At 36.2% G+C, this 72,089-nt stretch overlaps 1 protein-coding gene across 1 annotated transcript; it reads right to left on the minus strand.

Moving 5' to 3' along the window:
* Window positions 1-12,533: 12,533 nt before the first annotated feature.
* Window positions 12,534-30,349, minus strand: ST8SIA4 (ST8 alpha-N-acetyl-neuraminide alpha-2,8-sialyltransferase 4). Its single transcript, XM_021699152.1, has 3 exons — window positions 30,237-30,349; window positions 23,533-23,664; window positions 12,534-12,795 (listed from the first exon to the last, which is right to left on the minus strand). Exons 1-3 carry the CDS (start codon window positions 30,347-30,349, stop codon window positions 12,534-12,536), a joined length of 507 nt encoding a protein of 168 aa, XP_021554827.1.
* Window positions 30,350-72,089: the final 41,740 nt, after the last annotated feature.

The following is a 72,089-nucleotide window of genomic DNA, read 5'->3' on the forward strand; positions in this document are numbered from 1 at the left end:
GAAACAAAAGGTCTCAGTCTCCTCCTCACTCATCTGACCTTAGAATATTTTGGCATACTTTTGGCACACAATAAGTAGATATTTTTTTAAAGATATTATTTATTTATTTGGGAGAGAGAGAGAGACAGAGTGGGGGGGCAAAGGAGAGGGAGAGATATCTCAAACAGACTCTACACTGAGTGATGGAGGGCTCAATACCAGGACCCCAAGATCATGACTTGAGCCAAAATTAAGAGTCAGATGCTTAAGTGACCGAGCCACTTGGGTCCCCCAATAAGTAGATACTAAAAGAAAAGAATTTCCCATAAGATGGTCCGTAAATCACAACTGGAGAAATTGCTTAACGCTATAAAGTCAGTGTTTATTTTATTTTATATTTCTTGATTTTTTAAATTGTTTTTCTGATTTTATTAAGATATAGTTGACACATAATATTGTGTAGGTTGAAGGTATACAACATGATGATTTGATGTACATGTATATATTGTGAAATAATTGCCAGAACAGGGATTATTAATATACCCTCACCTCACATAGTTACTACTATGTGTGTGTGGTTTAATGTGTTGTTTGATTTGTTTTTTTAGCCTACTTTGAAGAATGGCTGGTGCCTTGTGGAAATATCGACATTATAATGGCATCCCTATTCTATTTTACATGCTAAGTCATCAAAATTTGAAATGTACCCTAATAAAGACAATCTCTCACTGGTCTTCATATTTCAGAGTAAACATACAACTAAAAACCTCTTAATCTAGTACAGCATAAACTATTATTTCTAATTGAAAAATATAAGTGTTTCCAATCTTTATTTAAAAATAAAATATTAAACTTTGAGAAGGAGAGGAAAAAGCTCTATTGTTGCTTCCTTCCCTAACCTACTGTGTATACTCAGGAAAGTCACTCCAACTCTCTATTCTATGAAAAAATAGAGGTTGTTAACCTAAGCCTAACTAACTCAGAGGAACCAATGGGAACCAGTTAGGTTTCTTCAAGATTCATTTTCTGCCAAAATGACATTCAAAAAATGTCACATTTAAAATGGAGCACATTCGTGTTTATTATCATTTGCCTTTTCCATCTATTATACAATTGATATCATTCCTTTATTTTTTCATTTGCCTTCTACTCTATCCTTACACTGTCACCATCTTACTTTGCCCCTCATCATCTCCACTTTTAGACTGCTTTCAGTAGTACCATTTTTATCCCTCTCTAACTTACCTATCACCAGAAATCTTCCTGAAATTTACATTTGGTCACGTCATTCCTCTACAGAGTGGTTTTACACACTGCCTGCAAAATGAAGCCCAATCTCCTTAGCCAGACACCACGGACCCTGTGTTACCTGTCTCTCAGCCTCCTTCTCCAGCTTCACCTGCTTTAATTGACCCATGCAACCTTCTATTCCAGCATGCTGAAACTGCCTGCAGGCCTGGAAAAGCCACTGTCTTCCATGCTTAGGGCCTTTTGTGCATAATGGATCCAGTTTGACTTGGTCTCACTCTCTTTTCCCTCCATTCTATATTTACCTTCTCAGTCAACTCAAGTGCTTCTTCTCCCAGGAAGTCATCCTTGACTATCCAGCTTATGTCTCCTCTCTGCCTCATTACCAGTGCTTACTTCTCTGTATAACTCTAATAAAGCAATTTGCACGTTATTAGTCATTACTTTATCTCCTTCACTAGACCACAGTCATTTCAAACTTAGAGACTTGCTTTTCATTTTTGTATCTCCGATTCCTGATAAATAGGTGGATAAAAGACTGATCCACTGAATAAATTATAAGAAAGATCAAAGCTATGCTATTTATCACTTGAAACAATAGGTACTGAAAAGTTTGTATTTAATTTTGGAGTAGATATTTTGGGCCTATGTCTATTTACAGATGAGTTTGTTTAAAAAATAACAAATACTGTAAACCCAAAACTGAAGCCTTATTTAGAAAAAATCTGTGGAAGGACTGATCAACTGACCATTTGCTAATGCTCAACTGATGTCAGGAAATGATAATCTCCACAACATTTTATGTTAATATGAATCATAGCATCTAAGCTTAGTTTATCATCTTACTCTGTCCTATGAGATGGATTTCATCACATTTTGCCTCCTCTAGTATCTTCCTTATTGAGTGCTCTTCCTCTTCTTTATCTTTGATTTATTTATTATCATGGTCCTTTTATCTGTTAATGTGCTTATGCTTCTATGCCTCTAAGTATATTCCCCTTCTGTTTATAACAACAACAAAACACCAACAAGAACAAACAAACCAACAAACTCTAAGGGCCTTTCTTGGACTATAGGATACTATGTAAATCCTTAACAGGGTAATGATCCTTCATCATGTAATTCCAACATACCTTGACATTTCTCCTTCCACATTGTTTCTCATTATGAACCGAATAGTAGAATGGTCCCAAACTCTATCTATTCCAAGACCATGGAAATTATTTGTCTTTATGCTTACTGGTCTCTTTGCCTTAGATTCCTCTTTTCCACTTGTTGAATGACAAATCATCCAGATGTACCATGATTTACTTACGTTTTTTTGGTCATGCTTACAAAATGCCTTGATACGTAAGCAATTGTTCGTTTTTGGATAGATTTCTATAGCTGGAAATAGTGACTAAAGGAATACATTATTTATAAGGTTTGGTAGACATTATCAATCTGATTTTGGGAATAGTTGTATCAATTTACATAATTAAAAGCATTTCACAGGAGTGCCAATATCGACACAACTTTGCACTTAATATTAAGAGTTTTAAAAATCCTTGCTAGATTGATAGATGAGAAATTGTATCTGTTCAAAATAATGTGTTTTAAAGAATGGGGTAAACATTTTAAGACAACATTTTAAAATTTAAAATAGTTAATCACTGTCATTTCCATTTAAAAAAATTATCTCTTCTACATAAAATCTTTTTATCCAAGGAATTATATGGTTGGGGAAAAAAAAGTTAGAGCCTCACTTCAGATCACAATCCATAATGAAGTCCATATTTGGTTTTAAATTAAATTTTAAAAATCATAAAAAATTATAAATATAATAAAATGGAATTTTGATTTTTACTTAGAACATAAATTTTATGATTAAAATCACTAGAAATCACAAAGGTAAGTAGTTTTGTATAAGCTATAAAATTTCATAAATCCAAAATATGAATAAAATAGTAAGTAAAAATATGGTAGAAATTAAATGGAGCAAATATCGCATATGTAGTGGAACTATCCCTAAAATATTAAGTGGTTATTTTAATCAAAATGAATTTTTAAAAATCTTTCTAATGCCTTGGACCTGGCTCACTACCAGAAACTTAACTGTTTGTAGTTAACATACTTGAGTTAAGGACAAACATATTTTCTGCCAGAGTGGAGAAGAAAGAATTAAGGCCATTTTCAGGAACACACAGAAAAGCAGAAATTTTTTTTTCTTTCCCAGAAAAGAGTTTATTTTGCTATAAGGTCAAGAGGATGATTTAAAGTTTGCCATAAATTACCCACTAGTATAGAATCAAGAACTGATTGAGTTATAAAAATGCATTGTATCGGGGCGCCTGGTTGGCTCAGTCGTTAAGCGTCTGCCTTCGGCTCAGGTCATGATCCCAAGGTCCTGGGATCGAGCCCAGCATCGGGCTCCTTGCTCTGCAGGGAAGCCTGCTTCTCCCTCTCCCACTCCCCCTGCTTGCGTTCCCTCTCTCGCTATGTCTCTCTCTGTCAAATAAATAAAATCTTTAAAAAAAAAATTGCATTGTATCAGTCAAGGAAAGTCAATTCCTCCATCTTTTTCTTTTTTGAAACATACCATCCCTTTTCTTAGGAAGGTAGATCATTATAAAGTAAAACATTTTTATCTTATTGCTTTAGTTTCCTGAAGAAATATGTCTTCACTACAATTATTCCTAATATTATACAGTCAGATTTGACAGACACTCATATCTGAGAAGAGTTGCTGTTTCTTTGCATTCCATATTTTCTTTATGTAATTCAGTGAACTGTGTACATATTTGATAAATTTGGAGAAAGTATATCTTCTTGTTTATATCAGACAATGAGAATTTGCATTTCTAGTCAATGGCCATAGCTATTAGGAAATGCAGTGACAAATTTAATTTTCAACTACAACACTTAAACAAGATGTGCTTTAGTATCATTCATACTAAGCTTTACAGTTTATCCATCTCTCTACTATATTTCCCAACTGATACTTAGAATAACATTTTGAAATAATAGGCCTATATTATTATTATCACTGGACAGTGGAAATAATGATGTTTAGATATTTATCCAATATGATGCTTCTATTAATTACCAGGAACCCAGCTTTTTGACTCCCAATATCTAGGGCATTTCCCTATACTACTCTTCATATTTCTGTATTTTCTTTTTAATTGTAAGGGTTTAAATGATCTTTACTTATATATGACTCCTCTTACATATTAATTTTGAAATTCAGTGTACAATAATATATGAACACAAACCACATTTTTCTTGAGTCCTACATTCTTTCACTCCATAAATAAATAGCATATACCTCAACATATCAATTTTGGCACTAAATCCTGAAGATACAGGCTAAATAAGTTAAACATATTGGGACTTCCAGCTTGCCTAGAGCTTAGTGTCCACATATACTGAGATGTCCAATCCATCTCCAACCTTAATACACATAAAAATCACCAGAGCACTGTGATCAAATGCCCATTCTGACTCAGCAGGTTTGGTACAAGTTCTGAGATTCTGTAGTTCTAACAGACTTCCAGGTGATGCCAATATTGGCAGATCAGAACTACAATTTGAGTAGCCAGATTTACTTATATAAATATATATACAAATATAGGTAGGTAGATAATTTTAATTGATCCCTCATTGTTAGTTTTATATTTTTAGGAAAAAAAATATGAACCAATAGGAAATTAGGAGTGAGTTGGTCAAGCATGGCAGGAACTAAGTATGATGATTAACAAAGGAGAAACCAAGCAAATAGAAGACAGTGATCTAAGCTGGAGGGAAGACGGGGACAGTATAAAACAGAGAAAAAGGAAGTATCAAGAAAAGAATAAATGAACAAAATTAAATTTGAAATTCCAACTAGCCCGAACAGAAGAAGTGTTTTATAGCTCTTAGTTAACCATTTCTGAATCACTTAAGTCATACTCATGATTCTTAGCATCTCTGTTTAAGCACAGTGAGGAGCTGCATATCATGGTCAAAAAAATAACAGTTGCCGGTTGCAACTGTTAATTAACTTCTCCCTCAGAGGCTTCCACATACCGCCAAAGGTAGTACAGAGTGGGACCATATTTACTTCTATCAGACTGGACATATTCTCTCTTCTATGAAAAACCAGTAGGGATGGGTTGCCTGATATTTCCCTCAGTCACTAGACAACCCAGAAACAGGAAAGAATGCACATTTTCCCACACCAAGGTGAGAAGATTACAGAAGATGGAATGAGGGTTTGTTCTCCACCATCTCTCATTATCAATATTAAGAAATACCTGAATTTTTTTTGTCATTAGAAAATCACTATTGCTAAGCTCAAAATTCTTGAGTATAGACAGCACAAATACTAGAACGTACTGTTTTGTAAATTCACATGGGAGTAAATTATCTGAAAAAATTGAAAAAATAACTTCAGAAAAATTTAAAAGCACTTTAAATATTGTTTTCCAGGGGCGCCTGGGTGGCTCAGTCATTAAGCGTCTGCCTTTGGCTCAGGTCATGGTCCCAGGGTTCTGGGATCGAGTCCTGCATCAGGCTCCCTGCTCTGCTGCAAGCCTGATTCTCCCTCTCCCACTCCCCCTGCTTGTGTTCCCTCTCTCGAGGTCTCTGTCAAATAAATAAATAAAATCTTTAAAAAAATAATAAATATTGTTTTCCAAAATCTGAAACAATTTTTACCACTTAATGTAAGATATACACTGTTCTAATAATTTTACTACACAAATTTAAAAAAAAAAAAGGTTTAAAAGATAGTTTTAAACAAGTAGTTTTCTAAACCTATTTTCCTTTGTCTATGATTATATATAAATGATATATATATATATATATGATATATACTGTCTTCTAAACTCTAAATTCTTGGAAGTTTACAGCATACTTTTAGATATGTACATGTGGAATAAACAGAGCAGAGATTTTGTAATTATTCCTGACCCCACACAGACAGGCCTCCTGCAAGAAGGAATGTAAAGATCATCATTCTGTAATTGTGTTCCATTCATGACTGGCCCATGGTTGGCACTCATAAATGTTTGTAATGTAGTAAATTACTAGTACCTTTGAGAAAAAATTTAATGTTTACCTTTTAACACATTTTCATTTTAAATGACAATAAGAATAATACAAAACAAAGGTGTTTCAATGGGTAGAATTGTAGTTAATGTGGCGCTTGGATGGGAGAAGAATTTGAGAAAATCATTTGTGGAAGCCTCTAAATTTCCTGTTTCTATAAATACTGGTACAAAAGAATGTTTCACAATTTTAAAACCACATATATTTTTCCTTCTTTGATCTACGTACATCATTAAAATGATGTTAGAAGTGTAACAGTAGCCAACTGAATATTTGGAATGTGTTTTTATTAATTAATAAAATAAAGTTATTATTAGGCCTAAAATTGTACTTCCCTTTTCTTCAAAATGCCATAGATACAGATTTTATTTGAAGAGAAGACGAGCTTATCCCAGACAGGAAAAGAGAATATTGGAGATAAAATTATACATCGCACAGAACATTCTTTCTGTATAGATCCTGGCCTGTGCCAACTCTATGGATGCAGAGGCACATAAAAGGAAGTCCTAGTTTCCTCTGGCTCCAACATAGCAGATTCAGAGAATTCAAAATGCCTATATCTAGAGAAGTAGGTCTAATGAATAATATTAAAATAATATTTCCTTTCCTGCCATATCTGACAATGTGGATTGAGCTTGAGGGTATTATGCTGAGTGAAGTCAGAGAAACACAAATACTGTATGGTATCACTTACATGTGGAATCAACAGATCAACAACAGATGTGGAATCTGTTATTTAAGTACATTTTCCTGTTATTTAAGAATATATTTTACCAATAAATTCAGTATTTAGTCAGTCATTAGTGAATCAAAACTAGGCTTTAACTTATTTTTCTATTTTTTTTTTTTACTTTAAACATCATATTGACCAGGGCTTTTAATTTGTGTAATATCCCACTGAAGCCAGCATTTAATTTAATTGATTAATTGATGATACAAACTGCCACCTAAAGGAGTATCTCTTTTAGGAGAGGAAATGCATGACAATGTGTGTGTGTGTGTGTTTGTATTTATGAATAGCTACCATTATATGTGTAAACATACAAATAGGCACTTTTCACAGGCTAATTTTAAAATACTTATGTGGGGCATTAGAAATAGCATTCTCCAAAATCATACTTCACAGGACAATAATGCCACGTATATATGCCATGCCCTCCTCCCCCAATAGAACAACTGTTTGGAACAATAGATACCTGTTGGCATATAATAATGCACCGGTACATAATTAAGCAAAAAAGATAACATTTTATTCCTATAAAGTCCTTTTGAAAAAACTAAAGATGAAGTTTAAAATTTATTTAATGTCAAATGAAGATTTTCTGTAAAAATAATGCTTTGGTTTATTAAGTTAGAGGTCAAGTTGAATGTAATACCTAGATGAACCTGATCCTTGAGGGGTCACAGAACTAATTAGTGCCTTCTGCAAGCAGACCAGCATAATTTAGCTCTCTCTTAACAAACTTACTAACAGGAGAAGTGGGAAACAAACAACCTGGGAACACAGGCTATACATGCAATCAAATAACAAAAACTATATTTAGATATGCAGATACACATGCAGTACATTTCTAGGAAGGTGAGAACCTTGAAAGATTCTGAAGATTGTTACTAAAATTTGTAGCAACTTCAACCAGTTTGATATGGGTGGGAAACTATTTCAAGGAGTAAGGCTCTGATCGTGTTTTTAAGAAAAAGTCCTTCATGGTGTTCTAGCGTAAAAGAGACATGTGTACAATAATGAATGGCCAAACATACTTGGGGAAGGAAAACGTATTCAAGACATAGATGATGAGGCAGAATTCCATGAGGAAGAGAAGAGCTTTAGGAAGGACTGAAGTTTGGTATAATGATATGTCATTGAAAACTATTGTGTCCACGAGACTCAAATGAATGAATTCCCCGAATAGCTATTATACAACCAAGATTATTTTCCTATAGAGATTATTTGATTCTAATCATAAGTGGACTCCTGCTAAAGTTTTCCTCTTAAAATCAGAAACCTTATCCTAAAATCAGAAATATTTCCTCAGTACATACTTTAATCTAGAATATTCCAACTTCTATTTTTGGAAGCTAGTAAAAAATAGGAGGAAAATAAAACAAAAGTAATTATGGTGATAATTTTCATGTCTTCATTAGGATGATTATCCTCATTTTTTATACTTCTAGATAACTCCATAATACAGCTGTAAACTTAAAGGATTGGTCATTATTTTGTTCTTGTTAAATAAGCTTCAAAAATAATCATAGCTTAGTAAAGTATAAATAACCTCTTGAAGTTCTATTCCTAAAAACACTCCACCACTTGCAAATGCTCAAACACCAGTAAGTGACTTGCAACAGGTAGATAATAAAGTTCTGGAGATATAATGCACAACATAGTGACTATAGTGAATAATACTGTATTATAGATTTTAAAGTTGCTAAAATACTAGGTCTTAATTGTTCTTACTATAAGAAAGAAGTGATAATTATGTGAATTGACAGAAGTGTTAAGACTACAGTCTTAATTTCAGAATCAAAAGTGGGCTGAACCCGGTAAGTTATATAGATCCCAGAGTTAAAGCTTAAAGCGATGTAAGAACAAGGAGTCAGTCACATGTAGATCCTGTATTAACAAACTTGAAAATTCTCTTCTTTACACTGCAACAATTTCCACTTCTGCTGTAAAATCTTTACTTCATTTTTCCTGACCTCTGATTTTTAGCCTCTTCAGAAATTCTACAAGCCTTAGTTTTTCTTTCTTTTTTCTTCTTTTTTTTTTGATAAGATCATCTTATCAGAGAGAGAGAGAGCACAAGCAGGGGGAGTGGCAGGCAGAGGGAGAAGCAGGCTCTCCTCTGAGCAGAGAGCCCAGTGCATGACTCAATCCCAGGACCCTGGGATCATGACCTGAGCCGAAGGCAGATGCTTAACTGACTGAGCCACCCAGGTGCCCTAGCCTTAGTTTTCTTTCACAACCATCTTCACACAGACTTCAATGTTCAGAGCTCATTACCTCCATTTCCATTGTCATTCCCTAATTAAATATTTTTACCTCCTCTTTGGACACAATTTTGTTTGCATATCTACATGTTGACAGAGTTCCCCCCAACTCAGTCCAATCAATATAATGGTTCAGGTTTTTAAAGGCTCAACTGTTGTATAATCAATCTCTGATCCTGCATCCAATTGAGAAAAGGTAAAATAATAAAGTGTTTGTAGTTATATTCACTGTTATGAAATGTATTCACCTGATAGTGTTCTATTATAAATTTCATGGCTATTATTGTTTTACGAAAAAAATATTGCCTATTTATGATTAATACTTATTAATTATATTTATTTTTAAGACTGTATTTCAAAAAAATTCTTTCAAGATCTATACTTTCACAGGCTGAATTCCAGCATAACCTCAAGACTCCAGGTAATCAACATAGCAAATCAGTATACTTTCCTAGCTATCTTTTTTTTTACAAAACTGCAAATAGTTTATAAATCTTTATCTCTCCAAACAATGGTGCCTTTTATCTCTTAAAATCCTTCTGGAGGCTCTGCCCCAGGCCCTCAGGGTCAGTACCTTACAGATCACCTTTAGGACTGAAAAGCTCCACTGGAAAAAAAACAGGCCTTCTATGAGTTTTAAGTTTTAAGTTTTAAGTTTTACTCACATATTAATGAGATATTTTGTTAGAACAAATACTACTTATTGTGTATATATCAAGCACTAAAGCAGGTTTATTTTTAATTCTCTGATTTTTCAAAGTAGGTATTTTTATCTTCTTTTAATAGTGAGCAAACTGGGTTTTAGGCAGATTAATGGACTCACCTACAAACACAAAATTAAGAGTTTGTATTTTAACAGTGATCTGATTTAAAACTCAATCCAAGCTTGCATTCCCACCAACAGTGTAGGAGGGTTCCCCTTTCTCCGCATCCCCGGAGGTTCCTCAAAAAGTCGAAAATAGAGCTACCATACGACCCAGCCATTGCACTACTGGGTATTTACCTCAAAGATACAAATGTAGGGATCTGAAGGGGTATGTGCACCCCAATATTTATAGCAGCAATGTCCACAATAGCCAAACTGTGGAAAGAGCCAAGATGTCCACTGACAGATGAATGGATAAAGAAGATGTGGTATATATACACAATGGAATATTACGCAGCTATCAAAAGGCATGAAATCTTGCCATTTGCAACGACGTGGATGGAACTGGAGGGTATTATGCTGAGCAAAATAAGTCAATCAGAGAAAGACATGTATCATATGATCTCACTGATATGAGGAATTCTTAATCTCAGGAAACAAACTGAGGGTTGCTAGAGTGGTGGGGGGGTGGGAGAGATGGGGTGGCTGGGTGATAGACATTGGGGAGGGTATGTGCTATGGTGAGCGCTGTGAATCGCGTAAGACTGTTGAATCACAGACCTGTACCTCTGAAACAAATAATATATTATATGTTAAAAAAAAATAAAAGAAGATAGCGGGAGGGGAAGAATGAAGGTGGGGAATCAGAGGGGGAGATGAACCATGAGAGACTATGGACTCTGAAAATAAACTGAGGGTTCTAGAGGGGAGTGGGGTAGGGGGATGGGTTAGCCTGGTGATGGGTATTGAGGAAGGCACGTATTGAATGGAGCACTGCGTGTTATACGCAAACAATGAATCATGGAACACTACATCAAAAACTAATGATATAATGTATGGTGATTAACATAACATAAAAAAAAAAAAAAAGCTCAATCCCATTTTACTGTGGTGGCTCTTAACCAGTGCTGTATATTTCAATTGCCTGGGGGAAACGTTTAAAAGTGAAACTTACTTAAATTAAGTTTTAATCAACATATATACAATTAAGAAAAACCAAAATAATATTGTTAGACTGGTAGTGAAAGACAGCAATCCTCCACCTTTTCTCTACCCATCTCCGACTTCTTTCTCCAGAGACAACCACTTCTTTCTTAGCTTTTTAAATAATGTGTTGATACTGCTTTACTGACCTCTCTGTATTAGATCTTGACTGATTTTTCCCCATTACACACACCTCTCTCCTCTCCAATCCCCTCAATATTACACAATCATTTTTGTTGTATTAGTATTCAGTTTTACATAATTATGACTGACTTTATATGACTAGTATTATTCGCAATAGAAGAATGCAGTGTAGTTCCTGAAAAACTTTGAATTTTCCTGTTTCATTATGGATTTGTTTCCTTAATTTTTAAAAAATTTACAGACCACCAATTCATCCTCAGACTCTGAAAAACTAAAAATCTCGCTATCTTTACATTGAACTATTTCATATTTCAACATATATACTTCATTCATTCAGCAAATTTTCCTGAAGAACTAAAAAAAGCCAACAAAAAATGTCCAGATGCATGAATTGGAAATGAAAAACTAGTATCTATGATTTCATCACAATCCCATTTCTATTGCTGTTTCTTTCAGTTAATCTAAAGTTAACCAAACACATGACTCATCAAACATCTGCTGACCATCAATGAAAAACAGGTATGTTTAATTATGTGAGAAAACTCAAAAACTAAAATATACTAACATACACAAATACCACATAAAAGAATAATGCAGAGAATTTGGTGCAAAATATCAAATGTAAACTTATGTATATACTTTTTAAAAACTTCCTTTATGAACTTGTTATATTCTTAGAATCTGCTAAATAATTGTCATTAAAAGGGTAAAATTACTTACATCTATTACATCATTACATAGAAATGTTCATAATCTTTATGAATAAATGAATATAATTTATTGTATATAAAAAGGATTGCAAATATAATCAATTAAGTGGATTAAATAAATTAATCCATTCACTAATATAAAAATTAACTATTAATTAACTAATAATTAACTGTTAACTGTTTGTATTATTGAATGAATTAATTAATATTAAATTAATGGACATAAAGAAAAACTATTAATAAAAGTCATTTTCCTGTGTATTAAATCTAATAGAATTGTCATTTGGAAAAAAAAAAAAAAAAACCTGGTGTGAATCTTACTGCTATAATAAAATCACGTTTCCTTTCAATGATACTATAATTTTAATTTTATATCCCAGGATAAATGTAAATTTGGACACCACACAGAAAAACATATCATAAATAAGTATCTGAGCTTTCAGTAATCCTTAATGTTAATATTAGCCTTACACATTTCTGTCAGTTTTCTACACCTCAGTAAAACATCTTGGAAAAAATTACAATCTTTAGGAACAGAAGAAAGCTCACCTTATTACAAAATTGTGACTGTCAATCTCCTTTCCACATTCACTATCTAGCAGAATGCCAGAATTTCCAACAACTGCACAGGTCTTAAATCTGCGATTTTTCATTGGTGAAACTTCAGGTAGGAGGCTGTGGAGATCCTGAGAAATATTTAGTGTCCGACGCCTGTCTAGCACATAGTGTATGACATCACCAGGCTTAAAACTGCTCTTGACCACTGAGACATCTCTTTCTGCATCTAGGAAACGAAGAATGTTCTTCCTATATGGAAATACAAGCAAAGTTTTCCATTAATGACAACATATCCAAGAACTGGTGATATCATGTACAAAGTAACATATGATAAAATGTAAATTGGTACACTACGAATCTTAAATTGTCAGGTGGTAATTAAACCAACCAATTAAGTAGATTCTATTGATACTGAATTTGTTCTTAAAAAAATCATTTGCTTATAGTTTCTCAATGATTTGGTAAATAAATATAGTATATACATCTATTTATAGAGTGAAAAAAGATACAGAAAATTTAGTTTATTCTGGTGCAGCCACTGTGGAAAACAGTATGGAGGTTCCTCAAAAAATGAAAAAAATAACTACTTTACTATCTAGCAATTGCACTACTAGGTATTTACCCAAAGGATACAAAAATACTTACTCAAAGGGGCACATACACCCCACTGTTTATAGACACTGTCACCAATAGCCAAATTATGGAAAGAGCCCAAATGTCCATCCACTGATAAATGGATAAAGAAGATGTGATAGATACACTCAGCCATCAAAAAGAATAAAATCTTGCCATTTGCAACAAGGTGGATGGAGCTAGAGTATATTATGCTAAGCAAAATCAGTCAGAGAAAGACAAATACCATATGATTTCACTCATATGTGGAATTTAAGAAACAAAACAGATGAACATAGGGGAAGGGGGGAAAAAAAAGAGGGAGGCAAACCCATAAGAGAATCTTAACTATATAGAACAAACTGAGGGTTGCTGGAGGGGAGGTGGGCAGGGAGATGGGCTAAATGGGTGATGGGTATTAAAAGAGGGCACTTGTGATGAGCACTGGGTGTTACATATAAGTGATGAATCACTAGATTCTACTCCTGAAACCAATATTACACTATATGTTAACTAAAGACAATTTAAATAAAAACTTGAAGAAAAAAATAAGAAAAATTAGTTTATTAAATAAAATGAAAATACCATGACTTGACTTTGCATAACTAGATATTCTGCTAGCTTTAATTAATTCTCTACAGTCATTTTGTTTTGTTCAGTGTTGTCTAGTTAAGGTAAATAGATATAAAATGGTTTGGAATTATATCTTACTTAACTCTATGAAAAGGATTAAACTTCCCAATAAATTTATATACATTAATCCAAATCATGTGTATATTACAATTATTTGAAGAAGAATAAAACTATAGTATACGAAAGCCCTTTGAAGCTCAAGAATCCAGGAAGAAAAATGGGTATGTTAGAGGAAAAAATGGATAGATAGAACACCACACTATGCCTGGCAGAGATAGCTAATTGTTCCTTAGTGTTCTTCCTTCCAGTCTTCCTTTTAGCATTTGAATCTTCTAAGTTTTACTCAGGCACATGACTCCTCAGCTAGAAAATTTGCAAGTTTCCAAACTCAAGTGCAGCTGGTTTTGGTCATGTGAGTTTTCTTACGTGGGATATGAGTGGATAATGTGCATGGATATACAAGAGAGAAATAAACTTCCAACATGTTTGATCCATTGTATTTTAAGATAGCACTCTTTTTTGATGGAAGCTTAGCCTATCCCATACATAATAAAGAAACTGATAACAGATGTGAGATGCTGTATAAACAAATATGTAAATGCTAAGTTAGATGATGGAAAATGAAAATAAAGCTATAGCTGGCTGGAAAGCTAGCGACCTTGGCATGATATAGCAAAGCACCTAATAAAATGATGGTCTGCAATAATTTTGGAGCCAAATCCTATATCTAATAAGCCTGTTGTTCTTGGAGAAATGGTTAAAAAGAGTTTCTATGCTGTTTTATGTTAGTTGCTCCTTCTAGCAAGGCAATAGAAGATGCAAAGTCAGGCATGAAATAGCCAAGTTGCAAGCTCAGAAGGAAAGGAATATCTCTGGCAATGGCCTGTATGTAAACTGTGTGAAAGTCTGGAAATTCGGACCTCCAAAATGTTTCTAATACCCCACTTAGCAAGAGATACAACTGTAGATCAGAGCCATCCCAGGAACAAGAGTCACCCTTCCTACGTAAGTTTGTAGATTCAAATGAGTTAGGAAGGAAATTAAGGGAAAAAGGGTTAGGCTAGAATAGAGGAGACTCAGAGGCTGAAGAACTGTTCAGAAGAAACCTTTGGGTGCAGTTATTTATACCAGTAATTAAGTAAAAGGAAATGGCCCAGGAGCCTACTAAGTTTGTGAGGGAAATATATGGCCAAAGAAACTATGAGCCTTCCTACAGAAATCTGACTTCACCTCATCCTCAAGCTACCAAACATATACCAGCTAGAAGCAATCTGAGAAAGCTCTCTCCAGACTGGAAATTGGATATTAGTTACCGAAGTGCTCGTATTGTGAGCTTGTATTTTCAGAGTGCTAAAAACAATACCATTATTATAACATTTAAGATATGACAAACATGTTTTCCTTTGGTGCTATTACTGTTTAAGCTCTACCGCATTCATAAATGCTATTACTGAGCACAGTATGACCTACTCCCTTTACTCCACCAAAAGGGCAATTCTCCCAATCACACTTACAAGCCAGAAGCATGACTAGCAAGAAGGGATGGAAAATAACTTAAATCTTTATTTTTGTTTAATTTTGGTTTGCTTTAAATAGGTCCCAGTTCAATGTGTAGTCTTATTAGAAAACCAGTTGACTGAAAACTTTGTTTGACCAGGTTTGATACACAAGGGATATGTTCATTAACTCTCTGGAAAAGAAAATATTTTTTGAATTTTTTTCTTCAATCAGAATATCAGGTTTGTAAGTAGAATTTATAGATGAAAATCTGTATAAATGCCCTACAGATTAAACTTAAAAATTATTAGTAATGCTATCAGGCACCATAACGGTTCATATTAACAAAGTACAGATTACATATGAAGACAATTGCCAGAGAAATCAGCAACTTTCGGGTGTGTGAACTGCAGAAAACTGACAAGTCTCTCCTTATGTTAAGCACATATAATTCTTTGCAAAAGTTATCTAGCACCAAGAACAGCAATCCATAGAAACTTTTGTACATACTTATTAACTACCACTTGTTTGTTTGCGGAAAAAATGTAGTAATGCCTGACACCTGTATTTCAAAAAAAAATCTCATTTCCTGTGGAAATGACAAGGCTGACTCTAAAATAAAAGCTGCACGGATGTGGTCAAATCGCCAAACTAGATGGTATTATAATTTTCCTTTGAACATAGTTTAAAGGTAGTGTTATAGATACTTGAAGATGTAACTCACAAGTAGTGAAATGTTTCCAAGTGTGATGTGAATAGACCAGATATCCAAATTTGAAAGAAGACTTTATAACTTGGAAATCCAAAAGGGGAAAACACCTTTATTCACGAAACAAGCTAACACTCAAATGCTTGTCAACTGATAGTACAAGGGACTTTCCAATAACAGAACCTTTGCTGTGTTACAGAAATTTAACAACAAAATATTTTAAACATAGGTCTTTTACATTCCTGAGTATAATAGAACATCTTTAATTTGTTCACTCTTAGCGAAAATTGATATAAAAAAGTGGACAATGAGTTCAGCGAAATTTCAGGGGTGCCTGTGTGGCTCAGTTGGTTAAGCGTCTGCCTTGGGCTCAGGTCATGACACCAGGGTCCTGAGATTGAGCCCTGTGTAGGGTTCCCTACTTAGTGGGGAGCCTGCTTCTCCCTCTCCCTCTGCCCCTCCCCGGACTTGTGCTCTCTTTCTCTCTCAAATAAATAAATAAAATCTTTAAAGAAAAAAAAAAGTTCAGCGAAATTTCAAAAGATACCACATTGCCTAACTCTTGAGATAAACGGCATAATTATTAAACTCAGATGATACTATGTGTTCTTCCAAAACTGTTTTATAGGCTCAACAATTGTTTATTCTTTTTTTTTTTTTTTAAAGATTTTATTTATTTGACAGAGAGAGACAGCGAGAGCAGGAACACAAGCAGGGGGAGTGGGAGAGGGAGAAGCAGGCTTCCCGAGGAGCAGGGAGCCCGATGTGGGACTCGATCCCGGGACCCCGGGATCATGACCTGAGCCGAAGGCAGAGGCTTAACGACTGAGCCACCCAGGCGCCCAACAATTATTTATTCTTTATTTTTTTTTAATTTATTTATTCATGAGAGACAGAGAGAGAGAGAGGCAGAGGGAGAAGCAGGCTCCCAAAGAGCAGGGAGCCCGATGCGGGACTCTATCCCAGGACGCTGGGATCATGACCCGAGCCGAAGGCAGACGCTTAACCGACTGAGCCACCCAGGCGTCCCAATTATTTATTCTTTTAGAGCAGTATTTGCGTTTTTAAACTGAAAGAAGGGTGAAAGGAAACCTTGAATGTCTCCAGTAAGTTCTTTTTCTTATATTGAACTAAACTTTTAGTTTCCATCTTAGGGCTTACATCTATGCATGGAAAATTATCCGAGCTAAGATTCCTGGTGTAGGATTCAAGAAAAACTGAAAATAATTACTCTGAGTGAGCAGTATTGTCGCTTCAATGCTTAATATTTTTTTTTGGAAACAGTGAGGAAAGGTTAGGGCTTTTCTTCCTCCCTAGCAAGCTGTAGGCATTTTTTATTTTATTTTTTATTTTTTTAAAGACTTTTAGTTATTGAAAGAGATAGAGAGAGAGCATGCGCACAAGTGTGGCGGGTGGGGAGAGAAGAGGGAGAGGGACAAGCAGACGTTTTTCTGAGCACAGAGTCAGACTCAGGCTAGATCCTAGGGACCCTGGGATCATGACCTGAGCCCAAGGAAGACATTTAACCAACTGAGCCACCCAGGCACCACTAGGCATTTTTTAGATTATAGATGTAATGGACTATAAAAAGTTCTGTGGATTTGCTAAGTCTAGTTGTTATTCACACTGTAAATATATGAAAAAAAGAAAACTAGTGCTTAAATATAATTAAATGTCATTGGAAGCATGAAAAGCTCTTACAGTGAACTGAACAATATTTTCAGTATCACCAAGAACATATACGCTTTTGCTCAGATAATTGACATAAATGAAGAGAGCAGATTAAACAAAATGATTTCAGAATGAGAGAGATAGAAAGGAAATTCAGTTTAAATTCTGGGTTCTAAAGAAACATGAATTGGGGAGCCTGGGTAGCTCAGTCGTTAAGTGTCTGCCTTCGGCTCAGGTCATGATCACAGGGTCCTGGGATCAAGCCCTCATTGGGCTCCCTGCTCCTCGGGAGGCCTGCTTCTCCCTCTCCCACTCCCCCTGCTTGTGTTCCCTCTCTTGCTGTGTCTCTTTCTGTCAAATAAATAAATAAAATCTTTAAAAAAATAAAAAAAGAAAGAAACATGAATCAACAAAAGCTAAGTTTAATATGCAGGCTGTCTCAATACTAGTTTTCCTGATAGGTGATCAAGTCATTACCACATATTTAAAGCAGGGGTTGTGTTTTCTGTGTTTGACTGCAAAGAGCAACAACAAAAAAGATCCCTTATAGGTCTTTAACTGTCATTTTGTGGGCATAATTAACTTTTGAAACCCTATTAATAAGCAAAAACCTAAATTCAGCAACTGTCTTAATGTTAAAGATAACTGAAAGAATCTAAAATTACGTTTCACTTTCAGTGAGACTAAAAATCTTAGTCATAAAGATTATTTTTTGTTAGGCAATGCTGGTTTAAACTGAAAGGCTGGTTGAGACTGTTCAACTGACACGAATAGATTTTATACAGAAACTTCTCAACTGAATTTTCAACTAGAACGTCCCTTTCAACATCACACATCACTTGAAATAGCAGCTGCAGAGTTCCAGAGAATTAATTTACTAAACATTGTTTTCACTTGTGAAATGTTAAATATAGCTAACCTATCACCAGGTGCCACTCTTTCTTCTCTGTAGGTTTCTTGTCAACAACAAGCATACGTGCTGTGGCAACTAAAATTTAATCTAAATGACACTGTTGACTCCATCAGCGAGTATTGTTAAGACAAATCTTACAGCTGGAACGCATCACAAGTTGAGAAGCAAATTAGGTTATGATACATATATTAGGAATCAGTTTTTGCAAACTTTGGACTTCAGACACAAATCACCAAATCAATTCAATTGTTACTAACGTGGTTTACTAAAAAGAAATTTAAAAAGGTTTAAGAAGTGCCGAGTGTTTCATTATGCCTACAAAAAAGCAGAGAGAACACACAATTTTTTGTCTCAAAGATTATTTTCTCAAGGCAAGATTCTTCAAAGCACTGAAAGAACATAACCTGTAGCTTGTTAGGGCTTCTGAGCTTAGGGTCCCAGCTGTTATAGAAAGATATTCTAGTATCAAAGAAAAATCCTACGCAGCCAAATGAAAAGGCAAAATGACCTCAAAATGCTTGAAGAAAAGCATTTTTTAGTTTAATTTACACCTCAAATGGCCATTTGATTATTTGACCCAGCATTTAGTAATATTGGATGAATACTATATTTTATTATTTTGGAACAAAAAAAACTCTCCATTGTGTGTACTGCATAAGGCTGCATTTTTAGTATTAAAATAGAGTCTTCCAAGAAATTTGTTTCATGATAAGAGCTTTTGTTCTAGTTAGATAGGCCTAGCTTTGAAGCTTGACTCTGCCACTAACAAGTTGTATGACCCAAGATGTGCTCCTCTGGCTACTTACTGAACAGAGTAAGTAGAAGAATTGTATGTGGACCTTTCTCTAAAGTAAATCAATGCATGCAACAGCAAGTTCTTTTTGGTAGGTAAGCATATATAAATTTGCAGTTAAGTTTAGTTAACCTGCAAGTTTGATCTGTTTAAAAACCTTGACATCTGATGATAATAACTTGAAAATAGTCCTTCTAATTATGATGTGCCTTGGTGAGTAGTTGAGCTCATATACCTCTATGCATCCACATCTGGTATTGTAATTCCTTAGGTTTCTATTCAGCATATGAAGAATGAGGGGAAAATAAAGAAAAGAAACAACCCAAAGATGGGGAAAAAAGGGTCAAGTCACAAGTGCTGGACATGACCAAATACTCTCTTGGTACAATGTTTATAGATTTACTCACAAACATCTGATACATCTTAAATATGTCATTTCTTTTTTTTTTTTAAGATTTTATTTATTTATTTGACAGAGAGAGAGAAAGAGAGAGAGCACAAGCAGGGGGAGCAGGAGAGGAAGAAGCAGGCTCTTTGCGGAGCAGGGAGCCTGATGTGGGGCTCATCAATCCCTGGACCCTGGGATCATGACCTGAACTGAAGACATGACCAGAACTGAACTCAACTGACTGAACCACCCAGGAGCCCCAAATATGTCATTTCCTAGCTTACTATAACAAAGAACAAACTACTACCAATAAAATCAAGTCCTTAACCAAGGTAATTATTTTAATTGTGAAGTTAGCTGTGGAATGGATAAACTCTTCTAAATCTTGATGAATTTCCAAAGCACCATGAAAGTGGAACCATCTCTCTCAAAAAACTCCCCAGAGGTACAGTTGTTTGATGAACATATATGAATTAACTCTTGATGTGTTTATGAAAGTAGCAGAGTATATATAGGGTTGAAAAAATTAGTAATAAGAAAAAAATCATTTCTACAAATGTAGGGAAAAACAACTTATCATCAGTGACTGCTTCACATGTTAATACAAATAGATAAATAGTTTATTAGGAATGTTACAAGAGCATTATAAGTTTAATGAAATTTTTAAAATGAGAAAGATTTGTAAGCATGGTTTAATCATGTAAGATCAAAAATGATTAGTTGTAATATCTTAATCAAAACTTCAAAGTAGAATTTTAAAAACACTTGTAATATATGCCCACACCCACTCACAGAAACCAAGTAATGTGGTTCTTCATAAATGTTACAGATGTGGGGAAGAAATAAAGAAAGATAATAATCCAAATTAGTTTATGGTTAGTTTCCAGTATGAAAAACAAGAGCTAAGCTAACAATAGGACATTTTCATATTCTAAATTTTTTATTACAGGTGTCAAGCTGATTAATACTCACAAATCACTAATGCTATAGGCAATTATAATTTTTATGAACTGTATCATGTTGTACAATAATAGTTTTACAAATTATTGTTTCCTTGTAAGGAAGTGACAACTTTGTATGTATTATTCAATATTTGCTAAATTTTTTATTGTTTACTTCTTTATCTGTTAAGGAGAATCATACAAAAAGAGTACTAACATTTCATACATAATATCATCTGTTATTTTTGAAAACGGATCACCTTCACAGATATGAATGCAATCTTCATTAATTTGTAAAATTGTAATACTGATTTGCTTGGCTCAATTTATATTTAATACCCTTAGCTTGAATATCTTAAAAATAGCAAAATGTACCTCTGTAGCCTCATTTTTGTATAGATACTAGGAAGTATATATTACTTAAACCATTGCTAATTACTTTTTGAATTTACTTATTAGACTTTACTTTATCTGATATAATATTTAGACATATTAATTAAACTATTACAATTTCTTATTTTACTTTACTTTCTTCCATTACTTTCTTTTACCTGATCTGCATAGCCTTACCTAATTGCCTCCCTTCTTGCCAAATCTTTCAGTTTGAAAGTTCCTTTTTTTTTAAATTTTTATTTATTTTTTGACAGAGAGAGAGAGACAGCGAGAGAGGGAACACAAGCAGGGGGAGTGGGAGAGGGAGAGGGAGAAGCAGGCTTCCCTACTGAGCAAGGAGCCCAACGCAGGGCTCGATCCCAGGACCCTGGGATCATGACCTGAGCCAAAGGCAGACACTAAACAGCTGAGCCACCCAGGCGCCCCTGAAAGTTCCTTTTGAGACATCATTATAGATCAAATATTTCCTTTATAAATCACCCATATTTCTCTCCTTCCAATATCTACCTCTAAGAAATATGAATCCTTATTCTGTTCTAAACTAAACTATGCCTGTATTTATGACCAGAGTTGTCAAATTTTTCATTTTCTTCAGAATATATGGAAATCTGTACTTTTAAAGGAATCTCCTAATTTTAATATTGGTTTTAAGGGTTTTTATTTATCCAGTTGAAATAAATCTTGCTTGCTGACCATATTCTACCCAGAAGACACCAATTTATAGAATCTGTCATCAGACCCTACTCATCTCCTCATTCTTGTGCTCTGCCTACAAATACACCAAATTTCCCATAACTGAAAGCAACCAAGTACACACTATTTGATATTGCCATGGTTTCATTTCCCATTCCAGCCACTTCCAAAGCTTCAAAACAAACTATTCCTGCATTTCCCTGGCACCCATCTTTTAAAAAATTTTCCAATCTTTCAAGTGTATTTCAACATGGAGTGAGTGTCTTTGCCACAAAGCATTTTATGAACTGCTATGCATACTCTGAAGAAGAGTGTTAGTAGACTCTTCCTGCAAGGTGTTCATGATCTACATGACATGTAGGTATGGTCCAAGAAGTGAGTAGACAGAAACCCAGACAGACAGATCAATGTCATTGTCAGTTGTCAATGTCAACAGATCATTATCCTCGTAATGACTTACAAAATCTGTGCAGTAATGTCCATTCATTGAATAATTAGAATTTTGCCAATATGAAATTGCAATGATTTTATTATGTAAAGGATAGTTCTCTAAAACTTTCAAAGAGTTTGATTTACTGAAATGCTCTGATTTCAACACACCAACCAATATAGCAACGTAGTTGTAAGAAAACATGATGTGTTTGCTTCCTCCATGCTCAGGAAGGCCTGGCCCTAACCTTCTTATTAGTTGTAGAATTGTACCAGAAGAAAATAAGATATAATAGATATATGCAGGCCTTGAGTTTGATTTCGAGAGCTTGTTTCAGGCAAAATGCCAAAATCTTACAAAGAATAAACCAGTACTCTATAAAATTCATTTTCTGACTTTTGCCAATTTAGGATATAATTACTGAGACTTTTATTACAGAAACTCACATAGAAATATCCATCTATAGAGTAAATAAAATTTATTTAGAATAGTCAGCAAAATAGTTGGATAGGCTCTACTTTCATCCAGTGTGAAAAGATAGAAGAAATGTATGAAGACTTAATAAAGAAGTTAAAGATAATTCTCAAAATATATGTCCATACTGAGTAATAGAATAAAAAAAAGTCTAATAAATGTTAGTATTCCAGGGCGCCTGGGTGGCTCAGTTGGTTAAGCGACTGCCTTCGGCTCAGGTCATGATCCTGGAGTCCTGGGATCGAGTCCCTCATCGGGCTCCCTGCTCAGTGGGGAGTCTGCTTCTCCCTCTGACCCTCTTCCCTCTCATGCTCTCTCTCATTCTCTCTCTCAAATAAATAAAATCTTTAAAAAAAATGTTAGTATTCTGTTGAATATTTTATTCCATTAGAATAAAGACAGTATATTCAAAACTCACATATTCATCCTTAAATTTCTGACTGCATAATGATTTCAGTTTTATGGTTTCATATCCTCCATTGATCAACATTAAGTAGAGCTGGTTCACTCTTTTTTTTTTTTTTTAAAGATTTTATTTATTTATTTGACAAAGAAAGACACAGCGAGAGAGGGAACACAAACGGGGAGTGGGAGAGGGAGAAGCAGACTCCCTGCCGAGCAGGGAGCCTGATGCGGGACTCGATCCAGGGACTCCAGGATCATGACCTGAGCCGAAGGCAGTCGCTTAACCAACTGAGCCACTCAGGCGCCCCTGGTTCACTCTTTTATTAAAGTATTCATACTTAAACTATAAATCAAGCATTCAATACAAGTTTGCCAAGCCCAATGTATTCGAGAACATGATGTGAAATTTATTATGGCTTATTAAAGAAACTCACCTTATTTCCAGGACCAAAGAGGAATTGATTTTCCAACCTTCTACAGAGTGCTGGAAGATTGAAGAGCCAGCCTTTCGAATGATTTTATCAGAACTATTGACAAGGGATCGACTCAAACACAGTTCACCATCTCTGAAACAAAACAAAAATGCCAGCTCTGTGAAAGTAAGAAGGATTTTATCTAAGTAGCATAATACATAATTTGATTTGGATTACTGATTACAAATTGTCGATACAAATTTTTCTACATGGTAGAAGAGGTATGAGATTGATGAAAGGTATTATAAGAAATAAGAGAATATGACTTTATCAGGACAATCTTTACACTTATTCTCTTTGAAATAAAAACATTTTTCATATAAAGAAAAGGTCATTGTGGTGTTTAAAGAAAAAAGAAACTTGTCTTCAAACTGGATCCTCCCTCCCTGTTGTGTTTAACAATAGAGACAGGAAGTTTGGCCACTTCTCCTGCATCTGTATAATTGTGACTCTCAAGATTGTAATTTTATTTTTACAATGGAAAGAGATTTTGTTTTGGAGTAAGAAGACTTTGGAATATCAGGTGATCTGGGCATGCTGGTGATTCTTTCACTTGCTAACCTATATGTCCTTGGATAATAGTCTCTTTCTAGGCCACAGTGGCCTTGCCTTATCTTGAAAATTGCAATAACATTATCTACCATGCGATGACTTTGTGAGAATTCAGTGGGAGTCTGTATGTGAAAGTAATCTATAAAGCACTATTGAAGTGCTAATTTCTAAAATTACTTTGAGTCCCAAATCATTGCAACAATGAGACACTTTCCTGATAGTTGTTGTTGGTGGGGAGACAGATTGTAATGAGGAGAAAGAAAACTCATTCAGTAGCCATTTTTAATTGTATTTTCCATTACATCACACACACACAATCAACTGTGCTATCCCTTTCAATCAATATTGTCAGGCAAGTATATAGGTGGCATGGTGGTGCTGGTCATAGTGCTGACAGGGACAGATACCTATGATAGCATTTGTATCATTAGGACAGTTATAGTAGAACCAGTTTATTGTTCAATAGACTATTTTCTTAGTGCTTTATAGCCTTAAACCCATATTCAGAGAAACAAAATGTTACCTGTTTATGGTATAGCCCTTTCAGTATCTGCATTTATTTCTTTACATGTTAACTCTTACTTTTTTAAAATCTCAAAAATAGAGTTAAAAAGTAATATGACTATTTGCTCAGTCACAAAGTCTAAAACTGTGTTCATTATGTAGGCAATCCTCTCCTACTATCAATGGAAACATTGCCTGTGTAACAGCTGTTAGATGAATTCTGTAATTAGAGGCTTATAGTTTGGTATTTTGGTTTGCATTCTTTTTTAAACATGTAGTTCCAATTTGAAGCAACTCAAAGCATCATATGCAACTATTCCCTGTGAAATTTATAACTCATAAAAATCAATATTTTAAACTATCCTACTGATGAAAATGATACATTTGCATGCCTATGCATGGCCAATAATAATCATTTTATAGAGGTCACTTAAGATGCTAGGAAACATAGGGTGCAATTTACTACTCAGTGGCACAGAAGTCAATTTTTATATTATATGTTTAATGATAATAACTACATATGAATGAGAACACGGATATATACAGAACCTAACCTTCACACTTTAGGAGATATGCCTTCAAGAATATGGGTACATGTACTGGCCAAGGCCTGGACCTGGGTCAAGGGAAGAATAAAAGGGCCAATTCCTGCCACAAGGGCCTAAGACAACTCTGTATCTCTCTCCATGGTGGGGAGAGGGTCCCGTCCCCATGAGAAAGGAGCAGGATGGGTGTAAATCTCAGCTCCTCCTTCTTACTCTTTACAATTTCGCCAAGAAAATCTGTCAATGTGACTTGAAAAGAAAGGACAATAAAGGCTTCAAGACAGGAGGAAAAAAAAAAAAAGAATATGGGTACAAACTCTCACCATTTCTAAGGGTAGGGATTTTTCTCCTATCTTCATCTTGTTAACTGGATTGTTAATATCATCTTTTTCTAACCACAGATTGCCATAATTATAAGAATTATTTTACCACCAATTAACTTTCATAGGAGAAGTAAAAATATACATGGGCTGGCATTCTTAAATATCTGTGGAAGACTGTTTCGCTGACATGTAGCTAAAGGTACATTTTGCATTGCAAAATAATTGCTTTGATGTATTTAGTTATATGGAGGCTTTTCAGAACCTCCAAGACTTAAAAAAAAAAAAAAAGCTTTAAAAGTTTAAATCAGTTTTATATTAATGAAATACTACCATATAACTGTGCCCTTTGAACTGTTTTCACTGAACTGATGATAAACCAAAATTCAGTTTCATTCCTGGAAAGAACTTTGAATGAAAATAGCTACAACTAGTCCCACTTCTTGAAGTAGATGGAATTCCTATGTAAGAAGGCTAGACTTAGTGCAATCTGAGTCTCTGGAGCAAATTTCTTTGTATAAAGTTAAATGAGTCCCAAGGGATGTTTCCATTTGTGACCTTGGTAGTATTCTATCTTAGAAAGGCTTTTCCTTTAATGCAAGGATTGAAGGATGTTGCCACCCCCTACTAGTTTTTCATTCCAGGTCAAACCCAATTACTATACAGCTGCACTGAAAACATTTCTTGCATAGGGCTATATACAGGAATATCCAACATATACTTCTAAAGAGAAAATCACAAAACACATCAGGGAAATAATGCAGCATAAAGCAATATATTTTATAAAGTAATCCTGCTTATGTTGAGCTAAGAAAACCTTACAATGATGGTAGTGACAATTTAATCATCAGTTATGTTACTAGTTTTTACAAATATTTTTCTCTTTGAAATATGACTTGCCAGGCATCACTACAACTTATTCTATTAATTCTGCAGTACATAACAAATATAATTTTGTTTCTTGAGATTAGGTCCCAAAAGCCCCGCATTCAACCCCACTGAAAACTCTTCATAACTTGGCTTTGGAATGAATGTGTTTCCCATGAACTAGGTTAAATTTCCTCCTTAATATAAAATTATAAAAGTCATTCAAAAGAAAACAACTTGCACCAAACTAAGCCTGAATAGCAACAGCAGGCAATTTGGTGTCTTCATTCCCTAAGTGTCAAACAACTAAAAATAAAGATGAGATGTACTACCTTAACCTACTGCTTATGGTTTTTAGTAGAATTTCAAATGAAACAGATCCTGGGTTTCCTGATTGATAAGCGGGTTCTACCCTAGAACCAACTGGAACTAACTTTACTGACAATGGCAGTATTCTAACTATGAATGCTTATCTCCACTGTCAATATTATCGTAAGTTTCATAATTAATATGGACAATTATTTAGCGAGACAAAGTACACAGTCAAATTAAGAAGGAAATCTCTAGATGATAAAATTAGTCTCATTTGTGGTCAACTAGGAGCACAGTATGTGGCAAGTTTTAAGGAGTCGCAATCAAAACAAATACTTGTGTGATAAATATTTAAGTTTATGCCACACTTTCAAATACATTATCTTATTAAACAAGCACACCCACATATTTTTATTTGTAAGACCCTTAAGTTAACACAATTATACCCAAAGAGCACACAAAGTCAGTGAAATCATGGGTCAATTGTGAGGCAAGTGCCATTTTTCCAGTTATGAAAAAACATATACATACACACACACATATATATATGTCAAGGATAAACTACTTTATAGCCTCATGCCTTTTGAGTTAAACTTTATTAACTAGTAATCATACCAAGCAATTAATAGGTTTGCATGAAAGGTTAAATTTCCAATAATTACTTGACCTATTCTCAAATAATTCCTTATAAAAACCATGCTTTTAGTAATCCTCTGGAGATATGAGAACGTGGATGGTAGGCAGGAAAGTTGTGCTGGTGTTCTCTTCTGCGTGGAATGACTGCTCAATATTGTATATAAGAACAACGCTGCACTCACTCTAGATGGGACCTCCAGTTAAGAGGGGGAGGTGGAATAAAGAAACAGCCTGCATATTGCAAATGGTAGCAGGAAAACGAAATATGAGGGGGGATTTTGGCGGGGGGGGGGTTCTAAGGTACAGGATTGTGGAAGGCCCTTAACTGAACCTACTGCCCACTCTCAAGTCATGCAGTACCTCCCAAAGGTCTGCAATTGCCTGTTACCTCACTTTTCAATGCTCTGGGCCAAATCTCCACTCTACTCATCTCAAAACTAGCCCCTCTAAATGGCTTGGGGGTAGAAATAGAGTCAAAGAGATCATTAGGTCGTTGGATGAGTCAACTCCTCCACTAGAAGCACTATTTGGAAGTTGAAACGAAATCACGAACTAGTATCACAAGCTTTTCCACCGAACGTTCCACCTTGAGGGAAAACGGAAAGAGCGCTCAGGAGGACTGGCTGTGGCCGCATTTTCTGGGCAGCGCCAACTGCGCGGAGGCAGGGCAGAGCCGGCGCCGGCCGAGGAGGCCGGGGAGCTACAGGGCGCGAGAAGCGCGGCGCCTGCAGGCGGCTCTCAGCCCTTCCCCCGCACCACCGTAATTGCGGGTTTTAATTAAGGAGGAGGAGCCTAGTTGCCCACAGAGCCGTAGAAGTGATTTTTTTTTTTTTTTTTTTTAAGAGGGGACCTGGTTCCCGAAATAAAGGCTCTAACCTGTCTCCTCACTCATTCTTCCACCCTCGCTGCCAGCTCTCGCGGAAGAGGGGAGGTAGCCGGTGCGTGCGTACCTCGCTTCCTGTTTGATTAACTCACGCGCCCGCCTCATGCTTTCTCAGAGGAGCAGGCGAACAACCGCAGCTCAGCCCCAAGAGGGGGCGAGCGAAACCCAGCGGAGCTAGCCCAACCGCGGCGCCGGTGCCTGAGCCCGCCTGCTCCTCGTCGGTGCCCACCGGCCCGCGGCGTCCAGGAAAGGGCCACAGGAGGAATGTTGCCCGGGAAATGTGGAGCGTCCCAGGTCGGTCATTTCCCTGCGAGGGACACGGGGTGTGCGCCCCCTTCCTGGCGGCGGTTTAGGGAGGCCGGGAGAGGGCTCCTGGACGGCATGGGACGCCTCCAGTCCACCTCACTGGTCCGCCCACTCCTGCTCCTCAGCCAGCCGAGGGCCCGAACCCTCAGAGTTCTGGCGAGGCTTGGCGGCTTTGTCTGGGCTCACGCTTGTGTTCCGAGCCCACCAGACCGCAAGGGAACAAAGAGCCTCGACCCCCACGCCCAGCCTCCGCCTCTCCCCCACGCGCCGCTTTGTCACCTTCCCCGAGACCCCTTTGTCTGCCTGGGAAGCACAGGTCTGCCTTGCATGCCCCCGCCCCAGCCCAGAGTCCTGCTTTGCTGACAATTGAGCTAGGCTGCGTTTTCAACCCACCCACTCCCTGTGTAAGCGACCTCATATAGTTAGGATTTTTTTTTTCTTTTCCAGGATAGACCATTTGTAGATTTGTCGATGCATAACGACCATCCAGCTCATTCTTTATTTGCTTTTTCATTCCCTTCCAGTCCCTTTCGACTGTACTTCTGCTATCTTAGTTTCCTATAAAACAGCAAATTCTTTGTTAAGTATAAGCCTCCGTCTTGCTCACTTAAATACTCATTACTTAGGGAGGAGCAGGAATATTAAATCGAGTGCATGAAGTTTGTGTGTGTGTATGTGTGCACGCATGCACGTTTTAGCAGTCTTTACATCGCACACGCGCGCGCGCGCGCACACACACACACACACACACACACACACACTGGCAAGGGCTCTATCTTCGTTTTAATAAATGCCAGGGAACATGAAAACCAGGCTGGCATCTGCCAGTGTGGAGTTTCCGATAGCGGACGCCTCCGGATGAGGGAGGATTTCCGAAACAGGACTTTGAACAGAGTTGACAACCAGGTTCACATCCTCAGAAAACACTTCCAAGCTATGTAAGCAACACAAAGTTGCAGCCACCTCCTGGGTAAACTTCAAAGCAACAGAGGCCTGGGGAAGGGAGGAAGGAAGTGCGCGATATTTAGAGAACTTACTGGGGTGGGGGAAGCTTCTGAACTCATTTAGACAAACTAAAGAAATAGCAGAAATACAGTCTGTGTGAAGCTACAGTACCCAGTTTCTAAAACTGTAACCATGACGCCCATGCGTTTTACCCACAGAAGAGCAAATAGGGAAGAATCCTTGGTTGTATTGGAGTTTCTAATTCAAATGATACACAGATCTATCCAACGCCAAAGAAGAGGAAAGAAACAGGAGACGCATTTCCTGCTTTCTGGGCTTTAACTTCAGCCTTTCAGGAAGCCACCTCTCTCTACTATCTCCTTAGAGTGATAGGGCAGAGAAAGAAGGAAGGACAACCACATGGGGAATGAAGACATCTCTCCTGAGTTCTGCCCAGGGCTTAAAAGGAAGGACAAGGGCACACGTTCTTTGTTGACACTTCTGCAGTGACTTCTCCTTGGGCGTGTGAGCCCCGGCCCCAGCACAACTGTCACTACCACCACACAGGGCAAGTTGAACTCATCCTGGGAACACGCCGTGGAGAAGCACACACACCTCAACAACAGCCTTTGTTATTTAATTCATGAGACTAAACACACAAAAGCTCATCAGAACACACATACTATCCCAACCCTCACTCTACCGTCTATATTCCCATTTCATTTATGGCTTGACTTTGTTTGTTTGTTTGTTTGTTTTGTTTTGTTATATCCTGAAATGAAGCTTTGCATTTACCCGATGAGTTGCGTCTCCTGGTGCTCCTCAGTTCTTGCTATTTCTTTTGTCTTATAAAAGATCAGGAGCAGACTTATCGTGCAGATCGTCCACCTCTTCCTAATGGAGCGCATCTTGGGTGCCCGGGAAAGTCCTGGTTGCCCCAGCTCCCTCACCTTCTCTTGATATAAAGGCTCCGTTTTGGGGAGAGACAGTCGCGGGGGGAGATCTGTAAAATTCGAGGAGAGCGTGGAGCCGGGATCTCAGGAGCAGGTCGCAAGGGTCCGCTGCAGCCGAGCTCCCGCGGGTCCTTGAGCGCTGCCCAGCGCTCTCCCTCCCGGTTCGCGCCAGCCCTGCTCGGGTCGCTCCGCTCTGCCTCCCTGGGGCTCAGGTTTCTTCTCAGATGAGACACCTTGTGCACTGGAGGTGGCGGCCGCTTCTGCAGCTGGGTTCGGGGGCGTCACTGGCCCTTCCCTTTTCCTCGCAGGGAAATGATGAGCAAAGCCAGCCAATCACCAGACAGAGGGGGCGGAGGCTGCGGCTACCTCGCGTTGCCGTCGGCTGCTTGGAGAGTAACGTCGCCGGAGCTGCCTGCACAGTGCCGGGAGAGGAAGCTTACAAGCTCACAGTCGTGTACACACACACACACACACACACACACACACTCGCACGCACGCACCAGCACTCGCACACCCCGGGGTGAACGCAGCTCTCCAGGAGGAAGTCAGGTCACCCTCCCGGGAAGCCAAAGCATCAGCTCTCTGGATGAGCGCAGAGATAGTCTGTCCTTATCAGCGTGGAGAGGACACCTCAGCTGGGGACAGATTAGAGACGCATCTTGCTCGAGAGATGCTTCGTTTTCGTTTTCGTATAGAGCGGAGGTGGGGGAGGGATGCAGAAGGGGTAGTTTCTTCCTAGCGCCTTTGCTAAACATACACACTCGGACATACACACGCGAATGCACATACACACGCCCTCCCAAGTAGAGTGAATCGAAGTAGGGAGGGGGAAGTAGGATGAGGACGTTTTGTATTCCGTGCACAGCTCAATCTGGAAAGTACAAATACACACATGAACCAATTAGCTGATCGCCCACTCAGGGTGGGTGGTGGATGACCACCCCGATTTAGGATCTAGCAGGAAACAAGTGATGACAGAGGTGTCAGGCGCTTTGTGGATATTTATGTGACTCTTTTTCATTGCCATTTGGAAACTCCTCACGCAGGAGTCAAGGAAACTCCAATCCTCCTTAAACTTCACTGCGGAGAAACAATTCTGAGAAAAAGCAGCCCCCAAGGACATCCTTTTTAAATGCAAGTACATCCAGACACAGGAGAAAGAAAGAAAAAAAAAAAAAGGTAGGAAGATAAGGAGAAAGGAAAGAAGGAAGGGCAGATTCTTCCTCAAAAGTCTCAGTGATGTGTATTTCACCTCCGTGTTCACGCTCTTCCTCACCTCCTACTGTTTTTCTAACTCCTGTTGTATTGTGTGGCAGGGGAACTTTCAAGTCCTGGGTAACCCTCAGTCTGAGTACTTCCTTCACTGTTCTTTGGTCTTGCCCTCACCAAGAGAGAAGCTTGCTGCTCCGGTTGGGGTTGTACCCATGCCTTGGTTTGGCTGGTGGGAATGGGTCTGGAGGCACCCCTAGTGTGAGATCCTATCTGGAAGCCAGGAATTTCCCCCATCTATAAGCAAAGTTTCCAAGTTCTCCGCTTTTTCCCCTCTCCACCCCTTTCCCATAGGTCCAGCAGCCTCTCTCAATTGAATTACTTGTTCCTTCAGGTTGTGCAGAGGCTCCAGCTGCCATCCACTCTTGGCCCCTGGGGTTTATACTTCCCCAAGCCGGGAAATGATGAGGCCCACCACCAATCCTTGGACAGAGCTGAGCAAGAAGGGGAATTCTGAGTTACTAGTCCCCTGACAGCTTAAGATAACAACTATAACAGCCAGCACCTTTGCTTAAAATCCTGAGGTCCCTGCCAATGTTTGCCATTCCTCGCCTAAGGTTTAAGAAGAGCCTCTCAGTTCCCAAGCCTCATCTTCGCAGCAGAGTGAACTAGAGGGTTGGGTCTAAAATGCTCAAAGGAGCAAGTAATTATGAGCCTTTATTGACACTACAAGTGGCCCACCGGGAGCCTTTGGAGTTTATTGATGTCTAGGCAAATCCCGCTAGCATCTCTATCACACTGACTTCTCAACTAGCAGAAACTGCAAGAATAAAACAGCTTCTTATTTAAGTTAAAAGGGAACTGGGGCCGGGAGAGGGTGGGCAATGCATGGTTAGGATTTTTTAGGTTAATTAATTAAATTCTTTAGGTTAACATTTGGTTTTTAAACAGTAAACAAAATATTTTGGATTCTAAATAAAACACTTGCTGATGGGGATGGAGTAATATGCATCACTTAATTAAATTCATACAACATATTTTGAGCAACTAATATGATCCATGCAATATGTGAGGACAGAGGAACACAGAGATGAATAAAATATAGCATCTAACTAGGGAGGAAGTTCACTCACGGTGGGAAGATGGAGGGTGGGGGAACAGATTGTAAAAGAATTAAGTTGCAATGTGGCGCCATGAACTAACACCAGCATTTTAAGTATGTGTCTCCTATCTGGGTACACTACCGGGTAGAAGCAGATGGAATGTTTAAGTTGTTGGGAGCAAGGAAAGTGATCTTCCTGGGAGAGGGCACACGTCAACTGGCGTTTGCAAACCTAAGGGGCAAGCCCGGCAAAGGGAGGGTACAACACTGCAGTCAGAGGAAAGGTTATGTGCACTCCAGAGAGGAATAAAATGCTGGTGCTTTGGGAAACTTTGAAGAAGTTCAATACTGTTAGAACACAAAGTCGGAAAAGGGAATAGTAGGACATAAGTTTTTAGTGTGACCATAATATATTATAGTTTTACAATGTCAAACTGTCTTCTCTAATGGGGAAGTTGTAACAAGGAAATCTGCAAGAGGGAAGTGGGTTTAATTCATGTATTAAACTTCAAGTAAATTAGGGGGAACTGTTCATCTGGCCCAAACAGACCAAAACAAACCCACCAGCAGCAAAACAAAAACACACCAAGAACTAGTTGTGGGGGTACCTAAGAAATTTAAACATTGTAAGAGAAAAAAAATGAACTCTCCAGCTGTAAAATGCTGCTATTTCTGTATTCATTAAGCATAACATCTTTTATATTGAGGTGAACACTTCTGAATGACTGATAATGGTTCCGTGAGACTCAAGAGATTCCCCTTTCCCATAGTTGAACAATTTTGAGTTTAGAGTGCAATTTAGTGTCACTTGTTTAATATGATTAGATTCATGAAATATACATCCATAACAATTTGTCAGGTTAAAAAAGTAAAATAAAAAAACATGTAGGCCAACACTCAGGCCAAACAGAGGATAGTCTGATTCTTCTCAATATGCAACTAGGTACAAGAACCGTAACCTAAATATTGAGTAAGAAATCTTATTGACATAACAGTCTTTTGGACTCAACTCCTTCCATTAGAATGCCTCTTTTGATGATCCTAAGGAATTAAAGTTGTTTCTAAATTTCCATTCTATCTTTGGACTACAAGTTCTTCAATAAAGAGAACACATTTGTCTTTATTCAGCACAATTCTGCAGTTACACAGAACCCGATGAATAAATAATGCAGGTAATGGCAGCTGGTTTTAAAATGTTACTTTATCCTTTAACTTCATGTAAATCATGCTTTAATTGCTGGATGCTCCCTCTTCTTTAGCTGGAAAGAAATGGGTACACACTTTGAGTATCATAGTATAATGGCCCATAACATTTTTTTAATCAGTTATTTTTTAGAACAGTTTAGGTTTACAACAATATTGAGCAGGAAGTATAAAGACTTCCCTTATACCCTCTCCTCTAAACACGCACAGACTCCCCCACTATCAACATCCCACGTGAGAGCAGTACATTTGTTAAAATCAATGAAACTACATTGACATATCATTATCATCCACAGTTCATAGTTTACATTAGGGTTCATTCTTGGTTTTGTACATTCTATGGGCTTTGACATATATAATGACCTATGTCCACCCTTAGAGTATCATAGTTTCCCTGCCCTAAAAATCCTCTGTGTCCTGGCTATTCATGCCTGCCCCAGCCCCCAAGCCCCAGGCAATCGCTGATCTTTACTCTCTCCATAGCTTTGCCTTTTCCAAAAGTCATATAGTTGGAATTATACAGAATGTAGCTCTTTTATATTGGCTTGTTTTACTTAGCAATATGCTTTAAAGATTCCTCCATATTTTTTCATGGCTTGAAACCTCATTTTTTCTTAACATCAAGTAAAATTCCGTTGTCTGGATATATCATAGTTTATTTGAGTACCTGCTGAAGGACACCTTGGTTGCTTCCAAGTTTGGGCAATTATGAGTAAAGCTGCTATAAACATCCATGTGCAGTTTGGGTAAATACCAAGGAGCACAGTTGCTGGTAAGATAGATGGTAAGACTATTGTTAGCTTTATAAGACACTTTATAAAGAACTTGTTTTTTCTGCTGAATTGTCTTCCAAGTGGCTGTACTATTTTCCTTCCCACCAGCAATGAAATTTGTGTTGCTCCACATCTTCATCAGCGTTTGGTGTTTTCAGTGTTTTGGATTTGGGGCATTCTAATAGGTGTGTAGTGGTATCTCATTGTTGTTTTAATTTGTATTTTCCTGATGACATATGATGTGGAACATCTTTTCATATGCTTATTTGCCATCTGTATATCTTCTTTGGCGAGATGTCTGTTCAGATCTTTTGTCCTTTTTAAAACTGGGTTGTTGTTCTTACTGCTGAATTTAAGAGTTCTTTGTATATTTTGGATAACTGTCCTTTATCACGTATTTCTTTTTACAAATATTTTCTTCCACTTCATGGCTTGTCTTCTCATTATCTTGACAGTGTCTTTCATAGAGCAGAAATTTTAAATTTTGATTAAGTCCAGTTTATCAATTATTTCCTACATTGATCATGCTTTTAATGTTGTATCTATAAAGTCATTGTCTAACTCAAGGTCATCTGAATTTTTTTCATATGTTATCTTCTGGGAGTTTTATAGTTTCCCATTTTGTAGTTAGGTCTATTATCTTTTGAGTTAATTTTTGTGAAGAGTGTAGGGTATAGGTCTAATTTTTTTTTTTTGCATGTAAATGTCTAGTTGTTTCAGCACCGTTTGCTAAAAGACTATCTTTTCTGCATTTGTGTTTCCTTTGCTCCTTTGTCAAAGAGCAGTTGAATATACTTGTGCCTGTTTCTGAGCACTGTATCTGTTTCATTGATCTATTTGTCTGTTCTTTCACCAGTATCACATTTTCTTAATTATTGTAGCTTTATAGTAAGTCTTGAAGTCTCATAATGTCAATCCTCTGTTTTGTTGTCCTGCAATTGTGTTGGCTATTGTGAGTCTTTTGTTTCCCAATATAAACTTTAGAATCACTTTGTCAATATCCTCAAAATAACTTGCTGGGATTTTGATTGGAATTGCATTAAATCTGGAGAGCAACTTGGGAAGAATTGACATCTTGACAGTATTGAGTCTTCCTATGCATGAACATGGATTATCTCTTCATTTATTTAATTCTTCCTTGGTTCATTTCTTTTTTCATTCTTTGATTCAGAATTTGGCATATTTCTGCACATATCTAGTTAGATTTATACCTATTTCATTTTTTTTGAATTATTTTTTTTTATTATGTTATGCTAATCACCATACATTACATCATTAGTTTTTGATGTAGTGTTCCATGATTCATTGTTTGCATATAACACCCAGTGCTCCATTCAATACGTGCCCTCTATAATACCCATCACCGGGCTAACCCATCCCCCCACCCCCTCCCCTCTAGAACCCTCAGTTTGTTTCTCAGAGTCCATAGTTTGTCTCCCCCTCCGACTCCCCCCCCTTCATTTTTCCCTTCCTGCTATCTTCTTTTTTCTAACATATAATGTGTTATTTGTTTCAGAGGTACAGGTCTGTGATTCAACAGTCTTACACAATACACAGAGCTCACCATAGCACATACCCTCCCCAGTGTCTATCACCCAGCCACCCCATCCCTCCCACCCCCACCACTCCGGCAACCCTCAGTTTGTTTCCTGAGATTAAGAATTCCTCATATCAGTGAGGTCATATGATACATGTCTTTCTCTGATTGACTTACTTCGCTCAGCATAATACCCTCCAGTTCTATCCACATTGTTGCAAATGGAAAGATTTCATTCCTTTTGATAGCTGCGTAATATTCCATTGTGTATATATACCACATCTTCTTTATCCATTCATCTGTCAGTGGACATCTTGGCTCTTTCCACAGTTTGGCTATTGTGGACATTGCTGCTATAAACATCGGGGTGCACGTACCCCTTCAGATCCCTACATTTGTATCTTTGGGGTAAATACCCAGTAGTGCAATGGCTGGGTCATAGGGTAGCTCTATTTTCAACTTTTTGAGGAACCTCCATACTGTTTTCCAGAGTTTCTGCACCAGCTTGCATTCCCACCAACAGTGTAGTAACATAAATTTTTTTTTTCATTTCAAATTCCAATTGTTCCTTGCTAGTAGTGCCTATGACATTTTAATAATGAGAATGTTGGCTCCTTAGTCAATAATCTCCAGAGAAACAGAACCAATAACGTGTGTCTAAACAGAAAGAAAGAGATTATTTTAAGGAATTGATCATGTGATTGTAGAGATTGACAATTCCCCAAACTGTAGAGTAGGCTGAGGCTTAAGACCTGAGAAGAGGGAAGAATTGATGTCATAGCTTAAGTCTGAGGACATCTGGAGGCAGACATCCCTCCTGCTTTGGGAAACTCGATCTGTTTTTTCTTAAGGCCTTCAGTTTATTGAATGGGGACCACGCATACTATGGAGGATAATCTGCTTTACTCATACTGATTTAAATGTTGCTAAAATAACAGCAACAACAACAAAATACCTCCATGGTAATATCAAGATCTTTGACCAAATATCTGGGTACCATGGCCTAATAAAGTTGATGTATAAAATCATCACAGATGGGCTAGTTGAAGTTCTTGTTAATGACCTTAAAATATAGTGAGAATCATCCATGCAAAGTCCTTTACCTATGAATCAATGATCAAGAAATGCAAGAAGCATGCTAATGAGAAAATTAGGCTTTTCACCACTAGACAGCTCGATCTCTTTTTTTTTTTTCTGGACAAAATACCTAGTTTAAAAAATTATTCTAAATTAATTTATTTTACCTATGTCAATATCCATAAAAACTTCACAGATGTTTTTTCTGTATATATATTCATCGTCCTTTTGTTACTTATGTTTTGTTTTCATCCTTAATAACCAAATATAATAAGCTTACAACAGAAGGATGACCTTGACTTTAAATGCAAGATAAAATCATGAATCTAGTATAATTTCTGGAACAAGATAAATCCCATCATTACCATTCTCAGTTCTTCCCCTTTATGTAACCCATGGTACTTATATTATCCTTTGCATTTTGTACTTGATCTCTATTTAAACATGAATGTCCATAGAAGACACAATTCGTAAGTACTGTTATTCAAATATTCTTTAATTTGTAATAGTCATTTGCAATGTTCTGTGAGACATCTTTTAACTACTGCTAGTCAAATATACCCCAATTTGGAATGGGCACTTCATGTGCTCACAGTCTATCCTTTTTTTTTTTTTTTTTTTTAAGATTTTATTTATTTACTTGACAGAGAGAGATACAGCAAGAGAGGTAACACAGGCAGGAGGAGTAGGAGAGGGAGAAGCAGGCTTCCCACCAAGCAGGGAGCCCAATGTGGGGCTCCATCCCAGGACCCTGGGATCATGACCTGAGCCAAGGCAGATGCTTAACTGACTGAGCCATCCAGGCACCCCTTCACATTTTAATTGTTTATAGACTCTTTACTCCTTTAGTTCTGTAATCCTAGCTCTTGCTATTTTATTTTGTATTGCGCAGACCCCTGAAGTGTTAAACAGACACACTATCATATACATGTTTTGGAAAATCTTCGTTGATCTACATTATTACCTAGAAATATTTTTTCTGTGTACTCCTTTTGCTGTGTTTCTGTGCTCATTGGTGATGGGAGGAACAGAATGGTAGGAAGAGATTAACTTTGAGCTAAATACTATACAAACAGCTTTCCTATTGAATAGTGATCACTTGATAATTTTCTTTGTTGCTGCCTAGAGAGTTTGTTATTTAGGCTTGTAATTTCTTTAATCTTTGTGAACTTTCTAAATGTCTCTTTTGTATCTGAATTAGATACAATTTCTTCCTCATCTCTTACTATCTTTTTTTCTTCTGCCCAGTGCAATCACCCACTTAATTTCCTCTTAAATGTAACCCACCTTCCTTTTATATTACTTTCAATTCATCATAATAAAAGCAAAAGAGAAAGAGTAGTATAAATTGTTCAAGGTTACAAAATTATTTTTATAGGTCTATCTTTTTCTAGATATATAGATGTATGTGTATATAGATGTATATCTCCATAATTGCTTTTATAGTTATAATAGTATACAGTGAGTATCTCTGGAAAATATTGTTTGAATGTACATGATTATAACACGAAACAGTCCTAGGTAAATCAAATTTTGTGATGCAGACATTGTAAATGATTCAATAGTGTTTATTATTTTAAGATTCTAAAGAAAAATACTATTGAACTCATTATTAACTGGTAAACTGGTAAACATTATTAACTGGTAAAGCTCATAGAAGACTTTTGTTTTCTTGCAAAATTAATTAAAATTAAATACACATAAACACATACACACACAATGAATTGCTAATATTTTAAATGTATTTTCAAAAATATCATAAGACTTGTTAATACCAGACTCACCTACTCTAGTGGTAACAATTCAGTGGGATTAAATAGGAGCTGTTTTGTTTATTCCAGAATTTTTTATTAACTTATTTTATCTACTTGGTCTCTACATGTATTTGAGCTTGTAATACTTCAAGTAAATAATTCTATTAAAGGATATACATTTCATGATTTACCTGTTTAATGGATTGAAATTTTGATAATGTTGGCTTATGTAAAGTAAATAGTTGAGCAAATAACTAAATAAAGCCCTTGTGAACTAAAGTTTTGATTGCTGAGCCTAGCAATACCTGCCTATTCTGTCAGCAGGAAGAAGTTGCTCTGGGAGAATGAATCAATAGATACTTATTGGAGGGAGCCTGTGGGAATAAAGGAATAATAATGAGTCTAGTTCACATCTGACCTGTACTTCATAATATAAATAATTAATCTGTCTTCTGCATTGCCATAATCCTATTTCCAACATTCCACCAGAAAACTTTATGTAAATACCTATGGATAACGTAGGTATTGTAGCTAAACACATGTCCAGAAATACATAGCTTATGCAAATTGTGATAGCTTATATTGGTTATGATTGTGTTCCTAACATTAGAAAAACAAAGAAATACATTTTAAAATTCTGCTGGGAAAATCCAAAATGTCTGGGAAATTTTCATCTCTTCTAGGACCTGAATGTAAAACTATTTACCTTTGACCACATATGTTAGATGGAGATATGAAGAAGAAAGTAGATTGGATTTATTCACCTATAATTTTTTTGACAGAGAAGTGAACTCTCAGGGGTGACTGGATTATTATAACATTTCTTTTTTTTTTTTAAATAACATTTCTGATGTGTAGAATTCCTCTGGAGACTAAGCTGCATGAATATTTTGAGTGTGCGTCCTTGGTATTATAGACACCTGTCATATGTCTGTTGAGGTGAGCAGAGGTGTTTGGGCAGTTGATGATTCCTATCCATGGATGTCGAGATCCCTCTGAAGATGCAGTTACCCACAGGAAGCATCAAAACTAGCCTTATATCATTGGTTCTCTGTTGACAAATGATAGAACAAATGTGAAAACATACTTCAAACAATGAGTTGATTCAACTACCCACTTAATATCATGGTACAGCTATTCACAACCTATAGTCAAGGGGTTAAAGAGGGAGACTTTGGGAACCATGTATTACTATTATCTTCTTACTTTATAGATTAAATAAAAATGAGTTAACATGTTTTCAAGTCATTTGCGTATAGTATTGATTTGTAGAGGAGGAACATTTTTCTCTTCTTCCCTTCTAGATTCTTTGCTTGGTCTAATAATTAAAGACATAAGACAGATTAACAGGAGAAAAACAAATTTAATTTTATACATACAGAAGCTCATAAAAATATTAGACTCAAAGAAATGACCAAAGCAAGTAGCTTTTATACATTTTAGATAAAAAAATTTATGATGAATTGACAAGACAAAGAATTTTGAGCTTAGGATAGTAAATTAGTGAGGAAATAAGATTTGTCTATGCAGACTGCTAAGCCTTGATATCACTAACTCTGATGATAAGATTGCCTTCTAACTCCTGACACAGACGGGGTACATTTCACATGGGAGATTCACTTCTTGCTTTCAGGGCAACAAAGGAGATTAGAGTGTCCTTCTTGTACCTGCTATTTCTTAAGTAACTTTAAATTAATCAATATGCCAAAGTAGTATATTTTGGGGTGGCGTATTTTGCTCCCTTTCATATTCATTTACTGATTAGTTAAAAAACATTCCTTGAGTACTTACTGTTTGCCAGATATTATACTTGGCCCTGAAGATACAGCAGAGTACAGAACAGACAAATGTCTTCTTGAGCAGTTTAATTTCTACAAGTAGAAAGATACGATAAAAGGTAAGAAAGGGAAAAAATGGGGGTAATTACATATTGTGATTAGTGCTGTGAAGGAGTAACAAGGCAATGTAACGGGCTAATAAAGGATCTGTTCTTTGAATAAGATGGTCTGGGAAGGGCTCTCTGAGGAAGTGACATTTGAAATGAGATTTGCAGAATAAGAGGGAGCTATGAACTGGGTAAGAGCATTATAGGCTGAGAATAACAAGTACAAAGGCCAAGAAGTAGAGAATGGCTAGGCAGAAATGTCAGAAAATAAAGAATACAATGGAAGCCATTATATCGTGCATAATAAATTAAGCAAAATAGAAGATACTGTATAAGAAGGTATTTGCTGAAAGCAAATTTCTGAATTATTTATACCAAAGCCTGGTAAAGCAAAATTATTTAGGACATGTAGCATTACTTTTAGGTAATGTTCCTTGTCTATTTAAGGCTTGAGCTCATGAATTTAAACAGAGACTTGTCAGTGTGGTTATATGACTATTTCCAGCTGAGTTGAGTTATCCAGGCTTTAGACAACATAATCTATATATATTTGAGTTCAATGAAGGTTGAGGTTTTGCCAGACGAGTGTGGCAGAGGGAGAGAAAATAAGAGTTGTAAGTACTTAAAAATAAATGAAAATAGTGATGAACTAAGATGATACTCCAAGATGGAAGAAAGGAAAGTGAAAACATAAGGGGCAGATACATTAAGATAAAGTCTACAACCCAATGGGATGAAATTTCAATGCAATGAAGTAGATTTAAGGGGCCACCAGAGAAAGTAAGCTGAAGAGGTGATAGATGGTACTCAGAGAGAGATACTTACAAACTGGATTTCAGGGGAAAATAAGTTAAGGGTGGTGCAAGATACAAAATTTTTATGGGAATGGGAGACTAATGGGAGACAGAATTGAGATGAAACCATATTTTACTAGAGATGAGAAAAACAAGAAAAGGAGAAAAACTAGGGTGTTGGATGAATCGTCTATATGATTATTTGAAGTCACTAAAAATGATGGGAGTTAAATGTGGATTATATGAGTTGAGGGGGCCTTTAGTTATTGGGAGTGAATAGGTGGTCTGTAGATGACAGGAGGAGGCAGATGAAGGTAACATTGATGACATACATGGAGCAGTTGTTTATATATGTAATGGGGAACTAAAAGGGACATCTTTCCTTTACTGGCAATGCCCTACCGGACATATCAAAGAAAAATAGCTTTCACTTGTGAGTGCTTGCTAGAGAAGGAGTGATCTCGTCTCAAAAACTCAGAAGTGATCATTAGGTGATGAAAAGATTAAGTAGGTACTTTGTCTTAAATTGTTATAACCAAAAGGCAAAGAAATCATTTTTTAGTAACTCTAGATGGCAGATGCCTTCTTATTTAAGATTTTTTTTCTAACTTTATATTAATGTGAATTTCAAATAACTTTAATCTTATTTTTATTTTTGTTTAAACAGTATATTTTTCACTCTTACTTGACACATCTAAAATGGATTCAAATTAGAAATTCAAGTTTGCTGTTGAAGTATTTCATTTTGATTATTTCCTAATGCAGTATATGAATTTTATTAGTTAGCTTTATTAATAACAAATGACCATCCCCAAATCACAGTGATTTACAATAACACACATTTATTTCCTTTTCATGATAGATGTCAGTGGCTATGAGTCAACTTCTGTGGCTCTGCCACAGGCCTTCTCATTCCAGATTCCAGCCTCAAAAAGTGGGTCTTATTTGGGACATCCAAAAAAGAGGAACTCTTGATGCCTTCCTAAGGTTTCTGTATGTTATGTTCCCTTACATGCCTTTGGCTAAAGCTTGTACTACAGGCAAGCCCCATCAATGACGCAGTACTGTAGCATGTCCTTCAGGAGGTCCCTGCGTGCTGCATGTCCATAAATTAGGCAGGGTAAAGCCCTTACTAGGAAGAAAAGAGCAAAAATTTAGCAGCAAAAATAAGATCTACCAGTGGAAGGTAACACTGATACCTTACACAAGATAAAAAGTTATAATAGATACATAGCTCATTAGGAGACTAATCCTCAGGAGATAAATCCACATTGGGCAGGTAGACATGTATCTGCCAAGGGTAGAAATCCAAATGCTGACAGTCTGCAGGGTCCAAAGGGATAGGAGATTTAAAGACAGAATAAATGTCAAGAATTTTTCTGTAAAAATCACAGAAAATAAAAACAGGTGAAGCAGTGGGCATAGTATTGTTAGAAAAGAAAGGTTAGCGAGTCCATATTCCTAAAACCCTCACAAACTAGAAATTCTGTGGTAAAATTTTCATGATCCAATGTTTGGCCACCAATTTATGGACTCAAATACATGATATTGTTCCATGTGTCAAAGGGCAGGCTCACATTATTTATAGCTAATAGCTTGTTTTATTCAACTCAGCCTAGGGATGGTTTTGCCAGTGGACTGAATGTATTTGAAGGCTGATTGCCAAAGCTCTCTTTCCATAGGACTGTGGTTAGGTAGGAGCTTCCAAACTTACATCTCAGGTTTCTTTTCTGTGCTATTTCTGGTTTAATCTTAACCTTTTCTGATTGGCACGTTTATTCTTTAGCATTCTTAATCCATAGTCAGTTACATTTAGGTATTCACAGCTATGTAGCTATCCCCTCTCCTTCATATAACATTGTGTCTGCTCTTTAATTTTAAAATTTCGCTCTCAGGAAGCAACCACTGCTACATTCCATTCTCAAATTTTAGAGGGTGTACCTCATTGTAATTCCAGAGAACAGACATGACATACACATGAATCTGAGTCTTAGAGAAAGTTTTCCCTTAATTATATCACCTCAAAAAATTAATAATTTTACATTTGAAAAACAGACATCAAAATTCTGGAATATCAAGCCAACAACCCAAAATACCTGTTAAGGGGAGAAATAACTAAACAAAGGAACAATTAGCTATGAGACTAGAGGTCTATGAGAATAGAGTTTAGTTACTCTCTCTCATTGTCTGTCATGGACTTTAGTGAGAGTTATTCTAATTTTAATTGATATAATTTACATTTTATTGATATAATTTACATTCAGTGAGATGTATTCCTAAGGGGGCAATTTGATGAGTTTGGTAAAATCCATAAGCAATAACTGGCAATTTGGTCAAAGCCTAGAACGTTCCATCAGTGCAGAAATGCTCTCTCTACTTCTCTCCAATCTCTACCTACCATATGCAATGATTCTTTATCATGTATCTTACAATAGATTAGTTTATCTTGCTCTTAAGTTCCATAAGAATGGATTTATATAGTACCTAGTCCTTCATGACTTGGTTTTGAGAGTTTTCAATGTTTTGTTTATTGAAAATTTGCATATCATATACCCTTTTTCTTCTTTTAGTTTCAACTTATCTTTGCCTTTATACTTAAGGATAATTTATTGGCAGCATATAATTAAGCCTTGATTTTTAAGTCGGGTTTACAATTTATTCATTTTAATTGGAGTTTTTAGTCTATTTAGTGTTTTTGAAGTCTTTAATTTTAACCAATTTTTAATACACTTTGGTTTAGGTATACTAATTTGATATTACTTTTATACTTGATCCATTTTTTGTTCTTCTTTTCTTTCTTTCCTGTCTTTCCCATCCTCTTTTGGATTATTCCAATTTTTTTTTAAAGATTTTATTTATTTATTTGAGAGAGAGAGAATGAGATACAGAGAGCATGAGAGGGAGGAGGGTCAGAGGGAGAAACAGACTCCCTGCCGAGCAGGGAGCCCGATGCGGGACTCGATCCAGGGACTCCAGGATCATGACCTGAGCCGAAGGCAGTCGCTTAACCAACTGAGCCACCCAGGCGCCCGGATTATTCCAATTTTTTACCAATTTATTTTATTTAATATTTAGGCACATTTCTATTATTATAGAGTATGTTAGAATGTTCATTCTTTTGAAGGATAGTTGGCATACAATATCACACTAGTTTCAGGTGTATGACATAGTGATTTGACAATTCTATACATTACTCAGTGTTCCCCCTGAGCATGGGCACATTATTACAATTTGATTGAGTATATTCTCTATGCTGTACTTTTTATCTCCATGAAGGGGATTAAGAGTTAGAATGTTCATTCTTAAAACATATAGTTAATATTATGACATTTAATGTCAAATGTAAGAAAATTGCAAGTATATACTTCTATTTATTACCTCTGTGCTTTTGTCATATAGTTTCCCTTTGCATGTATCATAAACTGCACAATACAATGTTACTGTTTTTGCTTCAATTCAGACTTCTAAAAAACTTAAGATAGTACAAACTAAAAATAGTTGCTTATATTTATCCATATATTTACCATCTTCTTGGTTTTCTTTATTATTTTATGCAGATACGAATTTCTATGTGACTTCTTTTTTCTTCTCCTGAAATACATCCTTTAATATTCTTTGTAATTTGGGTCTGCTGGTAACATGTTCTTTCTTTTCACCTAACTTTTGGAAGGATGCTTTTGCTTGATATAGAACACCTGTGGGATAATATTTATTGTTCTTGTTCTAGGATTTTACAGATGTTGTTTCATTGTGTTTATTTCTCTCTCTCTCCCTCTCTCCCTCCCCCCCTCCTTTTTGTGAGAAGGCAACTGTGATTCTTCTATTAGTTCCTCCATAAGTATGTGCCTTTTAATCTGGCTTTCTTCAGCATTCTGCTTCTTATCTTTAATCTCCAGCAGTCTGACTACTATGTGTGTAGGAGTTGTTTAACAAGCTTTCTGGATCATAGGTTGATGTTTTTCACAAAGTTTGAGAAAGTTTTGTCCATCATTCTTGACCTCTTTTTCTGACCCATTTTCTTCTTTCCTCTTCTATGAAACACCAATGACAATGACATGTATCATATCACTTGCTATTTTAACACTGGCCACTGAGCCTGTTTTTTATTTTCCTCCCAACTTTTTTTTTTCTCTTTATTCTTTAGGTTTGGTCATTTCTATTGGACTGTGTTCAAATTCACTAACATTTTCTCATGCTATATCTAATCTCCCACTAAACTTGCTCATTACATTTTTCATTTCAGATGTTTGTATTTTTGTTTCCATTTGGTTCACTTTTATAGATTTTTCGTTTCAGTTCTGAGAGTCCCCATCTGCTCATTCATCATGTCCGGTTTTCCCTGTAACACCTTTGTTGTATTTGTTATAGCTGTTTTAAAGTTTTTTGCTAATTTCTGTATCTGGCTTATATTGGGTTATGTTTCTGTGCACTCTTTTTGCTTGATTGTGGGTCACATGTTTTGCATGTCTTGTGTTTTGTTTTGTTTTGTTTTTAATTATAGAGAGGCTATTGGGAATAGATAACACATTATAGGAAGTCTTGGATATGTTATAACTCCAAAGTCTCCCATCCTTACATGACCTCTGGTGTCTCTATTAGCTCTCATCCTGCAGCAGTTACTCTCTGTTAGGTCTTATTAAGACTCCCTGTAGGGGTGCCTGGGTGGCTCAGTAGGTTATGTGTCAGACTCTCAATTTCAGCTCAGGTCATGATCTCATGGTCATGGAGTGTTGCTGAGTGTGGAGCCTGCTTAAGATTCTCTCTTCTTCCTCAGCTCCCCCAAAACAAACAAACAAAAGACTCCCTGTGTACATGTACAGCCCTGCCCTCCAGCAGTAGTGTGTGGGAAGCCCCATGTGAAATTCTGGGGCTCCTGCTCTGCATATTTCTACCTCTTTTGTTACTTATCTGAAAATTCCAGCCAATTTATGGGTCTAGAACACAAGTGTCTTCTCTGCAGTTCAGCAAACTGTATTCTGTTTGGCTTTTAACTTCCTGCATTTCAATCTAGAACATGGAATACATTCAGAAATTAATGTGAACATGAGACTCACTTCAAGCATTTCCCTTCTCTTAGAGATCACATATGTGCTAGTTCATTTCATTCAAGAAGCAGAAGCCAAGGCAGGATTAGACATGCAAAAGATATCCTGGAGGAAGTGATTATGAGGAATACTAGGGGGCAGCCAGAGGAGGCAGGGAGAATCATCCAATTTATGCAAGTCTTACCCCTTTGAAGGAAGAGGGAAAGGAGGAGGGCTGTGTAGGAAATGAAATCTCAGCCTTTAGTACTATTCTATGAGAGTTTTGGTCGAGCATATGGAGAATCCTTGAAACAAAATTGCCCATTAGAGGGCATGAGTATTTCTCCCCTAATTATTCATTAGTCAGAAGCAGCCCATAGGAAGTGTGGCCTTGGCAGGAATGGGGTGGTAAGTTCATAGTGTAGCACCTGGGGTCTTCTATCATTTATGCTTTCTGCAGCAGGGCATGTCAGCAGGGCATATCAGTGGCTACTTGCCACTACCCATCCCCACCTACTCTCTGCCCCAGATTCACTTGTCCACCCTAGTTTAAGAAGGAGTTCTTCTATGATTCTCATGGGTCTTTCTTTCTAAGGGGAATCTTAGAAAGCAGTAGTTAGTTAAACAAATACAGCCGCCACCACTGCGGATGTTCACAGGGCTATATCCTATATTCATTGTCTCTCTCTTCCTCTGACTCTCAGCTATCACTATTGAAGGTTGTGGTTGCTTACTTAGTGGTTTGACCCAAACCTTCATTCATGAGTGTTCTGACTCCTTGGTATTCATCATCTTTCTAGGACAAGGTTGTTTCATGTGTCCCTTCACAATTACATTGGAGGAAAGAAGTAATAGGAAATGTCCAAGTAGGTCACATTGAATTCCACATTTATTCCTTCTGCCTCCAACATGTATATCATCACACCTGCAAAGATGTGATGTCACCCACTGGTGATATTTTTCCAGATCACCGCTGGTGAAATTATTAGGAGTTGGGTTACACCTTGCACTAGTGTCCCACCTTCCTTTCAAGATTGCATCCTCTTTGCCTGCTGGATAGCAAGTCAGCCGGTTCCAAATCTTGATCTTACCACCTGTTTTTTAGATTAATCCTAGTACTATTTGTATTATTTCACATTGTCTGAAAGATGGCCATTTCCGTAACTCTCTGGGAATACCCATAACAGCCACTCCAATCTTTCCACTCATTATGACAATTGCACCCACTTTGCTTCTGATGGTTAGATGCTGCCTTTGGCCTCTATATTTTCTAGGTTCTATCATCCTCCTTACCTTCTGAGAACACAGTTCTGTAACAGCATTTATTACCCTGAGCCCTACCAACAGAAGACTGGTACCATTCAGTGTCTCAAGGATGAAGGTGTTTCTCTTACCAGTGCATTAAAATTGCTTTTGTAATTGGGGTGTATTCCAGGCTTTCCCTTAGAATGCAGTTAACTAGTAGGTTTTCTAGCCTTACATAGTATATCCAGTAGCTTGGCCACTTTTGTGAATTTTTAAAATTCCTCTTTTTCATGTCTGCCATAACAGTTTTGGCTTTTCTACTCATTATTGGCTATCATTTTCTCTAGGCTTCCAGGAATAATCTCGACAATGTATCAGCATTATTTTCTGAGATCTTTGTCAAGGTCTCAAATCCTTTATAATGGGACAGTTCCTTCTTATCAATTAAACAAATCCTATCCAATCTCATGTTCTGCCTTTCTTTGATATAGAACCCTCAGGATGTAGTCCCAATCATATTCTTCTAGCTCCTTCAGGTGTATATTGACTAGGTCCTACAGAACCCACTGGAAGTTTATTGGGAAGTGCCCACAAGTTCCCTTAGGGGTATAGTCCTTTATTTTCCTTAGCATGCCTCACAGTTTCCCAGCCTAGAGGCTAAATGGGGAGCTACAGCCAGGTGCTGAGGAGTATTCATGATGTCCTATGAGGCAGTGATCATTGCATCATTTTCAAGCAATGGAGGCATGCTAGCCTTTACTCGGAAGGAACGGGCCTCTTCTTCAAGCTCAGAGGATTCAAGGGATGTTTATGAGTTCATTAATCCAGATGTCCCCAACTCAAGCCTCATGGTCTCACTCTTTTCAACCAAGTATCTATCACTGACACATCCTTTGCTGGAAAGACTGACAATTCAACCTTCTATAGAAGGCTCTCTGCTACTATCATAATTAATTTCTGGGCCAAATTCTGTTTTTTTTTTCCTTGCCTCCAACTGCAGGAGAGAAGAGCCTCTTTATAAGCTGCCAAGGAGGCCCTCTGAATTTTACACTTCACCTTCAGTTGGTGATTAATCACCCACAGCCTTTTATTGGTCTTCTCTGATGCATCAAAGTCACTCAGTAAGAGACATCTGATGCAATTTCCTTCTAATACTTCTCTGAGCTACTCAAAAGACTGAGATACTGCACTTGTGAGTGCATTCCTTTGCACCAGCATACCAAACCAGTTCACCACAGGGGAGTTTTAACCAATGCACTGCTATAATTGAAGAGCTCCACCTACTGCCGGTTATGGAGTTCTCCTTGCCAGCTTGTTGGCAGAACATTCAGCTTCAGGATCCCATATTAAAACCTATATACTTAGACTACTACTGATACTGATTATCTTAAGTCAGGATTTATGGAAAACAGACTGAGATGGAGATTTGCATGTGAGAAGTGTTTCTACTGATACTGATTGTCTTAAGTCAGGATTTATGGAAAACAGACTGAAATGGAGATTTGCATGTGAGAAGTGTTTTGGTTTGTACCCTCAATATCAACATTTTATATGAGTAAAGGCACTAGAATTGGATAAAGAGAGAAACAGAACTTCACAGCAGTTACAAGGATGAACTTATATGGTTTCATGGGAAGCAGTGGAGTTGGGATGGCCCTTTAGAGTGGCCTTGCCTTGAGACAAAGGAGCTATGACTTTACACTCCTGTGTTGACAATGGGTAGATTTCTACTTTGGGATGGGATATGACATGAGTGTAGATGCTCTCTTTAGCTAAAGAGAATTTCTAGAGAGACTCAGTTGCTGGCATTCTCAAAATGTGTGAGAACGAGTGTCTCAGTCCTGAAGGGTCTAAGTAGCACGTTGTATTATAAGCTACAGAAAGTGATTGAGAATGACATTATGTTGGTTGGTCACTCCTTCTTGATTTTGCATTTGTAACGATTTTAGGGCTTTTTCCCTTCCTGTTTTTACTATAATTTCTGGGAGTATTAAGTAAGTTGGTTCAGGTTTTATTAGCTTTTTTTCTGTCCTGTCATTAATATTCATACAGGTGGCACTATTTAAAGTTACATGTGTTAGAGTTTTGTTATTTAACATTTCTAGAAGAATGAGAATATATTTCTTTTAAGAAACTCAGGATTTTGGGCGCCTGGGTGGCTCAGTTGGTTAAGCGACTGCCTTCAGCTCAGGTCATGATCCTGGAGTCCCTGGATCGAGTCCCACATCGGGCTCCCTGCTCAACGGGGGGTCTGCTTCTCCCTCTGATCCTCTCCCCTCTCGTGCTCTCTGTCTCTCACCCTCTCTCTCAAATAAATAAATAAATAAAATCTTTAAAAAAAAAAAAAAGAAACTCAGGATTTTTAGCAAAAAGACAGCTTTTTCTGATGCTTACCAAGGCTAACTTCAGCAAATCCAGTATCTCTCTAGGCTTTAGGAAAATGGGCTGTTTAATTAATTCTTGGAGGCTTAAAGGAAAATAAAAAAGTGAAGAAAAAAGTAAATACCACCTAAAGTTTTAAGTGGATTTTGTTCATCTTGCAGTTTGAAGCAGCCCATTGTTAATTTTGGAAATCCTTTACAGTATTTAACTTTCAGATCACCTTTAATGCTACTGAGATTTACTGTCTAAATGAAACAGTCAAAATAAGAGTGGCAAGCACCTCTGCTCTATTTTCTCTTTGCAGTAGGATAATAAAGCTCGGGTCCATTGATCCAGGCACCACTCTATAGGAGCATCCCATGGCTCATAGCACAAAATTCCAAAGATAATATGTGCAGAATCATACTCTAATACAATAGTAAAAGCCCAATAGTAAGGTAATGCTTAACATTATGGTTTGAAGAAAGATTATTATTTTTTTTAAAGCAGTAGGAGAGATTTTTTTTTTAAGATTTTATTTACTTATTTGAGAGAGAGAATGAGAGACAGAGAGCACGAGAGGGAAGAGGGTCAGAGGGAGAAGCAGACCCCCCGCTGAGCAGGGAGCCCAATGCGGGACTCGATCCCAGGACTCCAGGATCATGACCTGAGCCGAAGGCAGTCGCTTAACCAACTGAGCCACCCAGGCACCCGAAAGATTATTTTTTCGTGAGAGGGTGCACATTCAAACATATTGAATGCTCAAGGTGGCATTTATTTGGATGGGCAATGAAAGATTCATATAAATGTTCATGAATGATCACATGGTTGCACATAATGTTCAGCAACAGTTACCTAAATGTTTTCATATTTCCATGGGAAAATTCATATATAAAGCCTGAAAGCACACATTTGAATGTATGATTAATGAAAATCGATCTAATTGATATTACTCTACCATCATCTACTCACGCTAATGTTTACAAATCTTAGTATTGTCTCTGAATATAAAAATAAAATGTGGTATGAAAGCTGTAAAGATATTTGACAGGTTATTTGAAAGAATGAAGATATAAAAATGCAAATGAATTAGGATCTATTTTATTATTTTTTCATAGATTGAAGAGAGACAGTTTTTGAGTGAGTGTTTCAGAAGCTTTTGATAATGGCGATGGCTTGGTTAACTTTGAGTCCTCGAAAGAGTGCTGTGTTTGACACAAAAAGCACAAGATTTTACTTCTTTATTTCCCACTTCACCCAGTATCACTGGATAAAGTTTTGAGGATGGTGGATAAGAATCAAGGGAGTATAGGAATTATATACATTCTAAATACGCGTGGAGAAGAAGAAAGATAGCTGGGGAGAATTCCTCACAAGTTACTTTGACTCTTGCCTTGGGACCCATAGGAGAGGTTTAGAAAAAGCCAAAAAAAAAAAAAAAACAATCTGATTCCTGTAGATTGGGAGTCAGAATAGGAACACCTTTACCAAAGTTTAATTATTGCTGTGTATAATATTGCTTTCTCTTTAGGAATGTTAACAGCAAAGGCTAAGGTTGAAAAATCTCTTACCCTTGTGTGATTAAAACTGCTTAATTATCACACTAATTGTAGAGTTTTCACACCCAATTCTTTGAACTATCTAATGTCATTAGTGCTCCTGAGTTTCCACAGCTCTCCTTATGTGCCGCTGATGTGTAAGGCCTTTGGGACAATGGTAAACATTCTAGAGATTTAATAATAGAATACAAAAAAAAAAAATACTGTTTTCGTTTTACATAAACTTTTCAGTGTTTCCCCTTCAAATGCTTTTTCTATAACCTCCACCTGCTCCTCTTTATAACACCTCCTCTTCATCACATCCTATAAAGTGAATATGTCCTTGTTAGTTTATCAAATATTCATTTTAGGTTGCTTATCTTCTTGTCAGTATTTTAATAAGGCCTCAGGGATTAATGTAAATGCTATTGTGATGGTTAATTTTATGTGTCATCTTGGAGGGTGTTTGCAGATGAGATTAACATTTAAATTATGAATTTGGGGTAAATCAGATTGCTCTCTATAAAGTAGGTGGGCCTCATGTAATCAGTTGAAGGCCTGAATAGAACAAAAAGATCAGCCTCGCTCAGAAGGAAGGAATTCTTTAGCACACTCCCTTTGGACTTCATCTGCACCATTGGCTCTTCTCTGTCTTGAACCTGGTGTTTCACACTGCGGATTTTGGCCTCACCAATCTCCATAATCGTGTGAGCCAACCTTTTATAATAAATCTCTCTCTGTCTCTTTCCCTCTCCCTCTCTCTCTCCCTCCTTCTGTCTCTCTACATATTTAGCTTATTAGTTCTGTTTCTCTGGAGAACCCTAATACAGCTATCATATAGAATTTGGCTATTCAAATTAGATAAAAGTACTTTTCAGAAAGTTAACCATGATTACATTGTTAGCTTCTCTCCATGGTTATATCTAGGTCCTTAAATTCTCTCTGCTTGGATAGCAGAGCCTGCTTAATGGAGAAATTATATCACTAACTGCATTGCCAGGGCAGCTTTATGACTACACACCAGCTATCTTTCTCAAGAAAGTGACAATGAAAGCAGGTTTTTTAAAATTTGAAATATCAAAGACAGCATTAGCAAATGGAAAAGGAAGAAAGACAGAATTTATAATGACTATAAATATTAATATCACCTGTTTTAGGGAAAAAAGAGACAATATTAGGTCTAGAATAGCCTGATAATCAGGGCAAAAACTCTTAAAGTCACTATTAACACTTGACTTTTCTTTCAAATTTTCCTGGTAAATACCTTTCTGGCTGGTAGAATCAGTGAGAATATGCAATGAAATTTTAAAATTTAATTTTTTTACATAGTTGTGGTCTTAATTCTCCAAACAAGCAGTGTGCACACTTACTGTATAAGAGCATTTTTGGCTATACAGTGTTGCTAAGGTATACTTCCAAAGTAGGACTCTGCCATCAGAACACACTGGAAAATTATACAGTCCTTTAAGTTCTTGTGAATTTCAGAGAACAGTAATCTGTCTATTTTGTATTTTTTTTCAAAAGTGTCCAGAAGTGTTCCTCAGAAAAAATGTGCATAGGTAGCGGGTTTCTTGATAAAAAGTTTCTTCATAAATCTATACAGAGGACTTATGCTTCCAGGTAAGGTCTTACTTCCCTCCATAAAGAACTAGAAAATTCGACAAAACATTTGTTTTCAGATACTGGGTGGCAGACAGCACAAGACTGTGAGAGAAGAAAAACAAGAGAATTAACTGCTCTCAATCACTCTGGCTTTCTCCCTACAGGTGATTTTTGAAATCCTAGAGCAGGGAGGGCCAACACAGAAGACATAGTTTGTAGTTTGGAGAAACCATGTTGGCTAGAATATTGGAAGCAGATTACCAGTGAGGAGAGAGTTACGCAGAGAAATCTGCATAAGGATCCTTTGGAGTCTTAGGCTGAATACCAATCTGTGTGTGTAAGGTTAAACTCCATGAGAGCAGGCAAAGAAAAATTTCAGAGGAAAGAATAATTGCCAAGTAACTGTAAGCCAAACAATTGCTGTACCTCAAACAGGGCCATGGATCCTTCTGAAACCCAGCAACCACAGTGAAGAAACCTCATTAAATACATAGGGCGTTTAGCAGAGATGCAAGGTCATGCTTTAGTAATTGGGCTGAACTACTCCTCTAGAATAGATTACTGTAGACTGAGGTCAGCAAACTAAGAACCAAATCTGACCCCTCTGTCTGATTTTGTAAATAAAGTTTTATTGGAACACTGCTCTTCTCATTCATTTACATATTATGTATGGAGGTCTTTGTGTTACAACACCAGAGTTGATTCTTTGAGATAGAGACCATTCAGCCTGCAAAACGTAAAATAGATGCTGTCTGGCCTTTTTACAAAAACTTTGTTGATTCCTCCTTTAAACTCACCCTGAGTGGTAGGATTTTCATGCAGCTCAACAGCCTGTTAAAGTCCAACATTAAAAGTCAGACAACAAAATTCAGTAATCAACAGTTGGAAGTTTCCAATGCCTGTCATCCAATCAAAATGTTTTTTTTTAGGTTTCAACTAAGATGGCACCATGGGGAGATCCAGAATGCTCTTCTATAGACACACAGGTGGATGAGAAAACACAAACATCAAAAACAGGTAGGAAAGACTGAAGACACATTCTCTGGTAAGGAACTACCAACCTTACTTAGTCTAGGGTCCATGAGACCTACAACACTACAGCAAACAAAGGAGCAGTTGCTAATGAGCACAGAGGCACTCCCAGCAGACATACTCCTACCCTTCCACCAGCTCAGTGTGGAGGGAGCAGGCAAAATGGCCCATCTCCCAGTCTTTCCCTGGAAGGGTTACATCTGCATTTTGAAAGCATTGCCTAAGTTGTCTTCTAAGTTAGCTTATATCAAGAAATACAAATACTATTTTTGTTCCTATTTTTATCATTAGATTTCAGAACTTTTGTGATTTTTATTGTCGCAAATATGTCCCCATGGTGATTTTAATGAAATTTAGGAGATGGAGATACCCTTAGAACTTGCCTCATAAGTGAGACATTTACTATATGTATTTTTGACATTTGTTTTATTGGAATCATCATTGCCCTAACTTTAAAATTGTGCTATATTCATCCCACTAAGAGTGGTTCTCAAGTTAATTAATAAGTTCATGCCCATTCCGTTTAGATTTCCTCCCATCTTCCCATGGTAAGTTGGAAAGATAATCTATATGCTTTGGCTAAATATTATTATACAATTTTACTTTATTTTCCTTTACATGTTTAATATACTTACATGATTAATTGTATTCAGTTTATATTTTAATAAAACGTTATTTTTTATGATTTTATTTATCTATTTTTTTATCATGATAAGTGTACTCTTTAATCTCCTTCCCTTATTTCCCTTATCCCCCAGCCCACATCCCTTCTGGTAACCATAAGTTTGTTCTCTATAGTTAAAAGTCTCTTTCTTGAGTTGTCTCTCTCTCTCTTTTTTTCCTTTGCTCATTTGTTTGGTTTCTTAAGTTTCACATATGAGTGAGATCATATGGTATTTGTCTTTCTCTGAATTATTTATTTTGCTTAGCATTATACTCTCTAGTTCCATCCATGTTGTTGCAAATAGCAAGATTTCATTGTTTTTTTATGGCCGAATAATATTCCTTTGTGTATATATACCTCATCTTCATTACCCATTCATCTATCGATCGACGCTTGGGCTGCTTCCATATTTTGACCATTGTATATAGTGTTGCAATAAACATAGGGGTGTATGTATCCCTATGTATTAGTGTTTTTGTATTCTTCGGGTAAATATCCAGTAGTGTGATTACTAGATTGTAGGGTAGTTCTATTTTTAACTTTTTGAGGAACCTCCATATCGTTTTCCATAGTGGCTGCACCAGTTTGCATTCTACCAACAGTACAAGAGGGTTCCTTTTGCTGCACATCACGCCCAAAACTTGTTATTTCTTGTATTTTTGATTTTAGCCATTCTGACAGGTGTGAGGTGATACCATATTGTAGTTTTGATTTGCATTTCCCTGATGATATGTGATGTTGAGCATGTGTCTATTAGCCATCTGTATGTCTTCTTTGGAGAAATGTCTGTTTATGTCCAATTGAATTATTTGGTTTTTGGCTGTTGAGTTTTATAAGTTCTTTATATATTTTGGATACTAACCTTTTATTGGATATGTCATTTGTAAATAATCTTCCATTTTGTAGGTTGCCTTTTAGTTTTGTTGATTGTTTCCTTTTCTATACAGAAACTATTTTGACGTAGTCTCCATAGTTTATTTTTACTTTTATTGCCTCAGGAAACGTATCTAGAAAAATGTTGTTATGACTGATATCAGAGAGATTACTGCCTGTGCTCTCTTCAAGGATTTTTTATGATTTCAGGCCTCACATTTAGGTCTTTAATCCATTTCGAGTTTATTTTTGTGTATGCTTTAAGAAAGTAGTCCAGTTTCATGCATCTGCATGTTGCTGTCCAGTTTTCCCAACACCATTTGTTGAAGAGACTGTCTCTTTCCCATTGGATATTCTTTCCTGCTTTGTCAAAAACTAATTGACCATATAATTGTGGGTTTATTTCTGTTTTCTTGTCTATTCCATTGATCTATGTGTTTATTTTTATGCCATACGATACTATTTTAATTACAGCTTTGTAATATAACTTGAAATCTGGAATTGTGATACCTCCAGTTTTGTTTTTCTTTTTCAAGATTGTTTTGGCTACACAAGGTCTCTTTTGGTTGCATACGTTTTAGGATTATTTGTTCTAGTTCTGTGAAAAATGCTGTTGGTATTTTGATAGGGATTGTGTTAAATTTGTAGATTGCTTTGGGTAGTTAATATAACACTCCAATTTCATTGGACTACATGAGACAGGTACTCTTACCTGAAAGTTTAAGCTACTTATATTTAAACTTTTGCCATTATTTTTTTTCAACACTAGGCTGTCTTTAAAAAGTTCATGATACCTAACTGGAATATGATATATTAAATGGCCCTAGACCCTGGTGTAAAAGACATTTTTTAATCAAGTTCTGGCATTTTGTTTGAGCTTTAACAATGCAAATTATAGCATTGTACTGCAGTTCTAAGATGTACTAAAAAATAAGAGGCATAAGGCTAATTGTACCAGGTGGTGCATTTCATTTTTTAATGACAAAGTTTATTACTACACAAAATGAGTTTACTGTAAAAGAATGTTAAGAATTCCTATCTGGTGCATCACCAATTTCTTTAATTATCCCCGTTAATGTGCCTTCGGTAGCAATACACGGTGCTGACAAGCTACCCAGAATTAAATATTTAATTAATACTATGCATTTCTTATTAAAGGAAGTATTTAAATAAAGCACAAGGAACTTCATATCCAATAATCTTCAGTTATCTGGATGAAGATTAAAGTACATATTCTCTCTTCAGGAAGTTGCTGGTAATTACTGAGTTTCTTTAATAATAAAAATTGGATTCAACAAAATATAAACAACACAAATAATCATATGTTTAAGAGACTCAACATTTTAGTGTGTTAATTACTTTCAAAGATATATGCCTCAAAGCTTCCTTACATGCTGAGGAACATATTGAGGAATTATAAACATGTCCTGTAAAATATGTTGTCATATATTCTCCAGTAACTGGGTTTCAGGAAAGCCGGCCCAAGGCTTAAGAAAAAAATTAAAGAGCTTAAAGAGTTATCTGTCTATATCAAAAGCAGTAGTTCATTGGTTAAATGAATTATGGTAACCTAGTGAAATACAGAAATTAAAATGCATATAATAATGTGTAACCACTAGAATAGTATTTTATAAGAATATTTGAAGTTAGTAAAATATTCATGATACATTAAATAAAATGCAGTTGTTATAGACCAGTGTGTACTTTAGGATAAAAATAGTATAGATGAATGTAAGATGTATGTATATGTATACAATGTGTAGAAAATGAGAGAATGAAAGAGAGAAAGAGAGAGAGAGACTGACTGATTCCTTAGCACCTTGAAAGAATTTTAACAAAGTGGTAACAAGCATCATCGGGATAGTGGGGTTCTGCGTTCTTATTTTTCTTTTTATGCTTTAAAAATATTTTTAAATTTTCTTTATGAATATATATGACTATTATAATAAGACAATGACAATTGCAAACATTTTTCATTAATGATCATAAAGAAAATATATTATTAATAACCATACTAATAATTGCTTATTTCAACAGAAAAAAAATCTTTGTATTTTTTCCTAAAATTAGGCAAAAATATTAACCAGTTAGTACTATATCTCCTAGATTTTATAATAAGATATTATTATATGTTATAATTATGATACCTCCTAATCTACCTGCTCCATTTTATACCCATTCTTCTATTTACCTCCAAGAAAGGAATCTTGTAATTCCTTTATATCTCATCCCATATGTTAATCTCATAAATAAGTATGAAGTTTGTGGTGGATGCTAGGTATGCCCGCAGGAAACACTCGTTCTGTTAGAAACCAGTAGTGTTGCATGATAATGACTGGCAGCTGAGTGCTTCTCCCAGAAATGCTTTGTTTGAAGGGAGTTGAGCTCCTCAAGGCTCCAGATCCCTCCCCAGGAGTGGCTAGCATCCAACTATGGCTGATGTAGAGCAACAGAGGACTAGCTGCTGTGCCTTGACTTAGGAATTCTCTGAAAGGCCATCCCCAACTTAGATCAACTGCGGGGTTGTCTGATGCTTGTGTACCCAGTTCTTCCTTCTTGTCTTCCCAATCCTGCTTCATGTACACCCTCATAGATATCGTCCTGAGAATATGGCTCAATGCACTTCCTGCATGCACATCATTGTCTCTGGGCTTATTTTGCAGGGAACATGTCAAACTGATTATACAAAATTGCTTCCAGTGAATATTTACTGGAATTACACAGGAAATGCTAAGGACCTATGTATGAAGGAGAGCCTATTTTCAGTTCAAATTCCACATGAGCGAAATCTCTTTCTCATGCCTTCAGAGTTAACATGGCAAAGGACCCTGAAGTAAGTAGGGCATTTCAGGATAGAGACAGTTGTAGCCTAAGCAGACAGACAGACACTATTTCTGTGGAAAACAAGTAAAGCTGTCAGTCAGCATATTGCAGAACATCTCAGAGGGAAGCAAATTCTCTGTGGAAATAAACTGATGTAGATTCTACTTAAAGCGAACTGTGTTTTTTTTTTTTTCCTTTCATTTCAAAGGCTAAGTATTTAGTGGTAATGGCTCATAAAATCATTGTCAGAAGGAAAAGGATTAGCAGAGTTGGGATAATTTAATTGAATTCAATTAAAGAAACACTTATTAAATTCGTACTGTATTTTCTAGCACTGTTCTGATGCTGGGAAGAGAGCAGCAAAACACATAGAGTAAAAAAAAGAGAAAAAAATCTACTTCATTACTGATGATAAGCATTAAGGAGAAAAATAAAACCAGGAAAAGGAACGCATAATGTTGGGTGGAGTTTGAGATTTAAATAGGATGAAGAAAGAAGGGGTAGGTCTTTGACTTAACACCTGAATGAGTTGATGGAGTAAGCCATCATGTTATCTATGGGAAGAAAATGAAAGATCAATTTTAGAAAAGATTATAATAGAGACTTTATGAGGAGTGACATGGGTTAACATTTTCTCACTTTCTTAATGAGGTGAAATGCAGAGCTCCTTACCTATTCCTCCCCCACTCCTCACTGTTCAAACCCCTCACTGTTTGAACTCCTCAGCTGGTCCTGTCTCACATCCCCACAGTTCTTGAAGCCTGCTAGCTAAATTTAAATATTATTCAGTCTTAAAAAAGAAGGAAATCCTGCCAGTTTTGATAGTGTGGATGAACCTGGAGGACATTATGCTAAGTGAAATAAACCAGACACAAAAAGACAAATATTACATGATATCACTTATGTGGGAACAAAAAAAAAAATTGAACTTAGAGAGTAGAAAGTTAGTTGCCAGGGGCAAGGAGGTGAGAGAAATGAAGGGATGTTGGTCATAAGGTACAAACTTTTACTTATAAGATAGATAAATTCTAGAGATCTAATGTACAGTGAGGAAGGTATAGTTAATAATCTATTGTATACATGAAATTTGCTAAAAAGTTAGATCTTCAGAGTTCTCACCCCCCCACACACATATACTTTATTTCCAGGATTTCAGATTTCTTAATAAAGCTTTTTTCTTTATAGCACTCTGTTTTAAGAAATTCTAGACACAGTTCTATAATTTCCTGTGCTATTTCTGCAACATAATTGTCTATTAACATTCAAAATTCAAGTATCCTAAATGGATAAAACCAGATATGCACTACACCTTATATATGCCATCTTAATTCTGGTTGTTTCTGCCTGAGTTTCTTAAATCTCCACAATTTACTTTCCTTCCTAATGCATCCTTCACTATTTTATTCCCTCTTTCATCTATTTCTTTGGGTAATTTTTGCATCCTTAGTGAATGCCATCCTTGACAACTTTCTTTCATGACTCAGGTTGGCTCATGGCCCAGGAGACAGCAAGTTATACTGGGTTTTCTAATATACTTCAAAAGCCCTGAATTGCATTCTGACATCAAAGAGCCATAGAATGATAGAATGACAGCCCTAGATTGTACTTTGAGAAATCATCTAGTTTAATCCCTCTCCTTCTAAAAGGTTAATAATTGCAGTCTAGGTAGAGGCTATTGTATTCATTTTTTTTTTCCTTTTCCTTTCACTCAAGCCAACATGGATGGCATTTCCCCCATCTCACAAATTACCTTATTCCAATATTTAAATTCTCAGAGAGAACTACTTCTTTTTTTCTTCTTTTAGGAAATACATATTTCCTTAGTATTTTTTCTTGCTCAAGCATTCTGAAAACATGAGAAACAATTTGTTAGTACCGCTGTCATATAATGGCATTGACTTTATAAGATGGTCAATATTGTATTGAGATGTCTCCACTGGTAGAGTAGGTATAAAGTTCATGGTCTGCAAACACAAATTGCCAAAGTAAAATTTTATTTTTCATAAGTATACTTAGGTATTGGGTCCCCATTTCTGCTTTTATTAGAAAATTGGTGCCAACTTAAGGTAAAAGCAGTTCTGTCTCTCTTTGTCTCTGCCCCTTCTTTTCTCTATTCCAGCGGTTAGGTAATCAGTCAATACGGTATTTTCCCTTCTCTTCCATTGTTTTCCCCCCTCTCTTCTGGGTTTGGAAGGTGGGTGAGGTGGGCAGGGACTTACATGACAACAAGTTGAATCTCCTTTTGTTTGCTCTGTAGTTTACCAGGTGAGTGTTGTTACCTTTATTCCACAGAGAAGCCTCTTTACTTTTCTACTCGCAGCCTCTCATCCTGGGGATACAGAATACTTGGAGATATTCTCTCATGCTATTGCAGATTCAAAAGAAAATGGTGGTGGTGGTGTGCACAGAATGAGGGTTTCTTTTATTCTATGTTTTTGCTTTATTTGCAAAATAAATTTATTTGTGTCCTCATGTTTCTCATAGTATAGAAGACACTACTTTTCTTGACCCCAGAATCTGTAAAAAGTATATGGATTTATCTCCTGACACCTACTTCCTCAAGAGCCCTGAAGGATAGGGGAAGATGCAGATGTGAACATCTTGTATGAACATCCACTTTGATCCTCAGTCTTTTGCTACATATCATGCTATTTTCTCTTTTGGGGGTTGGAAAAACGACCTTTTATCCTTCAGGCTATAATTTATAGTAGAAAACTTCATGTGCTAAGTCATTCAGATCTGACAGGGATGTGCGTGCTGGCTAAGGTTCTGTTCTTGAGACTTCACGTGGTTCTGCAGTCTGGTCCTGAGAGCTCTAAGCCATCTTGAATATCTGCTATAGGACTTCTCCCACAGTCTTGCTCTTCCCTCAAAGTACTGTCTCTTTCCATTTGCCCAAAGTCGCCAAACTTACAACCTGAAATGATTCTTTCAGAATTAGTATTTCTTCTCCACTCAGGCATTTTGTTCTGTTAGCTATTCAGACTTTCAGATAGAGATTATACATCACCAAGACTCGAGATCATTTATCTTTATGTATAGGATTTTTGTTTTGTTTTGTTTTGTGGTGAAGTTATGCTTTGCATAATAACCCTTTTGAAACCTAGATGAGTTCCTTTACATGTCATAGTGTCTATCTCATAATGAATTACAGTAGCACAAACTCAGGGGTACAAAAATCTCATAGTCTTTATTTCTATATAACAGAAATAGTAGTTCCGTGACTATGAAACCTCTATTTTCCCCAGAAAGAAGAAACTTAATGTAGTAATTTCCAAACAAACACTACCATTTTGGAATTTTTTTTTTTTTTTGAGAGAGAGAAAGTATGGGGGTGAAGGGCAGAGGGAGAGGGAGAGAGAGAATCTTAAGCAGGCCCCATGCCTAGCACAGAGCCAAATGTAGGGTTTGATCTCATGACCCTGAGCTGAAATCAAGAGTTAGACACTTAACCAACTGAGCCACCCAGGTGCTCCTTATTTTGGAAATGAAAACCAATCTTGGAAACTTAAATTTAAAAAAACAAAACAAAACTTTCTCTTTGTTTTATTGTATGAAAAACTAACTTTTTGTTGTGTCTCTTTATTTACCAGCTTTGAATACATTTATTTACGATGAATGATATGGACTTCATGTATACTGTATTAAGTATATGCTATGTGATATGTACTATATCGCTCTATCTCAGTCTCTCTCAGTCTCTCCACCCTGAGTATGTGTGAATGGCTGTGTAGGATACGAGTTAGAATTCTGAAGCTACAATTGCTCTGGTTCAGTCCAGAGTGGTGTTAGTGTCCACACAATGCAGTCTTGTAGTCCAAAGTAATTTCCGAAAACTTACGTTCTTAATTCATATTTCTCAAATATGCAGAAGGAAAAACAATGTTCAGTGTATATATGCACCACTGCTCTCACTCCAAAGCTGCTCTTGTTCCTTCTTCTTTACTCTTCTTTACCTCTCAAAAGAAAGAAACTCTAGCAGCCCCATTCCTAGCCTTCAGGGCTCACACAGAGGCCATCAGGTTCTGTAGTCTGTGTGCTTAGTATAACATCATATTGTTGTTGTACACATTCCAGCCTGTGTTTATAACATACTGAAGCCCATACTATTGTTTTTTAATGAAGAAAGTCCAACCAATGAAATGCATTTTCTCTTCTCACATAGTGAGATTAAGACTACTCTAGTTTTTAAAGTCAAACTTTAATTTTGAAATAAAAGAGAATGTTATTTGTAAACAGATTCCTGAATAATGACCATGGCTCATCATTCATTTTGGATTTTTTTATTCCAAAAAAATTCTGAATTGTTTATATTACTTTCCTATATGTGAGGTCTTATGGTGGTATACCATCTCACGGATGACTTTGATCAAATTGTGAATGTTAGTGAAAGGTTGGCATACCACTTTTATCCAGCAGATAAATAACTGAAAGAGAAAGATGATATAATAATTTTGGCATAGCAAATACAAAACAATTTAACTTAGCGCATTTTAGTTGTTATGCTCTTCAATTAGATTGGTGTCAGCAGCTTGCCTCTGTTGCAGCAAGACTGGGAGATTTTTTCTGATTGTTATCAATGGGTTTTCTTGTGAACATTGCCCCAAAAAGTGAGTTTGTGTGTGTGTGTGTGTGTGTGTGTGTTTCTCCTCCATTGGTATTGATAGCCACTGGTGTTTTCCTTATTTATTAGCCCATCATTTATAGAACTGTTCTTAATCCTTCAGTATTACTTCAAATATATTTGCTAGACTGGGCATTTTGCCTATTTATTTTCATTTTTATTACTTGTCCAGCATCCAGCATCCCAAAATGTATTGAGAGAGTATCATTATAAATCATTAATTATTCTTATACTTTAGTTTAATGCTAATTTTTATTAAAAATACCTGGGGCAAAAAAAAAATTATTGCTGGGTGCCTCTTGATGCTCCAGGTCTACCTTAAAAATAGTTTCAATTATCTTTTACATTTTTAACTTTTTTAAAAAGTTCCCTATCTAAAACAAATTTTGCTGCATCCCACGCATTTTGAATCCTCTCATTCTCATCTAGCAACTCTGCTAGGTCTGCCTGACGGTGTCATCAGACTCTTGTCTCTCAGATGCCTGAGCCAATGACATGCTCATACTATACTGTTTGTGATCCATTTGGGCAAGGAGGTAGAAGAATGTACCCTGAGAGAGATTTTCCCTGCCATCACTATGTGAAAGCAGCCCTGTCTGTTCCCATCATGGCCACCTACCCCTGCCAAGATAGTGCTCCTTTTCTTGCCTGCTGATTCCTTTGCACAGGATTCAAAGTGACCAAGTAGGAACCATAGCTTATGGGAATCTTGCACAACTATGCAGAAAATATTCTCCCTTTAGAAGTAACACCTTCTGTATTCCTAAAGGCCAGAGTGTCAGGGACAGGAAGCACAAAGAGAATCACTGGGAGTGATGCTAAGCAGGGTGTGGAGGCAGGATTTGGCCTCCATGATTCATCCCCTTGTGTTATACCTGTGTCTATGTTACTAGGCAACAATGAGTTAAAGTTACAGATGGAATTAAGGTTGCTAATCTTAAAATATAGAGATTATCCTAGATAATCCTGATGGGTTTTATATGGTCACAAGGTCCTTAAAAGCAAAAGAGGAAGGTAGAATAGTCACTCAAAAGGTGTGGTGGTGGAAGAGGTGAGCGATATATTTGAAGCATGAGAGACTCAACCCACTGTAGCTGGTTTTGAAGATGGAGGAAGGGGACTACCAGCTAAGGAATGAAGGTGGCATCCAAACCCTGGAAATGACTCAGCTCACAGCCAGCAAGGCAAAGAACTTCAGTCCTACAAATGCAAGGGACTGAGATGTGCCAACAATCTAAATAAGCAAGGAAATATATTATTCCCTAGGTCTTCCAGAAAGGAATACAGCCCTATTGACACTTTGATATTAGCCTGGTGCGAATTTTATCAAACATCTGACCTACAAAACTCTAAGATGATAAATTTGTGGGTTTTAAGTCTCCCTTGGCATATTTAAAAAGAAAAATTACCGTTTTTATACTTTTTAAAAATAAGATATGGAAGCAGTCTCTATAAAGACAGAAGCTAAATACAGAGCATCCTTCAATGAGCATTTAAACAAAGTGCCCTTCAATATGTATTTAAACATGCAAAACCTTAAGCTAAATACGAAAAATTATATTTTACAAATGTAATTCTAACACAGCCAACAAGGAAAATAAACTCAAATGAAAACAAAACACAAAAACTAAAAATTTTGTGTTCAAATGTTATTTTCATGTCATGATTTTTATAAAGGAAAACATTACATAACTGTTAAAAAGGCCATGCAAATTAATTCATATATATATATATATTAATATATATATAGCTTTAGGAAGAACTAACAGCTAATTAGTCTGAAAAATATGTAGAGTGTTCATTTTTTGGTTTGAGTTGATATGTATCTGAAAGCTAATATACTTAGAAATTAATGGTCACTTTGTGTTGATGGTACTTTATTTTTTTTTTAATTTCTTTCTGTATTGTTTGAATGTTTTACAGTCATTACTATTTTATAATAAAATGAAAAGTCAGTGTTCTGTATATCTACACACAAAAAGTGACAGAGTCATGCATACTACTTAGGATGGACTCTGTAGGGTCGTATATTGCCTTGTTGAGTCACTTTGGTGAATCTTGCTATGACAAGCATATCTGATGAGTTTTAGAGGCACAAAATTCTTAATTCATAAGAGACATAAATTTGACAGAACTGGTTGGTAAATCTACACTGAAAATTTAATCACAGGTTAAGTGTGGAAATAGAGCAAATCAAAATAATGGTGTAATCTTAATGGCTAGTGCCACTGAGCCATGATGGTTTGATGGTTCCACTGTCACCAAAAGGATAGACCTATTTTCTGACAGACATGGTACTCAGGACACCAATAGACCATAGAGACAAACTGTCACATAGCGCTCTTAGATTCAAAACACATTTCTCATTCTTTCTTCATACAGAGTACAACAAAGTTATTAAATTTCAGTTATTAGTTATTCTTCCCAAGTGTATAATGTACCCAATTATTACCAACTTTATTTACTTTCAATTTACAAATTGTTTCTTAGAATGGGTGACATCTATGGGTAGATAATATGTTTTTCTTTAATAAGCTAAACTCTCTTACTGATATTCTTTATTTTAGTGGATGCCCATTGTTGCAAACTTTATATAAACTAAACATCAATATTTAATTTACTTACATTTAATTAATTTATTATGGTCCTTACATAGAGTATTGACTTAATAAAATTCTTTAGTTCATGGCTTGTTATTATCATAAATACATAAAATGCTGCATTTTTATTGTGTTTAATTATTTTTCCTCTTCTCCCCTCTTCCCCAATAATATTCTCTTCCATATCACACAGGAGGAATCTTGCAAATATATTTAAAATATATCTTTAGATAAGAATATACTTGAAAAATATATTAGTTTGCTTTGCAATTTTATTTACATCAATCAAAGTATGCTAAATAGTTTTCTCATTTTTTATACTCAGTGTTATGTTTTTAAGCATAATACTAGGACATAATACATTTTATTATTAATTCCCTTTATGATGACAGCTCAGTTTACTCCAACTTTTGCCACCACAGACAAACAAAGAACATACTCAGGTACCCATTGGGGATTGTATATTAAAGCTAAGCCTTGAAACACATACTTAGTTTCATAAAAAGAAAATCCAGAAATCGCTCTAGAGCAGTGGTACTGATTTATGGTCTTACTGGCAGTAAATGTTTCCATTTTTCTATATTCCACTAGCACTTGTTATTATTCAATAATTTCACACATGTACTTATCATTTGATAATTTCTTCATATACCTGTTAGCTTATGTTGTCTTTGGTTAATGAGAAATCCTTTTTAATATAATAATACTTTTTTACTTCTATGATTAATACTTTTGGGGAATTTTTAAGAAATGATAAATATGAAGATAAGTCATAACAAGTTTTGAGCAACAGACAGATCAGTACATATTTAGTCATCATTTGACCTGAATCTCACTACCACACACAATCTTATGCTATGATAATTTTGCAGGGTCACCCTTTGGATATGGAATGAATATCTGTTTGGTTTGTTTAAATATAAGTCTGTATGGTTTCCCTCCATGTATTTCAAAAAATACAGCATATTCAAAGGAAATAAAAATACGTCCAAAACTTATTTTATTTTGGGTAGGTGTCTAGATCATGATACATTTGCCTAGGACAAAGGTAGTAAACAAGATGGGATTTTAGAATAACAGGTGAAAACTGGTAGACCAGAACAGATGGTCATGCTACCTCGAATAACATTAAAATTCTTTCCAACTGCATATGCGATTGCTTTTCTGTGATGTGTGTTTGTTTCCAAGCACTGTCTGTGGATTGTGGAGGGTCAGTGGAAGAAGTTAGCTAAAGGCATTCCAGTTAGATCTTGTCTGTCTGAGGACCGGCGTATGCTGGGCTCAACAATGTCTGCAGCAGTATTGCTCGATAAGCATCTCATGATTCAAAAGGATGTGAACTTATAGATTATTCATTACCGAGACGGGATATCCAGGCTTCTCTTACTTATCTAAGCTTTTTGTGGCATTATTTCTCAGGTTATTATCAGTATAGATGATATAAATCAGTAGATAATTCTTCTTGGCCTTTCCTAACCAACACAGCAGTTTTTGAATTCCAGTGACAGAGATAAATAGGGAGGTGGAAAAGTGGTACGCTGCAGAGTTGTTGTGAATTGTGAATGTAGCTACTTTGCCCTGCCCAGTTTGGATTTATTATTTTGTACCATTTAGGGCAAAATGCTTGCTGATAAAAAAAAAAAATCTGAGAAAGTCATTAGATAAAGATAGTTCAGGGATTCTGGGGGCATCGATGCAACTGACTGAACAGCAAACTTTCTTAGGCAAAACATATACAAATAAATCATAAGAATAGTTTTTTTTTTCAATTTCTATCATTTGTCAATGAGTTATAACTTATAAAACATCCATATATCAATTCTAGGTAACCTTTTTCTGGTTTTTGTTTTTACCAATAAATAAATAAATAAATAAATAAATACATACATAATAGATGCGCAAATATGTATTCATTTGCAGAATTATTGACTTATAATTCAGCAGACTCTTTTAAGTCACTGAATTACTTTTAATGAATAGCACCATTATTTGACTAAATGGTCACCAGGGGTCTGCAAGACTCAATATAAATTCTCTAAAGAATAGTTCACATTAATGTCACTGTTAAATCCACTCTCTCTCTCTCTCTCTCCTTCTTCCTTGCCCTCCCTCCCTCTCCCTCTCCTCCTCTGCCCCGCCCCCAGCCTGGCTGAGTAGAGGAACAAATCACATAAAAGCATTTAACACACCCCAGAAATTATATGATGTTAAAGGAATCAACATTATTTCAAAATCACTGTTAGAATTTTAATAAATCAAAAAGTGTTCTTCCAATAAAAACATACAGCTTCAAACTTTGTTAATAGTTTAGTACAGTTGGGCCCTGGAGAATAAGTTCTACAATTACACAGTGAGGTTAGAAGTACTTAAATGATAAAGATAAAAAGTGCTTAAATGTTTTCTGCATTCAAATAATTTCTAGCTTACTTTCAGCTTTATTTATAATTAATAAGCCATTTTAAAACCTTTTTGGATGAAAGCAGTATGGCTAATCACATAAGCAAGAAGGTACTTAATATTTTTATGAAATTGCAATCAATTTTACTATTCTGTTTACATTTAAAAGATCTTTATAGTCATTCTCCAAGTTTCTAAACAAAGTGTGCTAACTTGACAATTAAGTTTGGTTAGTCTAAATTGTCAACTAATTAGAACTTTAGGATGTGTTTGGTACAAAACGGTGTTTTAAATTATTAAGATAATTAATCAAATTAATCCTATAACTTTCTAAATCTTCAGTTCATGCTATACTACAAAGAAACAGCCTCAATGATATATGGTGTATACTCTTGCAAAATGTCAAATGGAAGGAATGTTCAAAGTTTTATTCTTATTGCACTAATATTGAATATAATTTTATATTTTAATATGATCAGTTTAAATACAATTATTATAAATTTTAATGGTGGCTGGATCATTGCCTGTAGTTTTATTGATTTTTATATGTTAATTCAAAATTTAGATGAATATTAATGTTTTCCTTTTATTACCCAAATTTATCCTTCAATTTCTTTTACAATGTAATTTTATGTTTACTAAAAATTTTATTTCATAGGATGACTTCCACTCCAAGGTTTCACCTTATACCTTATTAAGAAAAAAAAAACATTTTGCATTGATTTATTTTTCTATAGTACCCTTTTCAAAGAAACTAGATTAGTATTATATTCCTTAATTTACAAGCTTCCTGCGCTTCACTCCCAAATACCACTACCAAGAGTGCTCTGCCAAGAAATCACTTCAGCATAATGATTCTACAAAGGTAGAAAACAATTGTACCAATGCCCTGTGTATAGTGTGTATCATTCAGTGCATTCCTTTTATAGATCAAGGCATTGTCATTAAAAAAAATGTTTGTGATTATATGAAGAACCCACAAAAAATTAGTATTCAAACTAAGAGTCTTAATACGGTTGCCAGTATTTTTCATGTAGGCTTGCTTTGGTAGGAAAGGGAGATAATATTTAAAAGAACACTGTGAGCTTACTATGGTTAGTTTATTAATCCAGCATCCCATTCAAATATATTATTGAATGTGGAATGTACTCCGGAAACCCTAGGCCCAACATTGGATGTGTCTTCTCTGCTTCTTATATGATTATTCTCTACTTTAATGAATTTGTAACTTACCTGTCTATAGTGAAAAAATAAATATTAAGGCTGTTAAAAATGACAATTTAAAAACATCCACCAGGGGCGCCTGGGTGGCTCAGTCGTTAGGTGTCTGCCTTCGGCTCAGGTCATGATCCCAGGGTCCTGGGATCGAGCCCCGCATCAGGCTCCCTGCTCAGTGGGAAGCCTGCTTCTCCCTCTCCCACTCCCTCTGCTTGTGTTCCCTCTCTCACTGTGTCTCTCTCTGTCAAATACATAAATAAAATTTTTAAAAAACAAAAAAATTCACCATACCCATCCTACCATTGGTTGATCTAAAACCAAAAGTAAATATTAAGTTGTTGAAATAAAAGAAAAATAACAGTATAAAATAACTTATCCAATACACATGCCATAGATGAAAATCTTTGATATGAAAATAATCATTTTCAGTGTCTGTATGCTTAGGCCAATGACATTTAATTGTTCATGACTGACTCACTCATAGGACAACATAATACATGTGCATTGTTTATTACAATCTCTTGTGGAAGTACTTTTTATTTGAGTAGACATTCACTCCACCAAACTTGCAAAGGAAATGTTGGTCCTCATAGGATTTTTTTCCAAAGAATTAAGAAAAGTAATTAATGCATGTAAAGATTAGTGTAGATAAAAAGGCAAACCTTAGTACTCTTCTATGCCTAAGGAGACAGAATTTTCATTGAACAAAAGGTAAAAATCTTTAATTTATAATAAAAATTTGATTAATCTATTGGATAACTGAAAATAGGAGGATTATTTTGGCTTAGCAGATATTAACTCAAAGAGACCATTTAACAACTGAGCATAAATACAGATGCAATTCATGATAGCTAGGACTGGCTGACCTTTGTGGACACATTAAAAATCCTAAGTTTCAAAGCCACAAGACAGATTCTAGAAGAGTCAAGTCATTGTCATTCCCTTCTCCATCTAAAAAGTTCAGTGTCCAGCAAAAGAACAAAATGAAAATATATATAATCATAGTCAGGTATCATCTAGGAAATGTTATTTAACATACCTTTTAAATGCTATAAAAATGCATTGCTTTCAAATGTCATTTTTTATTATGAGAGAGAGAGATAGCAATATTCAATTTCCTTTATAATTATAGGGCATAATTGGAACTATAACCAAGATGTTAAAAACGGGCTTTGACTTTTTAAGTAAAAAATAAGTGGTATTAAAATAAACTATTCATATTTTGACCATTACTCTTTTATCCTACACTTAAAAACCCGTATCTACAAATAAGAGTTATAAAGTTAAAGAAAAAAGTGACTGAAGAAAACAGAAAATGGAAGAAGGTAGTATTGCTGATATTTTGGCATTTGGTAGCATCTTTACTCTCTGTAGGAGTTCTCTAGATGCCTTTTCCTTTCCTCCAGAAGTATTTCACATAGCACTTAAGTATTGCAAACTTACAATGTGCAAGACTAACAGCAACCACTGCAAAACTTGCCTTCTTCAAATTCAGGTCCAAAATTTGGTGTGGTCAGTATTACCTCCAGAACAGGCAAGTCGTCTCACGTTTTACAAAGAACCAAACAGGTGGATTAAACCGTTACAACAACAAGATGCTCTTGTTAAAATTTTTTATTTTGAAATAATTATAGACACAACAATTTGCAACAATGTCACAGAGAGCTTCATACCATTCACCCAGCTTCCCCCAAAATAACATCTATTAAATGATAAACTGAGGCATATTAAAATTTTCAAGAGTTTATTTGAGCAAACCTGAATTTGAATGGGGCAGTGCCAAACTGAACGTTGTTAGGAGCTCTTTCACTGGGGGCTACGGGAAAGGTTTTTGTAGAGGAGATGGGGAAGCAGAGTAAGGAAATTATTTGATTGGTTACTGCTTAAACAATTACCTTATTTTGGAAAGACTAGTGGGCTGTTTGTGATTGGTTGTTCTCAAATTTTGTTTTCCTTGGACCAAGTGCATTGACTCTACCTTAGGTTTTGGATTTCTTCTATAGGCTACCAGGCATCAGAACCACCTCAGGTTCATGACCTCCTTGATTAATTAATTTAAGACATCACACAGAACTGTAGAACATTATCAACATCAGAAAATTAAACAATGTCACACTACTATTAACTAGACAGCAGATCTTAATGGAATTATAGCACTTTTCACATGCATACCTATGTGTGTGGCTGTGTGTATGTGTTTCTTTGAAATACTTTCACAGATACAGATTTATCACCACAATCAAGACACAGAACGGTTCCATTCAGATAGGAACTCCAGATTTGCTGACACCCAGGTCTTGATGATCTCCTTCTAGAGTTTTCTTCTAAAAGCTTTAGTTATGTCCATTATCCATTTTGAA

Source organism: Neomonachus schauinslandi, chromosome 7 (genome assembly GCF_002201575.2).
Source record: "Neomonachus schauinslandi chromosome 7, ASM220157v2, whole genome shotgun sequence".
Lineage (NCBI taxonomy): Eukaryota > Metazoa > Chordata > Mammalia > Carnivora > Phocidae > Neomonachus > Neomonachus schauinslandi.

Excerpts from the sequence above, each read along its gene's own strand:
- ST8SIA4 (XM_021699152.1), bottom strand. The coding sequence starts at position 30,349 with ATGCGCTCCATTAGGAAGAGGTGGACGATCTGCACGATAAGTCTGCTC. Across the intron at positions 23,665-30,236 it reads CAGGAGACGCAACTCATCGG|AGATGGTGAACTGTGTTTGA; the intron begins GTAAATGCAAAG and ends GTTTTGTTTCAG. Across the intron at positions 12,796-23,532 it reads TCTTTGGTCCTGGAAATAAG|GAAGAACATTCTTCGTTTCC; the intron begins GTGAGTTTCTTT and ends ATTTCCATATAG.